The sequence below is a fragment of the Amaranthus tricolor genome, chromosome 15 (assembly GCF_026212465.1).
Source record: "Amaranthus tricolor cultivar Red isolate AtriRed21 chromosome 15, ASM2621246v1, whole genome shotgun sequence".
Classification (NCBI taxonomy): domain Eukaryota; kingdom Viridiplantae; phylum Streptophyta; class Magnoliopsida; order Caryophyllales; family Amaranthaceae; genus Amaranthus; species Amaranthus tricolor.
Window position 1 is genome coordinate 6757422 of NC_080061.1, and position 65850 is coordinate 6823271.

General features: G+C 30.8%; 4 protein-coding genes across 4 annotated transcripts; 2 read left to right on the forward strand and 2 right to left on the reverse strand.

Moving 5' to 3' along the window:
• Positions 1–11993: 11993 nt before the first annotated feature.
• Positions 11994–14084, forward strand: LOC130801608 (CBL-interacting serine/threonine-protein kinase 4-like). Its single transcript, XM_057665485.1, has one exon. It carries the CDS (start codon positions 12068–12070, stop codon positions 13469–13471), a length of 1404 nt encoding a protein of 467 aa, XP_057521468.1. The 5' UTR covers positions 11994–12067; the 3' UTR covers positions 13472–14084.
• A 9604-nt stretch (positions 14085–23688) lies between these two features.
• On the reverse strand, positions 23689–25407 carry LOC130801522 (uncharacterized). The gene is made up of 6 exons (XM_057665390.1): positions 25339–25407; positions 25158–25244; positions 24919–25027; positions 24721–24843; positions 24219–24412; positions 23689–24127 (listed from the first exon to the last, which is right to left on the reverse strand). Exons 2-6 carry the CDS (start codon positions 25242–25244, stop codon positions 23819–23821), a joined length of 822 nt encoding a protein of 273 aa, XP_057521373.1. The 5' UTR covers positions 25339–25407; the 3' UTR covers positions 23689–23818.
• Positions 25408–26317: 910 nt separating this feature from the next.
• LOC130800980 (uncharacterized) lies at positions 26318–28762 on the reverse strand. The gene is made up of 5 exons (XM_057664724.1): positions 28657–28762; positions 27244–27408; positions 26596–26692; positions 26443–26513; positions 26318–26343 (listed from the first exon to the last, which is right to left on the reverse strand). Exons 1-5 carry the CDS (start codon positions 28760–28762, stop codon positions 26318–26320), a joined length of 465 nt encoding a protein of 154 aa, XP_057520707.1.
• An 8939-nt stretch (positions 28763–37701) lies between these two features.
• On the forward strand, positions 37702–49259 carry LOC130801307 (protein GET4). The gene is made up of 12 exons (XM_057665126.1): positions 37702–37936; positions 38127–38206; positions 38425–38503; positions 41729–41810; positions 41966–42116; positions 42883–42973; positions 44904–44987; positions 46199–46245; positions 47130–47258; positions 48086–48170; positions 48469–48549; positions 49017–49259. The coding sequence occupies exons 1-12, from the start codon at positions 37895–37897 to the stop codon at positions 49038–49040; spliced, it is 975 nt and encodes a 324-aa protein (XP_057521109.1). The 5' UTR covers positions 37702–37894; the 3' UTR covers positions 49041–49259.
• The last annotated feature ends 16591 nt before the right edge of the window (positions 49260–65850 follow it).

The window sequence follows — 65850 nt, forward strand, 5'->3', positions numbered from 1 at the left end:
TTAAGATATTTGAAATGATTTTATATTGGTTTTAATTTAAAAACTCCAATTCTAAACATGTAGCTTAAATTTTTATCAAGAAAATTTAAAACCCGAGAAAAATAATCATTCTTATAAACTTTCCTCCACCCCTGTATTTACATAACCCAAAAGACATAAAGAACTAAGTTCAAATTGCCTTTCATTTGGCATGAGCTTTATGAAGAATGTATTCCTACAATAATTAAGGATTGAGAGTAAAGGATTATAAAAGTTTTCAAATAAATTTATAATAATATAAATATTAATGTAAACACAAGACACAATTTAACTCGACCTGAAACATTTAATTCGAAACCGATCAATTAAAACTAATGAACACATCTAATTTATCATTTCTCTGAGAAAAAAATTGCATGAACTTTGATTTTCAAATACAATTACAACTCAAAACATCATCAAAATTTTAAATCACAACATCACGTCCACTTTTTTGATTTGCTATTTATCTTATCAAATTGAATCAATTAATCTTGAGCCAGAAATTTAATTCCATGTGCTATTACATCAACTATAATCAATCGATTAATTAATCTAAAGCCAGAAATTTATTACACCCTCCAATTCAAAGGAAATTTACTTTATTTCTTTTTTCTCTATTCTATCAAATTTGCCTAGTTTTAGTTTAGGTTATAACCTATATTCTATTTTATTCTATCAAAGTTCTTTCATTAATCAGCAAATTGCAACCTTAAAGTTTAGCACATTCGCGAATTATAATCTCAATATTTATTTTTTGAAAAATGCATTCACCAAAGAATCAAAGTCTACAGCGTTCAGGCCATATCACTAAAGTCCGACCATTTTGGTGGTCAGAATTTTAAATTAACTGGTCGATATTCTGTGATTTGACCTGAATGATATAAACTTTGATACTTTGGTGACTGTAATTCTTAAAAAATGAACATTAAAGTTGTAGTTCGTAAAAGTCTAAAACTTTAAGATTGTAATTGACAAATTATTCATACACTTAATTAAGTCACAATTTTTGGTTTTTCCGTTAATTTTCTATAGGGTAGATTTACAAGTGTTTAAAATAGACTCGATGATCCGACCCGACCTCATAGTCGAACTCGACTTAGAAATAAATTCGCAATTATGTAAAAATCAATGTGAACACAAAACCCAATTTAGAACAGAACTGAGATACCTGACCCAAAATTAACTTCAAAAACCCAAATCAATATCTGAAGGTAAATTTAATAGTGCAGACACACATAGTATACCAAATACAATGATTTTCTAGTTAGACAGTTTTGACAGGTATTCTGTAAGAATGAGTCATTAGTGTAGCAGAAAGGGTGATTGTAACATTGCAACATCATCTAAAAATCAGATTACACATAGAGTAATGTCATGCTCTTATTGGCTAGACAAGTGGGTCCACTTAATAGTAACAGGTAATCTTGTTGACACGTGGCATTCTGTGAATGTCGCTTTTAAGCCATAGATAACATGCCAACACACTGCATGGTTGAAGTGAACACTCAAAAATAGACAAATTTTAAGGCATGAAAAGAGTACAACCAAAGAAAGATAAAAACAAGGGAATATGTTGCATGATTGAGCTTTGTCACGTGATTGTCACGAGGTAGGTTTATGAAAGTGGCAATCAACTTGCCACTTCATGGGAATGGGGAAGGGTAGACCTTTGACTTCCAAACAAATATATTAATTTTTTAAAAAAACTATCAGGAATAATACAACATTTTATTTATTTCTCTATAATAGTATTAATTTTTGATTAAACATGAATAATACAAACTTAGCGGATATTTACGTAGAATATCCCTAACATGCTTAAAATCAAACTATAGGAGATTATATGACAAAACAAATTAGTAAATTAGTTAATAAACTAAAGTTCGTATTATTCTAGGAAAAAACCCGCCTAAGGTGGTATTATTCATGTTTAATCAAAAGTTGGTATTATTATAAGAAAATCAATGAAAGGTTGCATTATTCAGCGTAATTTTTCCTAATTTTTATTTGATTTAAAATTATTTAAAATTAAATTTTTGTTTACCATAATAAGGTAGACAGAAGGAGTAAAAGTGGTTGATGATAATCAAACTTAAAATTTTATTTGAAAAAAGTGTTATTTGTTTCCATGAAACAATACTTGATTCTTAAAATTTGATTGAAATTAGTGGGTTATTAATTTTAGGATTTTAGCCTATATAACTCAAAGATGATATAACTACACACGATAATCAAAACAAAAGTAAGTCAAATTCAACCCTAATTCAAATCAAGCCGTACAAATTAGCCATTTTTTGAAATTTATTTTTAAGTCGAAACCACTATATACATAGCTAATTTTCGTATCTAAGTCAATATTTTAAAATTTATTTAGAACCTAGTCTAGTAAAAAACGATCAAATCTTAAAATAATCGAACCAAATTAAGTTGACTCAAGCTAAAATTATTTGAGCAAAACTAATCTATCTCGAAACCACACTCTCAATTAGCTAGGGATGAAAATGAGTTGGATCTGAGTCCGATATAGCTAGACTCAGATACACACCCATTTTTTTATTGAATCCAAATTTATAGGGTTTGAAAATTTTGAACCTAGATCTTTAGGAACTGGCGGGTCTAGGGTTTGCATTCGAGTCCAAAACAATATTTTGTTTTTTTTTTTTGAATTTTCTTAAATTATAGAAGTATTACACAATTTTTGTCTATTCATGTAAAAATATTTAAACATTTTTAACTAATAAGGATTTTCTAATACTTAATACTGATCGAGCAACCAAATATATGAATCTTTCCAACATTAAAATTGTTAAAACGACATATATATTCATAATGTCTTTCCAATAAGATGATTCGAGATCTCGTGATAGACTTCTTAGCCTAAAAAATTAATAACCTTTCTTGACACACAGTTGATTGATTGAGGTAAAATCCTATCCCTTTAGAATTGTACATGCACCTTTAGATGCATAATGTTCATACAAAATTGTGAAAAAAAAAAAATCAATGTGTAGATTTTATATCTTTTTTCAGTAGAGATTTTTCCAACTTATGATGAATAATCAAGAATTTGCTTTTGGACTTTTCAAAAAAGAATATTTTTTCGTCATTATGACGATCACATTTAAAATTGTATAAATTGATAAATTCCTATCACGAAATGTTCTAAAATATAACAAAGATCCAAATAAAACAATTTACACTTATAATAGCTATAAGTTAAAAAATTACATGCAAAAGGGTCTATTAGTCGAGTCTAGGTCTCAAAAGTTTAAACTCCAAGCCGTACCCTAAATTCATGGACTCAGATTCAACCTGGATTTAGAGGGTTCAAAAATAGGTGGCTTCAAACCCTTAATTTGCGGGTCAAATATAGACTATCAAGGTTCAAGCACCATGCTCATCCTTACTGTCAACCATTTATGACAAATCTATTTAATTAATTTGATTGGAGGATACTATAACGTGAATTACCAAAACACCCTTGGTCCTTTTGTAAGGGCATTGTTTTGACTATGGAATAAAATTGTGACACTAAGCACACCACTAATAACACTAATAAATTATAGTGAGAAGAAGATGCAAAGAAGATGTATATATGAAGTGACGGTAGATATTTATTTTGTTTGCTTATAATGTTTTACTTATTATAATAATCTCAGGTTCGCAAGTATAAAGGCAAGTTCGTGGAGTACAGTTAATAATTTAATTTATACTTCTACTTGGCATCTCTTTCAAGGTTCTAATTAATTGACTACTTTATGTGTGATTTAATGGTATTTGTGTAGTGTCATTTCTCATGCGTATCTGATAAGATCTTACTTTTTTTTTTATTTGATAAGTGCTTCCCATTTTATTCTTGTTCTCAAATGCTTAATCTTTGGGGTTAATAGTCTTTGGGATATATTAAATTTTAAAAATAAAATTGAAATTAATTAGATCTACTCTCTTTGAAGATGCTAATGGATTTCACACCATATTCATTTTTTCGGTCTCTTTTGAATTGAGGGTCTCATTCGTTGAACTCTTCATGTTGGGGATAATATGTCTTACACGACATGGAAAGAATCAATAGTGACGACGCAACTGTGATGAAAAAATATTATGTCCTAAATTCTAAAAAATCAGGACGGATTTTTCAATGACAAATAATGAGTTGTCGTGATGCATGTTTTTACCTTTGCTACGAACTGATGACGAAATGATCGCGACAAACTTTGCGACGGACTAAAATCGATCTTTAAACAAGTCACTCTAAAACAATACATATCATCCTTATTAAAAATTTAAGTCTCAACTATTATAGAAAAGAAAAAAAATTAATAGCAAAAAGAAAAGGGAAATATCTGAATTAATGAATACACTTAAATAGTTAGATGTAATACGAAAGAGACTAAGACTAGCTTTGTAGTAACTTGTATTAAAAAAATGTTCCTTTTTTATCAAAATAATTTGTATATTAAATTAATTACTTCTTTTGAAATTTTCCATTATATTAATTTACATATAGATATATTTTTATTATTATTGCATGGCATGTTTATTAATTTCATGATAAAAATAAAAAATTATAGATGTAAATATTAATTGAATAATATGAGAATATATAAAAAATATACATAAATTTTAATAATAATAATAATAATAATAATAATAATAATAATAATAATAATAATAATAATAATAATAACATTTATCCTAATAAATCAATAAATAATAAAATTTAAAATAAATTAAAATATATGCATTTATTTAGTTGTCCTTATGGATTACTGGTGTATGACTCTTTTGACATATGATTAAACCACAATTCTCCCTTTCTATAGCTTTTTTCCTATAGAATTTTTTATGCTGACGATTACGTTTATGATTCATATGTGTTTAGTTTTATTAATAAAATATTTACTTATAAAAAATAGCAAAAAGTGAACTTATAACTTCATGTCTTCTTGCCTTTCGTAGAAATCAAATTTCAGAAATTGCCGAAAGTTGCAATTTGCTAAATCCATAATTAGTTGTCAATATCTTAAGTCTACGCGAAACGTACTTATACAATCAACTAGTTTTATGTTGAATTATATCAATGGTTATATCACATTGCATGGTTTTAAGAGTACGTAAATATGTATATAATTACTACATTATTGACCATAGGTAAAATTTACCACGTATTTCTCTGATTTTCTCTCCAGAGAAGGTATGAATATAAATTGTTGGTTATCTTTTTCTCACTCGGATTCTATTTTTGAGCAGAATATTGAGTTGATGATGATGATTAATTAACTTTGGGGTCAATAACTGTATGAGAGACTCGTGCATTGAAATTGAGCGAGAGAGTTGCAGCTCTATGAGAACTTGACTAGGGATAAAACTAGTTAGAGACATCGAATTCATGTCCTAGCTAGACCATCAACAGTTATAGTTACCTTGTTTATTAGTCTTAATACTTGTCTTGCTTCACCAGCCTTGTCCTGCTACATGTCTTTCCTGGCTTTTGTTTTCGTTGCTTGTCTTTTCTCTAGTGTATAGTCTCATTGGTCATAACGGTCTTTTTATCTCCTTTGATAAGGTATGGTCTAATACCATCTTCCATTTTCCAATCATAATCATAGTTCCTATAAGCGAAATAGACTATTATGATAATAAATGTTATTATTTAGAAAAGCATTGAAATAAGTTAAGATAAAGTTTGATTAGGGAAATTTGTCTTGCATACTTGAAAATCTTCAAGGATGAAAAGTAAAGATATGAGCCAATAAACTATGAAAAGTCTAGATATGCTCAAATATTTGACTAATAAGTCAAAACAAGTTCATGTAATCAAGTTTAGATAAATTGCATAGAATGAAAATTATGTTTTATTGAACTAAATTTTTTTATTGACTAGACTTATTTCTACTTATTCATTCGATTTTTTCATCTTTACATACTTTATTTTAAATGGATTTTATTTTAAATGAATTGAATCTATTTTATTTTTACTTTTTAACAAACTTCTTAACTAAATTGTAAATATATTATAAAAATCTGAGAGTAAAGTGAAGAAATAAACTGAACTGAAATAAAAGAAACACAATTAATAATAAAAAAAAAGATCTAGAAAACAAGCCCTTAAATTTGTTGAATTAAAATTATTAAATTTATGAATATTATTGTTTTGTGATTTGATGAGCTTAACATGGCCTGAGTTAATATTTTGATCAAGGGGTTAATATTTGGTTATTTTATGTATCCGTTTTAATTTTATTTGTTATATTTTGACAAAAAACTCTTAGTTTTTATCATAATTTGACAAACAAACTACTCTTTCCTTCTTTTTTGTTTGTTCACTTTAAATTTGTCCACTTTTAGAGAGAAAACTTTTAATTAGATATATTTTTGAAGTATATATTGAAGATAAAATATATTCATGTGAGACCTGATTAGATTTGTCTTGATTTAAAGTTTCTAATATATAATTTTTATAATTTTTTATGATGCGTACTTAGAGATATTAAGACTTAAAATTTGCTAAAAAATACGTGCAAAAGGTAAAGTAGACAAATAAAAAGGAATAATGAGAGTATAAGAGACTAGTTTTTACTGACTACTAGTATTATTTTAAAATATTATACTTGAGAATAGAGAAGTTTGAATCAAGTTAACAAAGTGTATATAAGCTGACTTGATTTGGGTTAATACTTGATCTAAGTGGAATTGATCAAGATTAAAGATCAAACCAGTTCTTAAGATTATACTTTCAAATGTCTATATTAAGGATAATCCTACATTTTGACAATTCACCAATGCAATTAAAAAATTAATTATATTAGATAATTCAGGAAAAAATAAAATTAAATTTATGCAGTCTGCTAAGGTTGTACATTAAATTAGTCATGCACAGCATTATTGTGAAAAATTTATCATATCCATAGAAATGTCCACCTAATATGACTTATCCAAAATTAAATTTTGAGCTTGAAGAAGACTTTTGGTACTTTTTTTTTTATAATTTATATAATGCTAAATTGTCAAATTTATTTATGGATATATTAAAAAAAGAAAATTTTTCTCAAAACTAGCTTTACTCAAAATTATATATGTTATTGTTTAATTCAAAATAATTCAAATTATTGAAATAACATTCGTATTATAATCCAAAATATGTTTTACTAAAATAATTAGGAGCATTTTGAGAAGATATTAGTATAAAACTTAAGATTATTATGAGAAGGTTATTCTAATAATATGGATTATTTGAGTTAAGCAATATTATAGATCATTTTGAGTAAAATGAATGACAATTGAGATTATTTTCAACAATTTTTTCTAATATTATACTACACTAATTTTTTTTATTAGTTAACTAATTTTATTTTCACCCTTTTGTACCTAAAATGACCCCTATGACTTATGTAATAATCTCTTTTTCTTGTTATAGTAACCTCTTTTTTATTATTAAATTGAGTCTTTTTTTCTTAAAGGAATCAAAAAATTTATTGATAAAAATATAATACGACATTTACAACAAAGTAACATTTGATCAAATACATAACAATTTTAATCAAACAAAATTATATATAAAAAAGTCACTATTATTATAAAGAAAATCTAACACTAAAGTTTTTTCTCTATCAACAACGTAAATAATATGTAACTGAGTTTTTTTGTCATAAAATCCACTCCATTAGTTTGCTATCAACAATGTAATCTCTTTTTTGATGTAAAATTAATCTTGCCTTAATTGTACTGTAGCATACACTATTACTTTTTTCGAGATTAACCAGATTAACCTGAGTTCGATTCTCGCTGGTCCTTCCTTTATCTTCAGCCAACCCCGTAACCTAAAAAATTGATTGAAAATGCTCATATACGTATCATATGATATACTATACTAATATCTTTTCAAATGTTGCAAAAAATAAGTTCAATTCAATTATATATCATATTTTTAAATGATTTTAAACGAATTATAAATTCAAAAAGCAAATTAAACTGATAACATCAATGTCAAAGTAGAATTTTTCTAACTCAACGTGTACAATATAACTAGATTGGGATTTAGTGACAGATCATTCCTACGTGCTCTGATTAACAGATGTACACTTGATTAAATTCAATGAAATAGTCATTCAATTTTATTCAATATCTATTTTCTACAACATTAATAATTTGAAAGTTTCTTGCCTAACTAAAAACAAATATAAATTAATTAACTGTAATAATAATAAATATTATGTTTACCCCGTCTATATTTAGATAAAAGGGACAACAAATAATGAGCTTTTGAAGAAAATAAAAGACGCTAAAATTATCCATATAGTGATATTAAGCAGAATATACTAATAGCCCTTACAGATATTTGAGTTGTTCATTTATTTCCTCACTTTTGCTTCTTTTAGATATTATTATGGGAGACTATTTCTTATTGAGACGACTTTAAATAAAAAGTTTATATTTTTATAATGATGTTTGTCTCAAGCTAATTAGACCATATTAACTCTGTTATAGATGCAGTATAATTTTTTTATCAATGAAATTTTAGGTTTTTTCAAAATTTGCTTAGATTTCAATTCAATTTTATAACATGAATAGGCTACGATTTGTCAAATTTCTATTTAATACTATAACATAATTTGATTTTAGTGACGTATATTTAACGACATTTATTTTAAATGTCACTATCTCCAATTATAGTGAATTTAGTGACATTTATTACACCCTTTAGCGGCATAATAAAAAATCATACTAAAGTTTTTGGCGACATAAGATCTAGTGACATTTCTCATAAATGACACTATAGACTATAGTAACAATTACATATGCCACTAAAAGCCAAATCAAGCATTACTAAATCACTTTATAATGTTACTTAAAATATAACAAACAATTATTACACTAAAAATATAAATTAGTGGCATTTTTTATTGCAATTAAATCCAATGTCACGAAAAGTTAAATTTGTTCTATTGTAATAATTATATGCAAACTCATAGCAATAATGTTTTTCGAACGTGCAAATTAAAGTTTTAACTAAATCTAATGTCATGAAAAGTTAAATTTGTTCTAGTACAATAATTATATGCAAACTCAGCGATAATGTTTTTCGAATGTGCAAATCAAAGTTTTTTTAGTGTTCAATCTACCCGACTATCACAAATGATTAATGCGGAAATAAATAACATTTAAAATAAACACATTTATTTATATGTCTATATCAATCTAAAAATATAAATCACTTAAAATAAGTTTAAAAAACTGCTTCATAATTGTCTATATTCGAAGTCGGGTTGAATAGGCGGACTTTTTTATGAAATCTTAATTCGATCTCACTCTAATACAAGGTCGGACTATATATATCTAAATTTATAGAATTGTTTTTTACAAATTTAAATCAAAATTTTTTTCTCAAATCAAATTTAAATTCAAACTCAAACCGAATTATAATACCTAATTTAAACCTTTAGACCCTATTTTTTTCATGCAAGTTTCCCTACTAATTACACTACTAGCTCCTTATTGGATGCTTATTGTAACGTTCCAATCTTCAAAACTTATTACTATTAATTAGGTGAAATTTCGTTCCATATTTGCTAACCTCTTCCCTCATTATTCACCCCATCACCATACATACAAATCAGACAAAGTGCTCACGAGTTAATCGCTCAATCTTACCTTACTTTTCCCCTTTTTGAGATTCTAGAATACTTATTCTTACTCCCTTTTTAGTTCTACAATTTCCGTTTTAGTCCGTTTTACTGTATTGTTAACACTTTAAATTTATTTTCTTAATCACTCTTTGTCTTTTACGAATATGTCCACCGTTTTTCCTTCATACATCCTGTTGTAATGTGCTACAACAACAATTAATAACCTTTAATATTTTGTTTTAATAACACTTTAAAAGAAAAAGTAGGGGGAGAAATTTGTAAAAGAGGAGGAAAGGGATGGTGTTGAAGTGCCCAATGTTGCTTACATGTGAGTTGTTTTACGTTAGATAAGAGAAGAGAGTATACCACTTTGATAACTTCGAAAAGTAACTCTTTTCTACCAATAAGTTTTAGTAGCGCATCTCATTTGCGCTTGAACGTAGATTACCTCTTTTCCTCCTTGTTTGAGTTGCACAAAACCAATTCTTAGATTCTGAAATGGTATCAGAGCTCAATTTGCTGTAAGACGATTTCTTTTGGACTTACAAGTGGATTACTTCGTAGCTTCCTTGTTTTGGTTGATCATGCACATTTCTTAAAGTTCTATAAAAGGGAAAGGAAACAATTTTTTTTTTATTAAAATTAGGTAATAAGATATGGAAGGGAATAATGAACTTCATCCCTTACTTGGATAGAAATCGAGTCACAAAGGAACGAAAGGGAGGGGATTGTCCAAATATGATTTTTATCGTTTTATATAACAAAAAAAATATTTTTAAACTCGTAAGAATTGAAAGGAAGAACACGTGTCTTCCTCAGCCCTTCATTATTTTAAAAGGAAGCGAGTCTTTCTCGCTGCATGTATTATTGAAACATAAGCATAGTAAAACTTTGTTAAGCTACCATACCAACAATAAGTTGAGTTTTGTTTCTTAATATTTACTTAGTATTATAAGGAAATCTTAGCACAATATTCTTTATATTAGCTAATACTTCTACAATTGTTACATTAGTACAACTCTATTATGTCATCAGTGCCTGCAACGATTTCTATCTCTGAAATGAATTTCTTGATCTAAAAATCCTAATTTATTATTTCTACGGTATCTAATGTATTCAACCTTGGTCGTAGATTCAATTAATATGTTCCTTCAATGAAATCAAATTAAGATAAAAATCATCCTTATCAATATAGACACTTATATTTATGTTATCTTGCACATAACTCTAATTGATCTTAATTATCAACAAACAATCCTTGATCCTTTGAAATGAAGGACTAAAAAAAATCGATGAAAGCACAAACTACAACGATATACAGAAATAATCCAATATAAAATACATATATAAAAAGTACCATTAAAATATACTCCATATATATTATAACGTCTTTTGAGCCTAGTGCTTTCGTATATGAAGGAACTTGGGTTCGCCCCTTCCTTTGATATCTAACTAAGCCCATAAATAGAGTTCACAAGGCTGCACGCTTTCTCAGGCGTGTTCCAATTGATGAATCGATTGGGTCATGATATGTATAGTAATTGTTTAGTTAGAATTTTTTTTAAATCACAGAATTAACATGTGACATTACAAAATTAATTTTTGTCTGAAAATAATTCACATATGATACTGCATTGAAAAATTAAAGAGATGTTAAGTAACATTTAAAACTAAATGTGCTATTCATTCTATAACCAATTAATTTTAAAATATAACCTTATTAGTATATTTATTAACAACTCTTGCAAAACATGGTGACAAAACTATATATATTCATAATTTGTATTAAAAAGCTATTTAACCATCCATTACATCTAATTTGCATTTATAATCATAACAAAATAACTAAAATTTTGATTTTCTACCTTATACAAATGATACATATTGATATCACGTTTTTTTACACACCCTTTACTACTCCAAAAAGCCATAAATCACCCTCCCTAATTATTTTCCAATTTTGGGTATTCAAAAAAATTAAAAGGGCTTTTCGGAGATTTCAAAACACAAAAAATACTCCCTTTAATTTAGCACTAACGTCACATTTACTTTATACACTCTATCCATATACTTATTTAATCCTTAATATCTTTAATTGTGCATGAATAATTTTTACATTGAGACGAATCAAACAAAATCCCACATGTTTTAACTTGTAGATTAATAATAAAATACAAATTAAAAGTAAAAGATAAATAGTATTCAAAAAGCAAATGTAACGTTGAGGGAGTAATTTTTTTAAAAAATAAATTAAATAAATCAAAAATGATGACTTAGCAAGTGGACCCCACCTCCAAAAAGTCCCCTATAAAAACCACCCTCCCCACTCACTCTTTCTTTGTCCGTGCCTTTAGCCTTTCATTTTGGCTTCTCCGGTCCATCCCCTTTATTTTCTCTCTCTATTGCTTCATTATTCATCAATGGCGGCAGTTCTTACAGACCCACCACAACCTCCACCTTCTTCTCAATCACCTCCCCCTTGTAAACCCGACCCGAAAACCATCCTCGAAAAATACCAACAAGGTAAATTACTCGGTAAAGGGAGCTTCGCTAAAGTTTACCATGCCCGATCCATTTCAACCCAAAAATCCGTAGCTATAAAAGTCATTGATAAATCTAAAACTCATTCTTCTATGGAACCTAGAATCATCGGAGAAGTTGCAGCAATGCGACGATTAAACCACCCAAATATTCTCAAAATCCATGAAGTTTTAGCCACCAAATCTAAAATCTACCTTGTTATGGAACTTGCTAAAGGTGGTGATCTTTTCGGTAAGCTTTCTCGACGACCCGATCATCGTTTTCCTGAACCTATTGCGAGAAAATACTTTCATCAATTGATTGCTGCTCTTCATTATTGTCATCAAAACGGCGTCGCACACCGTGATGTAAAACCCCAGAATCTTCTTCTTGATGAAGAAGGAAATATCAAACTATCTGATTTCGGTCTTTCTGCGGTTGTTGAAATCGCGAAAGATCGTCTTATGCTTCAGACATCGTGCGGTACACCGGCTTTTGCTGCTCCGGAAATTGTGGGTAAGACCCGGAACGGGTATGACGGGTCTAAGGCAGATGCTTGGTCTTGTGGGGTTATTTTATTTGTAATGTTAACAGGGTATTTACCATTTGATGATGCTAATTTGGTGTTGATGTATAGGAAGATGCATAAGAAAGAGTACCGTTTTCCTTCGTGGGTTTCAAAACCCGCAAGGGGTTTGATTACTCGGCTTTTGGACCCGAACCCGGTGAGGAGATTGGGTATTGATGAGATACCAAATGACTCTTGGTTTAAGAATCATGGGTTGGTTTATCCAAGGAGTGTTAGTTTAGGGGATATAGCTTCTTTGGAGGAGAAAAGATATGAGAAGATACTTATGGTAGAAAGGAGTAATACAATGGGAACATCAAGCTCTTGTAATGGTGAAAATGGTGAAATGATGAATGCTTTCGAGTTGATTTCGATGTCGAATGGGTTGAATTTATCTGAGTTATTTGATGAGGATTGTTTGGGATTGAGGAGAAAAGAGAAGAGGTTTACTTCTAGGGAGGCTAAGAAAGTTGTGGTGGAGAAAGTTGGGAAAGTTGGTGAGATTTTAGGGTATGAGGTTGAAAAGAGGGAGAAATGTGGTGGAGGAAGTTGTTGTGTTTGGTTGGGGAAAGATAGGTTTGTATTGGCGGTGACGGTTTCCGAGGTGGCGGCCGAGTTGGTGGTGGTGGAGTTGAAGATGGTGGATGGTAGTGGTGTTGGATGGGATCAAGAACAAGTTTATTGGGAGCAATTGAAAGTTGGACTTGGTGATATTGTTGTGTCATGGCACCACTGAAAGTAGCAGAAGGATGTTTGGCAAAATAGTTCGTGTACCGGTGTTTTAAATTAGCTGGTCAAATTAACAAATCTAATCAGTTACCAGTCATTTGTCAAACAGTCGGGTTAATTTATGTAACAATGGAGTAACATGAACAAAGGAAATTTGATTTGAAATATGATGATCCAAAACAAGAGATCTTCCAATAGATATTGATGGGGAATGTTGTATTGTACATATAAAAACCCCAAGAAAAGGGACTTAGTATTGCAAATTGAATAGCATAGCTTAGTTTCTTTTCTGTAATTTAGAGGAGCTTAATTAGATTATAATGCAGACAGATTGTAGATTTTGTTGATGTTAATGTTAGTAATATGAAAAATTTTCATTTGTCTGTGTTGAATGATTTCAGAATGTAGAGGAATAGGGGTAGTAAAGGGTCCCATCTATGAATGATTCAACCATGTGGTGGTAATGCTTTCAAGGGCTTGAACAAAATGAAGCTAACTTGGCCATGGGCATTGAGCATGGTGATCCTCAATGTATATTTTTCTTCTATCTCCCTTGTAACATATATTTACTAAAGAAATTGATAATATTTTATAAACATATGTTTCCTATTTGTTGACAAGTATTTTTTTTTGACCCAGGTGCGTATTTAGGTAAAATATGTTAGATTCGTAATCTATCTTTGTTGGCTGTTAATGAACATTCAATCATCATAAGTAATCTAATAAGTATTTAAGTGTTTCTTATATCAGGTATTTAGATGTTTATTGTGTATCTATAAGGCATTTAATACTCAGTTGAGACTCGTGTTAAACTTTCATAAGCATTTGATTGTTTGTCGACACTCTATAATCATTCAAGAATTTGATGATAATCGTGCCAGACTCTTGTAATCATTTCAGTGTTTGTCGGGATTCTATAATCATTGAAGATTTTGTCGAGACTCTAGTAATCATTCAAAAGCGAAGGGTTTTGTGACTTGTGTAGGGATCTTGTTAATTAGTTTTTCAAAATGCTACAAAATCACCCTAATATTCAGGCATTTATATCAGAAAGAAATCAAACTAATATTCTGGTGTTTATATCAAAAAGCAAAACATATAATACGTACTACATTTAGGAGTTTTGATTTATGCCACGTTTCAGGCCAAAATCTCATATATGTATTTAATAAATGATTATATTATACATTATTAGATGTGTATTTCTGAGAACAATACTTCTATGTCCCTTTGAGATTATTAAGTATGTGATTCGCAATCTAATTTTGTCGGGTGTTAACAAACTATCAATCATTTATATGCAATCTAATAAGTATTCAAGTGTTTGTCATATTAGGTATTTAGGTGTTTGTCGTGTATTGGTTGTTAACAAACCATCAATCAATTATAAGTAATCTAATAATTATCAAGTGTTTGTCATATATAGATATTTAGGTGTTGTCGTGTATCTAAAGAGCATTTAATACTCAAATGAGACACGTGTAGAACTCTCATAAGCATTCAATTATTTGTCGTCACTCTATAATCATTCAAGAATTTGATGATAATCGTGCAAGATTTTTGTAAGCATTTCAGTGTTTGTCCGGTCTATATAAGCATTTAAGTTTTTGTCGGGACTCTAGTGATCATTTAAAAGTAAAGAGTTGTGACTTATGTAGGGCTTTTGTTAGCATTTCAGTGTTTGTCGGGACTCTATAAAAATTTAAGTTTTTGTCGGGACTTTAATAATCATTCAAAAGTAAAAAGGTTTTGTGACTTGTGTAGAACTCTTGTTAGCATTTTAACGTTTAAGGATTCTATTCATTTAAGTTTTTTTCGGAACTACAGTAATTCAAAAGTGAAGAGTTTTGTCACTCATGTAGGGCTCTAGTTAGCATTCCAACATGCTACAAAATCTTCCCAATATTCACGTATTTATACCAGAAAAAGATAAAATCTATCAAACATATAATGCATAGTACACTTTAGGAGTTTAGATTTATGCCACATATAGGCCCAAAATCTCACACATGCAACAAACAATTACAATTATAGTAATATACATTATTGGACATAAAACAATACTCCTCTTTAATATTGTTAACAATCTTAATTTTGGAGAGTGTTGTATATAGCACACAATGACACAAATAGCATCCGCCTAGACTATACTCGTGGCCTGGCGTCCCTGTTTTCTAGGCAAGTCCGAGGGGACTGAGTGGTGCACAACAACAGCACAAGAGAACTTCCTCAATGAAAGCTACTAGCCATAACATAAAGTAATGACAATAAATAAACAATAGTTGTGATAATGGAGATGAAATTATTTGGTGGATGAAACGAAAAATGATCAATATGCATGTAACATGAAAATGGTGGGCCGCAAATTGATGTGGTTGACATATAAGTACTATTTATCTTTTTAATTATATAATATATATATATATATATATATATATATATATATGTTTTGAATCATGTGAAAACTAATTAAAGTGGTGAAAACTGTAAATAGGTGTATATATATAAAGGTTAAATGGTGCACATATTCGGATGACATTTTAGTAAATAATACAAACTTTTTTTCTTCATAAAAATATGTACACCTTATAAGATAGTATTTTGCCACAATATGTACATCTCAGTCTGATTTTCAGTTTTCACCGTTTTAGTGTTTTTCACCTGATCCTACCAAATATATATATATATATATATATATATATATATATATATATATATATATATATATATATATATATATATATATATGCTAAAAACAAATTCAATTATTTTTTTGAATTACAAGGTGGATTACATTATTAATTATAAAAATTCGCAAAAACAGTGTTAACAATCCAAGATGGACCATCATCAACCCAGACCCTATTACAAGTCACCCATTTAGCAAGAGGACCAACAACCTCATTACACTATCTAAAAAAAAAAAAAAAAAAAAGAAAAGTCTATACGGTCAAAAGCAATAAACACTATCATTCTGTAATCAACAATACTAAGAGTTTATTTCAGCAATTATATCAAATATGTGGATTTATATGTAATAAATAAGCCAAAATTGATTTACAAAGAATATTTGTAAAAGCTAGGTGTAATTAGGGTTGCTTAACAACGCGTATATGCAACTAATTATGGTTAGTTGTGTTTCCATCTTGTTTCCTCCAATGTATCTGCGGTGCACAAGTTTCTTTAAATACTCTTTGGTGCAACTTGTGATTAGGTTGTCTTATAATACTTGTCTCATAGTCAATGTATTTCCTTTTTTTTTTTTTTTTTTGTATCTTTGATAGAAAATTTGTAGGATTCCTATTGAGTTTATGGATATTCCTGCCTCCTATTTTGCAAAAATAAATCTGGCTCATGTACAAATTGGATGAAAATAAAAAAAAAATGTGCAAGTGTGGTAAGAAAAATACTTTCTCCTTTTCAAATTAATTTTTTTTAATAATACCTGATTCATTAATAAAGAGTCATACAACGTCTACATCAGAGATAAAATAGCAAGTACATCTGTACATAACAACTTTAACCAAATATAATTCAAAATTACTTGTAATATTAGAAATATTGCATTATTTATTTATCACTCTAATCTGTGATTAGTTTTTATACTCCCTCCTATTCATCGCATTAGTCTCGTTTGACTTTTGACATTATTCATTAATCACCCTTGATTTATATTTTGTTTTTTTAAAAATTGGAATAAGGAAAATTTAATAGAGCCGATCTAAAAAAAATAAAACTAATTATTTGAAATTGAGAAACTAATAGTATTAAATTGCACTCCTTTTGTTCCTTAGAACAAACTTTAAAGAACAGAGTCATATATTAAATTGTTTTAAATACTTTTAGCTGTACATGAATAGAAATCGAAACCTTTTATGGTTACAAAAATACTTCCTCTATTTTGATTCCTCCGTTTTGATATACTTGCTATATTTTAATTATAGGCACTATTCATCGTTCAAGCTTAATTTACATATTATGCTTAATGTGTAAGTCAAAATATAGTCATGTTGGATCTTGTTTGAATCGTCTAATCACGTACTTTCATAGTATTAACTTTTTATAATTTTTAGATGTGCATATTTCAACATATAAATTAACAAAATAACGCATTAGATTGCGTAAAAAGTTAAATATAGCAAGTATAATAGAATGAAAGAAGTATATAGTAAGACAAGATAATTGATATCCAGAGTCACGAGTATGTTATTTTTTTTTTAAAAAAAAACTAATATTTCCTCTATTCACCACAAATGCTTTTTGGACTCTATTTATCTCATAATTTTAATTTATATTTTATTATTAATCAATAAGTTAAAACATAGTTAAATGAGATCTTATTTGACTCGTTTCAATGTAAGGATTATTCACATCAACTTTCCATAATTTTTAATTATACACAATTGAAAATATTAAGGATTCAATAATTGCATTGAATAAAGTATATAAAGCAAATAAAACACTAGTAGTAAATAGGAGAGAGTATTAATAATTCAACTTTTCATTTAATTATTTGTTATAGATAAATTCACATTTGATTATTATTTAATAAAACAAACTTTCGCTCTTAATATATTAAATATAATGACAACAAACTAAGGGTTATAGAGTGTCGTTTTGAAATATTTAATGAATAAAATAATAGAGTATACAAATATTTCCAAAATAAGGACGTTTGAGAGGGGTGTATATTGTTAGCGATTGATCAAGATGCTAAACTTAAACAATCCATTTAGTTTTTGACATTAATTGATAGGAATGATAATGAAAATTTATTGTATATAACTTAATTTTTTTTTTTTTATAAAATTCATTATCATCTCTTACAACTTAAAAATGAGTTGTTAGTTATGGCAAATGAAAACTAAAAATTTATGAAAAAATATCAATAGTACCGTTAAGTTTTTGTATTTTATTAATGGTAATCCTAAATTTTTTCGATATCAATGTTACTTTCGTGTTACTGAGCTTAAAAAATAAAAGTAAAAGAAAAACCCTTAACGGTTTTAGACGATTTTAGACGGAAAATATTAGAAAATGTTACGGTTATAAGACGCTCAATAAATCATTGATAGGTACCATTGATAAAATAAAAACTTAAGAATATAATTGATAATTTTCCAAAATTTATCGGGCATTATCACTATTTTATATCAATAACTAACCTCTACAAAAACAGATATAGCTATCAAGTAGCAGTGATTAATTTGGTTACTACAACGGAAAAACATAAGCAATACCAAATAAGTAACTTGCTCTATGTTTAAACAAACTTACTTTAAAATGACAATTTTTTAACCAAATCTCAGGCATAAAGCAGAGATGGTGAAACTGAATCTTAATTGCACTCCCCATATAAATAAATCACACGAATTGTGATAAGGTCTCACCGTAAGAAAGTCTTAAATCTGACGAGATAGCCTAAATAAATTAATTGAAAGCATCAATTTTCGTAATTAACTGAATCGTCGCCTTTTTGCCATCGCTATTTAAATAATTATTTGTAGTGAAATTAATAATTTAGGTTCAAACTTCCTTAAATATTTTTTTTAATATTATCAATATGATTTGATTTTATTCCAAATATACCATTAAAAACACTCCCTCTATAGATATGCCCCACTCCCATCTTGAGACATTTTCATATTACTGCAGAAAATTAGTACACCTTGATTATGACCTTTTATTAAACCGAACACCCTTAATTAAAACTGACAAATACTTTTAGTCAACTCAAATAATGAAGATTAAATAGTTAGAACACTGATGAGAAAGTTTTAGATACTAATCTCCTTAATAATGAATATAAAATTAAGCCTAGCTTGATTAGAAGCAGTAATTTTGATGTGATTTGAGGTGTTCAATTATAGAAATTAAAGATCTCATTTTTTATATATGGAGAAAAATAAGTTAAAATAGTATATATTTGTCTTATCATGAGATGCGTATCAATAATATGGGCTTTTATTAGTTTATTACTCCTTTCGTTCTTTTTTTGATCTTTCACTTTGGATTTTTCATACATATTAAGAAAGATAGAATCTTTGGGTTGTAGTGGGTATTATTTTAATTAAATAGTAGTGTGAAGTAATGATTGTATTGGAAGTATGAGGTTGTAGTGAGTATTATTTTAATTAAATAGTAGTGTGAAATAATGATTGTATTGAAAGTATGAGAGAGAAAATAATTATAAATAAAAGAAAAGGAGTACATTAAAAGAAAAGGGGGAGTTTTAAAGGGTAAAAGTGGGATAAAAACTTTCTAAAAATAGAAAGTATTCTAAAGTGGAAAAACTTTTGAAACTACCCATTATGATAATATGGAAGATAAAAAAAAACGGAAGGAGTAATACAATAATTATAAATAAGCCGAAGGATGGATATCTCACAAAAGTAGTGATTGTAGAATTTATTGATTTACATACTATTGTTAGTGATTTTACTTTTAGAAATGCTTATAAATTTTTATAAATTTCTCTCTACTTTTTATATAAATTTTACATAGTTAAATATTTATGCTCAAGCATGATAACAAACCCAATTTACAATCATCCTATTTTGCATATCTTAAGACTCTTAACTTTAATTTCAATTTGTTTTATTTCTTATTGAAGCTAATAATAAGATTCGTACTTAGACCATTAAAATCTGGTAAACAAGTCGTAATGAAGAATGACAAGTAGGCGACTATACTAAGAAGGTGGAGACCGATAGAACTGTGCTTTGTTAAGGAAAATATTGCTCACAATCCTCCATCTTCATAGCCTAACGACTATTTTCCCTATGAATATTATTCCCTCATTTGTAATAATCTTGTTTTTTATTATAACTTTATTAGCTTCTAAGATTATTTTCTTGTATTAATTTTGATTTTATGTAATCTTTTAGTCTCTATATAAGACGTGAAACGGTGGTGCCAAATATTTTCTCTATGAATATTATTCCTGTTGGGTATGGCCCAAAATCCATAGCTCACTAAACAGCCGCATATATCGTCAATCGATCTCCGCACTCTTCTATTGACTTTAAAATCCCATAGGAAGTCTGGTCAGGTACAACCGTTGACTACTCCTTCCTTAAAGTATATGGTTGTATTGCCTATGCTCACATTAATGATGGCGAATTAGCTCCTAGAGCTGTAAAAATGCATTTTTATTGGTCACTCCTCTGAATCTAAAGGATATAGATTATGGTGTCTCGAGTCTAAGAAAGTAATTCTAACTCGAGATGTTACTTTTAGTGAAAATGCTACTATCAATTCCTCTGGTCTGGAGTCTTTTATTTCATCTCCTAACACATATAATCAAGATAGTGTTAGTGAGAAGGTGGAGTTAGAGACAAGAAGTCAGTTTCCCACGATGGAAGATGATGCTTCATCAAGCCCTTGTTCCAGCCATGATGATCAAGATCACGATAATGATTCTCCAATTACCAATGGATCAAGCCAGCCACAAATCTCTCATCAACCAACAGATTACAATCTGGTCAGGGATCGTTCAAAAAGGCCTATTATAAAGTCATCAAAATATTCTGTAGATAAATATGTGCTTGCTTATGCACAACTTAGTTGGCGAAGAAACTCCTGTTGGAGCTGATCCCTCCTCCTGTTCAGAAGCCATCTCTGGTCCTGATTTCTCTAAATGGCTAGTAGCAATGAATGAGGAGATCAATAGTCTTCACAAGAATGGCACATGGGACCTAGTGGAGCTACCTAAAGGCTGAAAAGCAATTGCTTGCAAATGGGTCTACAAGCAAAAGGAAGGCATTAGGAGTTGAACCCGCACAATGGAAGGCACGCCTCGTTGTCAAAGGATGCCATCAAAAAGAAGGTATTGACTTTAATGAAATTTTTTTCTCCTGTTGTTCGTTATACTTCTATTCGAGTTCTTCTTGCAATGGTTGCTATGTTTGACATGGAGTTAGAGCAACTCGATGTCAAAACTGCTTTTCTTCATGGTGACCTTGAAGAAGAGATTTATATGAAGCAACCGGAAGGATTTTGTTGTTCCTGAAAAGGAAAATCTTGTTTGTCACTTAAAGAAATCATTATATGGTCTTAAGTAAGCTCCCAGGCAGTGGGTACAAGCGCTTTCATTCATTTATGATCAAACAAGGCTACACACGCAGCCAGTAAGATCATTGTGTCTATTTTCGGCAATATGGTGGCACTTATATTTATTTTTTACTGTAAGTGGACGATATGCTCATTGCATCTTGTGACAAGTCTCTGATCAAGAACTTAAAATCTCAACTTAGCAAGGAGTTTGAGATGAAAGATCTTGGTGCAACAAAGAAAATTCTTGGCATGGAGATACATCGGGATCGACAGGCCGGTGTAATTAGCTGGAATGCTCAATTGCAATCGATAGCTGCTCTTTCTACTACTGAAGCAGAGTATGTTGCAGCAACTGAAGGTATAAAGGAGGCTACATGGTTGCAAGTTCTTGTTATGGATCTTGGTATACCACAATGTGTCACTGTGGTATTCTTTGATAGTCAAAGTGCTATCTTTCTCACCAAGAATGATGCCTACCATTCCAAGACCAAGCATGTCTCAGTTAAATATCACTACGTCAGAGATATTATTGTTGAAGGTGAAATTGCAGTTAAGAAGGTTCATACTTCGGAAAATCCTGCTGATATGCTCACAAAGCCGCTTCCTAGAATCAAGTTCGATCACTGTTTGGACTTAGTAAGAGTTTGTTCCTACTAAAAGGTTTTTTTAAAAGGGCTCTAACCATAAGTGACCTATGTAATGTGGTCCAAGGCGGAGATTGTTGGGTATGGCCCAAATCCATTGCGCACAAAACCTTCACTTTAAGAACATTTTAGAATGATTTGTTTAGCTCATAAAACTAGTAGCTAGATTATTCTAGTAATAGATATTTGCATAAAAAATACTAGAACATTAGAAATATTATACTAGAAAAAGATTTGTATGGAAATTACTAGATTCATGCCACCTACTAACCTCAAGTATAAATATGAGTGTTGACATCTTATTTCATCCAACCATCCACACAAAAATATCTTTCTTGTATAATTATTCTACTTTACAAGCTATTATCTTATATCCTTGTATCAATCTCTTTAATTATAATATAGTGGAATTATTTTTCAAGTGCTCAGTTTGTGTCATTTTCTTAATAGCTCTTCTTGCCCTTTACACTTTGATTATTTCTCGATTAAATTACATTTCCGCTAGCGCTCTTACCCCAACAATTGCTTCTTTTGTAATTATCTTGTTTTCTAGTATAACTTTATTAACTTCTAAGATTATTTTATTCTATAAGTTTTGATTTTATGTAATCTTTTAGTCTCTATATAAGACATGAAACGATGGACTGATGGAGCCAAAGGTTTGATGATTGCATTATAATCATCATTTGCTATTGTCCTTTTCCTAGAAAATAAGGGATTTGAAGGGTAAGGATAATAATCATGATGAATGATCAATATTAAGAATCTTCTTACTTTTTAGTGATAGACCAAGATGGGTGAGAATATCCAAAGCTCAAACCCCAATCTTTAGACTCCTGTCACGTTAAATCTTCACTAACTTTTATCTAGTTTTTATTATATATTCACTCGAATAAAAATCACTTCAGACTTAGATTTATTCATCAAGACTGCATGCAAGACTCATTAGTTTTTACGCGTCACCTATGTCAGTCTTGTGAACAAGACTCGTTGCAAGACTACTAGAGTGAGGTGTTCAACGGCTCAGGTCGGGTAAGGGCGAGTCATGACAAATTTAAACGGGCCGGGCAGAACAAAGTCCGTTTAAACCAACTCACTTTGACCCGTTTATTAAAAGTTCATAAAATAGTTTTTTTATTCTACTTTATGGCCCGTTGGGTCAACCCACCTATGTACATAATAATATCATATGAAAATAAAAAAAGTAAATTTTTTTGCAACTAATTCCTATAATTATCTGAACAGGCTCTGCGCGAACCTTTACACCAAAGTCTTAATGGACTGACCCATTTTGATCCGATCTGCTAATATCCGTTAAATGTGACCCGATCCTTGACCCGTTGGTTCGACCCACCCTGTTAAACACCTCCAGACTAGACTAGCATTGTTGACATCCTAGTGACAGTTGAGTTGTTCAATCTGATAATAACAGTGCACAATTTGCCATCAGAAAGACTGACAGAGGGATGCAAGACACCAACTTATCACAAGAGCTGTTCAACATAAAACCAAAACAACAATCACAATCAACAAATCAAACTATTGACTTTACATTAATCAAAACTCAGAAAATGGAATCAATTCTTACCTTAATACATAATCATAAAACCAGAGTTTTTTCAACTTATAATGAACATTTTAGATGCCTAGTCAGCTTAAAAGAAAGCGCTTCGTTTCAACACCGAACCTTTGGCAGAAGACGGAGTCTTGGACTTAGCGGGGCTTAACATGGTTTGTCTTTTAGACCTTTGCGTTCTAAGCAAACTTTTCTGCGAAGAGGAGCCATTAGCACCTAACTGAGCCTTCTTCATACGAACCTCAATCACCGTACCCTCAGGATCGACAACATTCTCCTTTTCTTCTAAGTCGAGACTTTGTGTTTGCAGCTCGGTTTTTCTCTGCCCTTTGTTGGAATGTTTGTTTCCGTCTTTTTCATATCTTGCTTTCTCCGATTTCTGCTGTTTCTGAAATCGAAAACTACAAAATGTTAGGCTTATCTTCGTATCAGTATGACAGTAACCTAATTGCTCTATATCGACTGAACGAGAAACTGACCATATCAAAGAAACCGATGTGTTGGGATGGTGTACGAAGACTAGAAATCTTCGACGATACAGGGCTAAATTTTGTTTCTTTGGTGGAATCTTTTCTTGGTGCAGTTTGGGAATTGTTTTTTTGATGGTGTTCTGGGGTTAAACTACAAGAATCCTGTGAATATGCTGCTTTCAAGCCACTATTTTGAGTAATACCTGAATTAAAATCAAAGATTTAGTTTATGAAACATGCATGCTACTATAAGACCTCTTATCAGGGCCGTTCCTGACCTAAGGTAAGGTAGGCATTTGTCTACATAGGACGTAAACACCATTTGTAAAATTATAACTGATAATTATAATATAAAGGGGTTTGTTTTCTGTTATTTTGTCAAACACCCATCAAAAACTAGAATCAATCATCTATGAATAGGCCCATTTATTTCATTTTGCTAAGGGCCCACAAAATGTCAGACCGACACATACTCTTATAAAAGGATTTGACAAAGAAACTTAGAAGCAACCTTCCATCTCAAAAGATTTCAACAAATTAGTCCCTACTTTGTCCGCGAATGTCCTACATGGTTTAAAATCGACAGATCTAGAACTGTGTAAGCCCGTTTCTATGGACGACGTCAACCCAAGTCCTGCAGTAGTAAATGATATCAGAATTAATAAATGATTGCACATTCATGTTATATGTTCTGTAGGTTCATTGTTACCATATCTGGTGCTTGCACGTATAGGTGGTTTTTCGATATGCACAGCAGAAACCCGAGTCTGACCCATATTTCCTGTCGATTTCACTGCCCGTTTCCTGCTATCAGTGACCTTAATCATTCAGGACAAGAATGATTAGCCGAATAATCAAATAATACATCAAAAAATGTCGTTTTCAGGTCCAAAAGTTTCCATTAAGTGTATAAAACAAGCCATTCAACAGCACATATTCCAAAATTACCAGGTCAGAGTGTGCCAGTCTCGATTTTTCCCCTGATCTTCCGACAGATGGATGATGTCGTCTGGAGCCTTGAATTGACATCGTCATCTGGTAAACACAAAAATATCGATAGGTAGTAGTCGTGTAATTTAATGCTAACTGGACTGATTACAATTTCGTTTATGAAAAAATCAGGTGTTACCTTACTTGGAGACGCAACTTTCCCTTTCGTTGATGCTGCAGCAGGCGGAAACAGAAAAGACAGCACAGTAAGAAGATAGGATTAGTGCAATATAGTGACTTGAATTATAGAAATTTGTAATCAACAATAAGAAATCATAATCCGGCTCTAGGACTAAACACCAAACTGAACTGAATTGCGAGTTACAATCATATTCCTTAGTGTGAAGCTATGTTACTCGGATTGTTCCATTTTGCTTCACGTACCCGTTTTTTATCCTTGATCCTCGGACATTGATATGACGTTTAGACACTTTTTTTTAGGCGTAACATTGAATATTTAGACGTATCCGACAATTGGACACGTACTAGTATCCAACATCAGTACCGGAATCCACATATGTGTGAAGATATACGGTGTGTTTACAAATGAGTTTTTTTTATCGATGATTTTGATTTTTTGGTTAGTCCAACATTAAAAAATATTATTTGATAAATAATTTTTTAATTTATTCTTTTTAGCTTTGGTTGTTTGGTAGGTCAAACAACTAAATATCAATATTTGGCAAATGACTATTGACTAAAACATTTTAGTTTATTTGTTTGACCACCTGAAAGTGTTCAAATCATTGAACTAGTTGGTTCAGTAAAATTAAGTATTGGTTATTAACTGTTTATTAAAAGAAAATGAGTTAATAAGCCAAAAATCATTGAAACATTTTAGTTTGAAATCCAGCTTTTCAACTGATTTAATAGCAATTTACTAAACACTTTTTTTTGACTTTTTGACCAACCAATAAGGCAAAAGTAAAAACTCAATCATAACCTAACCTAGAGCCATTTACCAATGCAAACAAATTCAATATCTTTTAAATAGGGTTTAGTTACTTTTTCTCTAATAAAATGTCAACAACTAACAATTATTTTTGTCAAATATTTTCGTAAAAGGTAATTAATTAAATCACTAAATCAACAAATAGTAAATCGAACAACACATCCAGTCAATCAAACCAGTCAAGAACTCCAACTATTTGCCAAACAAATCCGTAATCTTGTAGATGCACTTATAAACTTAGAGACGAGCAAAGGGTAATAGGGATTTGGCAAGTATTTTTTTAGTTCTTACCAAGAATTTTATTTCTGCACCCAACCACAGCACCTGTTTTCTGCCTTAACTTTCTTTCCTCGCAAATTTTACTGCATTGGCATCCAACCACAGCACCATTAGATCATCCTTATTTGAAATATACCAAAAATCACACAACACTTATTTACTTACCTCCTAACATTATCTTCAGTCCCATGAGTTGAAGCACATGCCTTAAGATTCTTGAAACCACGATTAACACGGGATAGTTCCTCAAGTTCAAGGAACCCTAAAATAAACAATCAACAATGTTAACAGAAAAAACAAATCACTTACAGATTTTGACAAACAGCTGATAGTTGACTAATTTTGAATACGCTGATGGAAAAGTAGGAGTTGATTAGTTGATTCATAACAAGAAGCTATTATTGTTAAAGTATATAATATATCTCGAAAATTCAACCATTAGCTTAAGATATTGGTTGAGTTGATTCCTTAACATGATATGAGAAGCCAGCATGACAAACTAAGAGATCACGAGTTCGATTCTCAACCACCCCTCATAAAAAGTACTAGAAAGAAGGCATGTGCTACATACGCATTTCTAGCCTAAACTGCTCTTGTGTAAGGGGAGATGTCAGAGTATACAAGATATCATAGAGCCTCGATCATTAGCTTAAACTTTTAATCGAGTTAATTATGTGACAGTTATGAATCAACTAATTTAGCAAACACTAGTAGTAGATGATTCGACCACAGAACCATCTATTTATATATCTAAATAAGATAAAATTATCCGATAAATTATTAAAATAAGAGCAAAAGCAGCGGTGCACACACCTGGACTTGTGAAAAATTCACGATCCCAAGCCAAACTTTTTCTGGCATTACATTCTTTGATAGCATTAGGCACTTTTTCAGCAAAAAAGGATTGTCTGTCTGTCATTTCTGGATGAAATCTTGATTTGGGACTGCTTAATAACTCATTTTGTGTCTCAAATGCCACTGTTTTTTTAAGTTTAAGAATTAATTAAATAAGAACTCAAAATATATCCATGTTTAGTTTAAAAAACTATATATCTGTGCATAAGAACTATCTAAATGAAATTCGAGTTTTGTCGAGCAAATATAACTTTTCAGATAAGATTTGAGTTTAATTCTCATTAAAAAATTATTAAATTACGATCAAAACATAAATAAAGATATTGAATGACACTTAACGGTCCGTTTGGTTGATGGTAATGAAGTAATAGAAATGAAATGTTGTAGTGGCAATAGTAATGAAGGAATGAATATGAGAATTGGTAATGAAGTTTTTTTGTTTGGTGTGAATGACTAAAGAATGGTAATGAAAGATAATATTTCATTGATTGCATTTGGTTGTTAGTAATAAAAAATGATAATGACTCTTAGTTTTATTATTATATATTTGTATCTAAAAGTATTATTGTATCTAAATTATTCAATCTAATGATTCTTTTTTTAATAATAATATTTTTTTGAATAATTATATATATTACCTTTTTTTTTTCTTCATTATTTTGTTTCTTCAGCTCGAAACAACATTACTTTATTTTATTACCACAGTAATAATTCATTATCATTACAGCCTAATACCAGGTTGTTTGATGGTAATAAAAATGACCCTTTTTGATAATTTCATTTCCTTATTTAATTACCATCCATTACCATTGAAGGCATCCAAACAACTAAATTTTTTATTACTTAATTTTATTACCATTACCGCCCTCTAATACCATGTACCAAACGGGCTGTTAATAATAAATGTCATTTCCTAATTATTAGATTCATCATGGGTGAAATATATGATGGACCACTTGATCAAATAGAGTTTTTCAATTACTTACCAAGTTTACACCTTTTTAAATTCGAATACCGAAATATAACTAAAAGTTTCCGTAAATCAATTTCTTAAAGTACGTATAAAGAAAGATTTTTTTACGGAACATGTGTAGATTAATATATGATATATACAGATTCTGAAGTACTCAATGAGACGGATTTTTGTATAGAACACGTGTAGATTAATGTATAATACAAAAGTGTAAAACTACAATTGTGAGAAATTTATTAATTCAACTAAAACTCTGAAAAATAGTTCATATATAACAACATCAAATTCAATGAATAATTATTGCAAAATTCAAATATATATATATATATATATATATATATATATATATATATATATATATATATATATAATCCATTAAATAAAATATATAAATATACCTGATAATCGAAGATCGAATGATGTACCATTCAAATCTGAATCAATAAGAAAATCATCTTCTAATGAAAAATCAATCAAACGAATTCTTTGTGCATCAAGATTCATCTTTCTTTCTTAAAACTTAATTCTTGAAAATGAAAATATTTAAAATTTTAAAGGAGTAAGTAATAGTAGAAAAAACAAAAAAAAAAAAGAAAAAAAAGAAGAGAAGGAAATTAATTTGGAGATTAATAACGGTTGTTCTCTAAGTGAGGCATGCGTGAATTAGCCGATGTTTGGGAACCGCAACTAAAACTGATTTCGTTTTTTTTTTTTTGGTCAAATTAATAATTATAGGCAAGAATCTTGTTTTCGTATATATACGAAGATATATTTCTAATATTGCCTAATAAATATCCTAAGATTTTTAAAATCAAAACAAATTCTATCGAACTGATATATTACTTTATATAATCGATTTCAATTTTTTGAGAATATACCTTTGAGATTGCTATTGTCTTTAGTCTCTCCATTACCATCAACTAATCTCAAATCTAGATTATTACATAATGAATAATGATTTTCAACTATTTTTTAAATAATGGAGATGAATCTAATATATGTATTTAAGTATGGCAATTTGGCTATATAGACATGTTATGGGGTTAATAATAACACATTTGGTCAAATCCTAACTACCCCTTTGTCCACTACAATCACTACTCTTAGTCACTTCCTAAAATAACTCCCCATTATTCCCACATCTACAAACATTATGTTCATGATCATCCCATGATCAAGTAACCACATTTAGAGTCCTTATAAGAAATTGCTATAAATATGTCATAAAACTACATAAAATGGCAGACAATTCAACTCTTCTACATTCAATTTATTTTACCAAAAATACTTCCTTCAATCATTTAACTAGAAAGAAAGTTTATATATTCCTACCATTACTCCACAAAAATGACACTACCCTCCTAATTACAATCTATATTCTTGATCAAATATTCCTTCAATTGATCTGAACTCATCCTACAATCCGTTAATCTTGTATTCATTCATTATCATATATTCATTGCTTTCTGTCTCTCGATCTGACTTGAGCGTCGGAGGGGTTTTCCGGGAAATAACCCCCGGACAAGGCTAACGTTGTATTGCAGGATTTGAGGTCTCATCAGCGGAAGGATCATAAACATTTTCAGCATATTGATGGTTGTACCCGATTACACCTATCTCCAGGTATTTTAAGTGTCTTTTGCACTTCCTCTTTTCATAACCGAAACAAGACATTTATTTAAATAAAAACCCTCCAAAAGATTTATTAAAAACTTCCCTAAAATATGCTAATAAGATTTTTAAAATCAAAACACATACTATCAAAATAATGATAGAGTATTGCTATTAGATATCATACAAATTCAAAATTTCTAACCTAATTTTAAGAACTAGGTAGGAGTTGTCACTTGTGATATATATATATATATATACAAAGTAACACCTTTTTTGATCAGGTCCGTAGAAAGATGTAAATCGTGTATGTCAACTTTTATCTGTTCCTCCCAAGTTCTTTTAAATTATATAAAGAGTGAGGAGAATTAATCTTTTGAATCCCTCGAATATCATCTTACTTTAGTTTCAAAGCAGTTCACTTTCCTTCATGACAATGTTGTTGAATCTACAAAAGAAGCAAATCTAGTCAGGAGTGTTCGAGAGACACGTCTTGATGCTTATAAGTTATATCAGCAAATGAAGTGGACAAGGTAATTGTGCATGGTTCAAGCAACCTCTAACAATAAGTAAAAGGCATGAAAGTCATTCATTTAACAATTTTTGTTATTGCATGATCAATTAAAAATGTAAAAGGCAAAACTAACTAAAAAGCAATTTATCAAATACACCCAAAGGTATAAAAGAGCTATTGTACTAGCGGTGTGATGTCAATGATACGTTCTGATGAAAATTCATTTTGTAATACCATTTTCTCCTAGCCCATTAATATTAAATCACTTTAACAACTATGATCAGTTTGATTATCAGTAAGCAGTGAGAATCGTAATGAAATATTAGTGTAGTTTGGGTGGAAATCTCTTGATAATAATGGTCATATTTATTCTATTTCAATCATGTTATTATCTTCAAAAACTTCATTCGAATGCATTACTATTTGGAGATATGATATTAGGTGTGGTAATGAAAAATTGTCATAAAAAACCTTTTTATTATCAGAGTTTTATTACCATGAGAATAACATGATGTATTTTAAGAAAATTTACACTACATATCAATTTTATAATTACTATTTAATACCAACAAACTAAACTGATTATTAAGGCTAAATGTGACAATTATATATTGACTCAAATAAAAATAAGGGCTGACTAAAAATTTTAAAATTTCTACATAAGACAATTTTATCGTAAAACGAACTATATACATAAAATAACCCATTTCTTATTTGTCGCCACCAATTTCATTTTATCGCCACCCCCCTTGAATGAAATTACGACTTTACCCCTGAAATTTAAAAAATTACGAAAATGCCACTAAGCTTATAACTTATATAAAAACACTTCAAATCCACTCAATAACACTTTCATCACTTCCATAAAATCAAATTCTTCACATAAAATTAAGCGGAGCTAAAACTTTGGAATCGAAATTGTCAACAAAAATTCGAGGTAAGTTTTTTTTTAAATCAATCGAAGGAAAAAAAAAATATTGGATTCGGCCCAGTCGCACAAAACGTGCGACTGGGCTGAATCCAATTTTTTTTTTTTTTTGTTTTTTTTTTTTTAATTTTTGAAAGAGTTTGTTGTTAGTTAATGTTATTTAGTAAATGTTGTAATAATATGTATTATGATAATGTTGTTGTAAGAAGTAGTTATTGATTTACGTATTCGAAAAAGAAAAAAAAAAAAAAATTGAAACCGGTCGCACAAAATGTGCGACTGTACAGTCGCACATTTTGTGCGACCGGTTCGTGCGACCGGTTTCAATTATCATTTTTTTTTTATTGTAATGAATTTGTTTAGTGTAATTAATTTATTAAATTTGAGTTGTTTAAATATTTATGAATATAATAATTGTTTAATTATTTGTAAATGTGAAATATTTTACGTGTTGCTTGTTTTTAATTTATTTGATTTTAAGTAATTTAAAGTGTTGTCTTAATTTAAATTATGAAAATTCTAGTAAATGGCTGGAAATCAAGGTAAAGGAAAAGGGTTTTTTAGAGGTTTATTAAGCGGCAATAGATCTAGGCCTACTTTACTGAGAGGTGATCCCCATGAGAGGGGGGTTACGGGATCTGCAAGGCGAGCAAGGCAAGAACAAGCGGCCATACATAGTCAGGCCCAACGTTCAAGTACCCTAGAGCAAGTGCGTAGTCGCTTTGAGCGCCAAAGTAGCCTACATAGTCATACGGTCGGCTCAGGTGACGATGATACTGATTACGACGAGTCTCTTAGTCGGGAAGAGTCTCTTGGTCAGGATGAGTCTGCATGTCATCCTATTGATTGGACGATCGTAAGAGGCCATGCTGTTAAGTTCAAGAGTAGAGGGCAGGGCTCGAGTGGCACTTCTGATCAGGCAGGAGTAAGCCAGGCTGAGGATGCGGCTCCACGGGGGACGAGGCGATCGCAGTCCGCGGACACGGACTGGTTAATCACATCAGCCCAGCCCGGGGGCCCTGTTGATACTACTTTAATACCCAGCTACGGTGGGCACGTAGCAAAGGCTATATTTGAGGGATCGGAGCGCACCCCTCCGATTTTGGAATGTCGTGCTCGGAAGAAAACGTTGGATTCAATCATTAGACTTCAGGACATGTCTGATGAATTGTACAGAGTGTTACCTGGTATTCCCCTTGGTCGGCTGCCGTATATAATGCACCAGCACATCGACAGTGCTCTCATTACGGCATTTGTGGAAAGGTGGCAGCCTGACACCAACACCTTCCACATGCCGTGGGGGGAGATGACCATAATGTTGCACGACGTGCAACGCATCTTGGGAATTGGCATTGACGGTTCACTTCCCGTGCAACCGTCTGATAATGAATGGCAGCTTGGCCTGGCCGGCCTTTTTGGTATGCCATTGTCGGAGCTGCGTGCGAAGGGGCACTTCACAAGCGGCAGCATTAATGTTGGTGCACTGTTGCAGCTATGCCACCGTTCTCAGTCTATGGATACTCAACGTACCGCCTACTACATGGCTATAGTAGGTTCCACGTTGCTCGTGGATAAGACTAGAGTCGGGATGCGTCCTCACCCTGTTGTTACTGTTACCACTGATCAGGCTGATATTGCTTGGGGTGCAGTGACGCTTGTTCACATGTATCGCCAACTGGGTATGGCGACAAGGACTGGGTGCAAGACTATTGCTGGTTGCCTGACACTGTTGCAGACATGGATTTACGAGTACTTCCCAGCCTTCCGCCCCCATCCGCGTCAAGCTGACATGCCGAACAAGACAAGGGCAGAGATGTGGTCCCCGCCGAAGCCAATCCGCGAGCTGAGCAGACTGATAGACTGTAGGAGCATACTGGATGCCATGACAGAGGCACAGGTTTTGTACATGACTTCAAACTTAATTGTTTAACTTGTCAAGGGCAGAGATGTTATGTTGATTATGTATTATATTCATTGTGAGCAGGTAGAGTGGACTCCGTACTTGACTTATGATAGGTCTTTATTGAACGAGCACCCACGTACCTCGTATATCGGTGGTATCACCTGTTTCGATATCGTGGAGGTCTATTTGCCTGAGAGGACAGTGAGGCAGCTCGGTTTTGCACAGGAGATTCCCCCGGCTCCGCTGAGACCTACCCAAGCTCTGCGACCAGCACAGGGCTCCTACTCAGTTACATTCGCTTCTTCCTGTATGTTTACGGAGATGTGGAGTAGGTTCCCTTACTGTGCCCGCGTAGTGGAGCAGGCACAGCGTCGCGCATCGGTTCCATCAGAGGCTGCCCCGGATTACGTGGACTGGTTTAGAGTGTCTTCCCACTGTTTTCTCATCCCAGGTGAAGGACCTGCTGCTGCGTTTGGTGCTGCTGATAACAGAGTCGAATATGTTAGTGTTCCTAATTATGTATTTTATTTTTATGTTTCATAATATGTATTGACTTTGCAATTGTCTGGTTTTACAGTTTGCTGCTGAATTTCCAACTCGACTTGCACCATTGCTCAGGATGCCAACTATTGCTCAAATGACGCCTCGGGAAAGAGATGCTGCTGATATGTATTTAGAGGATCTTAGAGAGTTGTTTTCCGAATGGCAAGAGTGTAGAGGGCGCAGCCCCTAATAGACATTTACCTGTTTTGTAATGCATGAACAATTGTTGTATTTAATCTTTATGTATGAACAACTTTTTAATCGTTTGAACAATTGAATTATATATAAACACTATGGAGAATCTAAATTCACCGCGTCTCCGGCGGTGTTATTATGCTGTTGTCGTTGTATGTTGCACATTCTACTCCAAAGTGATATCCTATTACGATATTGTCTTTCTAAATCTGCACATGAATTGTTAGCTGCTCTCCAATTTTGTTGGACTGGCGGCAGTGGAGATGAATCATCGTTCATTAAAAGCTGAACATAATGATTCCCGTTTACCCAAAGAATATGTATAAGTTTATTTACGCCATGCATTCCCCCTGTTCTTCTTAAAGAAAGCACTAAACAATTGTACATTGGATGACCATCCGCAGAGCCATAATACGCAATTGCTATGTTTAAAAATGTTGCTGTAGAATACAGTGTTGTCGCTTCCAACCAGTGATCGTACGGAGCAGGTCCTTTATTGTGGGCACCAACTCTGAATATAGCTTCCTCCACCGAATCTGCTGATAAATATAAGCGTGCATATTGTTCTCTATGCGTTTCCATTTCCAAACTCATTGCACGTCGTAACAGAGGCCATGCTTCCTCACCCCCTAACTCTGTGGCGGCAATAGCTCTAAATCCACAATTACCGTCACCTATAACATTAATCCAATCAAACAGATATGGCGGAAGAATAAATGGAATGTGATTTGGCCACGGAAAAAGTGAAAAATCACGACCTGCTGCACCATCTGAAAAAATAACAATATATCATTACGCCAATATTGATATAAAACATATAAGATTAAATGAAAAGAAATAAGGGTACCTGATAAGTTGAAACTGAAGTTAATTCCAACTGACGATTGATGCGACCGGTTGCTTGATCTACCACTGGATCTCCCGCGTGATGATGATCTTGATCCGCGACCCCTTGAGGACGATCTACTGTACTCAAACGCACTTTTGTTTCTCCTCAAGGTTCTGCTTGTCATTTGTCTTCCTTTCCTCGGTGGACTTGCTTCGGGCTCAGGTATGTCGTCACCATCGGGGTGCAGCTCATGTTCAAGTACCTGAGAGACGCGTCGTAGTACTGAGGGGTCGGATTTTAAAACTTCATCCACCAACGATTGAAAGTACTCTTTATCATCGGCGTTTGCGTGTCGTACTTCTTCGTTGGCGTCTTCTTCTGCATCTAAATACTTTAACGTTTTCCAAAACGGATGTATATCGTCCAAGTACAAAGCACCATTAGACCTGATAGACAAGTAACAGTAACACGCGCATGGTAATCCGTGGGTTTTTTGAATGACACAACCGCATTTTTCTAAAAGACAACTGCCCAGGGTTAGCATCCGGTTGTGCTCCATCATCAATAGTTCCAAGGCAAATATAGAAACATGACGATACAACGGTCGTAGAAAATTTAGTCGCGACGTCCTTGAAATGGAATTCTTAGATTCCTCAAGAGCTTGTCTTATTTTTGATTGTTGATTCGTAATTTGTGCGTGCGCCCTTTTAAACAGCGTATCGAATGAGCTATTACCGCTACCCAAGTAGTACTTGAAGGAAGAGTGTTGACTTTCAACTCTACTGGTAGTCTGGTTACCCAAGTGCAAACAATCATTCGTTCACACACGCACAAATTTCTCTTTGTGAGGAATCCATGTTCCTGCCAAATATTGCACGACTCTCCGGTTCCTAGTCGACCAAGTGGACACAATCCCTTCCCATCTGTTTTCAAAATCGGCGATCGTCATACTGTTAACCAAGGGGTTCCATTTTGTTTGCCTGAATAACTGGCCCTGTTGATTTTTCTTGCCGCCACACAATTTATCGACCATGTTCTCCACGTCATTACCAATATGCCATACGCATAATAGATGTCGTACATCTGCATTAAACATAAATTTAAAATTAATTCAGAAATATATAATACATAGATCGACGATAATTAATAATTAAAACATGTTTACCTGGAAAGACAGCATGAATAGCTGCAGACAAACCCTCATCCCAATCCGTTACGATTACATCCGGCGTCTGCACTGTCCCGTAAATATCCCTCAACCTCTCCAACACCCAAGAATAAGACACAGCCGCCTCATCTCGCATCAAACATAATGCAACCAAGAAATTATGATTCGTTGGCGTCATTCCAATGATTTCGCAAAGGGGCCACTTTTGCTTATTCGTTTTGTACGTTGTGTCTATCAACACAACATGGGGCCACGAACGTAGCATCTGGATAGAAGTTGGATTCGCAATCAATAATCTAGTCAACTGATCCTCACTATCCAAGTCCCTCCAAACTACATAATTATGCTCCGTGGCCATATACAGACAGTGTTGAAGAGGAGTCCTACCATCCATCTCTTCTCTCCTCATTGACTGTCTCTCATTGTAAATTTGATTCATACTAGCATAAAAACGAGGAAAATTTCTTCTAATTGAAGACATTATAAATGCTGGTTGCATGCCAGTTGCACTTAGATCTCGTATATGCTGCCTGATATCCACAGTCATCCTATTTACTCTTATTTGACCATCTATGTACATGAAGAACGGGTGGTTATGTATTCCTTTTTCACCAGGAAACACTCTAACCGTCCAAGGTCTTTCCTTTGGGTTACGACTAGTTCCTAAAATCATAAATTTACACCCACAACCCCTACTTTTGGAACCTGGTCGGGGAGCATTGTCTAAGTTATGCAAATCAACACTTCTTTTATCGTAACAGTGACATCTTAAGTACAGACTCACTCTAGAACGCCCTTCTTTTTTTTTATATGAAGCACGTGTAAATTGAAATCCAATTGTTAGTGCTATCTCATTAGCCCAAGTATGTAAATCATCTACAGAATCAAATTCTCTATCGGTAACAAATCTATCAGAATAATCTATATTATCTCCTAAATTTTCAAAGTCCTGCAAATAATAATTATAATAACATTATCATAATATATCAAAATAATAATAACTTAAAAAATAATTATTTCTACAAAATAATTATAATAAAATACCATTATTATAGCACAACAATAGATTAAAATAAAATAATTTAATTAAACAAAATAAATTTTATAATTCGAAGTTAAAAAAATAAATAAATAAATAGAAGTCGCACAAAACGTGCGACGCACAGTCGCACGTTTTGTGCGACTTCTATTTATTTTTTTTTATTCAAATACAAAAAATAAAAAATAAAAAAAAAATTATGAAGCAGTCGCACAAGCCAGTCGCACAAAACGTGCGACTCCCAGTCGCACGTTTTGTGCGACTACGTTCCTATTTTTTTTTTTTTTTTTGCAAAAATCGAACCGATTAATTACTTACCAGATCGTTATCATGCACGTCTTGGTATGCCATTGATGTTCGATCTAGAGTTCTAGCTTGTTTAACTTTACGTATTGTTTTTAGAGAGTTTTTAGAGAGAAGGTATCGTATTTGAATTCGAATATACTACCATAAAGCCTCTGAAAATTCAATATATATATAATTCCGATAATAATGTTATTAAGCGATAACAATGTTATTAAGTGCCATTTACATTTCTTAAACATTTTTTAACTTAAGTGGCATTTTTGTAATTTTTTTTAATGTAGGGGTAATATGGTAATTTTGTTAGAAGGGATGGCGATAAAATGAAAAAGGTGGCGACAAATAATAATTCCCTAAAATAAATACCCAATAATACAAATAATTAAGACATAGACTGCTTTTTTTAAATCGTTTTACCAAACTAAAATCAACAAAATCTTGGCTTAAACCTTCTAGTCTATTCATGCACATTGAAGAACGGGAGAGGTAGAAAAAGAGAAAACTCATCCGAATATTACTCCAATCAACTATAGATCAAAATTTACAATCGAATTTAATCCAAATAAAAAAAAAAAACAACACAAATCGAAATTTACTAAGAACATGTCTCGATCCAGAAAAGCCTCTCTTCCTCCTGCTTCAGAGGTTTTTCCCTGTTCTACTGCTACAATTTATTGTAATGAATAAAGTTCAATTTTTGAATCTACTTTTGTATTTCTTTCGAAATTTTCTATATTAGATCTCGATTTGTATAAGCATCGTTGTTCGTGAACAAATCTGATTTTCGTTCTAATGTTGATAATTGATATTAATTTGTGTTAATTATATCATGCAGAACATTGAAAAATTACAAAAAATTGTTGATGGAGGCAATTATTATGGAGCACAGCAGATGTACAAGTCCACTTCTGCAAGGTATTGATTTTTTTGGGCAATAATAAGAAAGAATAGTGTTGGTTTTTGCACATTTTATCATTTTTTTTGGGGTTTGTTTCAAGTTTTGTTTTGCTATTTTTAAATTTAAGACTAATTTGTAAGATTGAGCATTGAGTTAAATCATAATAAATGAGTAGGTTTGATGTTGTTTGGCTACTGATTGTTGTGCTCATGGAGTTACCGTGCTGAAATTACAGATACGTATCGGCAGAAAGGTATTCTGATGCATTGGACATTATAGAATCGGGTGCTTGCCTCCAGTTGAAACATGATCAGGTTTCCTTTAAGCCTTACTTTTGTTTAACCGCATTCGCATGTGCCAGTCAACCAGCCTGAATTAAAATCACTGTATTGCCCCTATGTCGCTTGAATGGCTCCCGTCGAGGTGGTCCTTAAACTTACATCCTGCTTGGTAGTTGTTATCAAATGGTGGGAATGGTGATGAAATTATAATGTAATTTAGGTGAGAATTGGTCAATGTTCACATGTCTCTATTTTCATCTTATGCTCATAAAATGGGTGTCATAGGGTTTTGAACAGGTAACCTTACAGAAGTACATGTTGCAATAAAGAAAAATAAAGAATGTTATTTAGCTTTAGCAAAATATAGGAGTGATGCAAGGATGTCAAACCAAAAACAAAACAAGTAGTGCTTGAGGCAAAGTTATTGTCCAAAGAGGTATATAACAAGTTAGGCTTGAGGGAAGGGGAAGAAGATCTTTATGGGATGCACAAAAGGAGGAAAACGATTAGAAAGGTCTTTAGTTTGTTGAAGTGCGTCAAGGATAAACAAAAAAACATTCTATTCTAAGATGAAAATATTAAGGGTAGGTGGAATGAATATTTTTGACGAATTGTTTAGTGGATGTCAAGGGGATAACATGGGACATCTTGATGGAACATGTGGAATAGAATACAAGCTAGTGGGTCCTATAGACGGTTTAAAATGTTTAGTACAAGGATTGAATTAATTACCCGACCTCTTTAACCAGACATGAGAAACAAATAAGATCTTGAGTGTAACACTGTAGTCTGTAGTACCTATCTACAAAATTAACAGGGATGCACTATCGGAGAATTAAGCTTATGAGCCATATGATGATGGTACGTAAGGATGATGAATGTACATGCATTTTCAAAAACCAATTTGTTTTATTTACAGAATAATCTACCATGGAAGCTATTATGTATGCACCAGCAAATGGAGTACTACATTTAAAGAAAGGGAAGTACTATAGTGGATTATAAGAAAGAAGGTGTACCATATTACCATATAAGTAACAAGTATATTAGTCCAATATACCTATGAGAAAGTACATACCAATGTTAGGACATGTATAGGAGCGACATCAAGGTTTTGCTTTGATCTCATTTGTTATGTAGTAGTCCCAAAGAGATAACAAGACATATCCGACAAGAATTTATATGGTGCATGTTTGCTAATGTCATTATATTAGTGTTTTAAACTAGAGATGTGGTTAATGCTAAGCTATAGATGTGGAATAAGACGTTAGAATTGAAAGGATTGAAACTAAATCCAAGTAAGCCAAAGTATATGAGTATATGAAGTATTGCTTTCGCTCAAAGGATCATAGCAAAGTTTTAGTAAAGTTGGATTCATAGGTGCTCCTTTCTAGCAAGTGTTTTTTAGTACATTGACTTGATTTTTTTAGGTATAAAGATATTGATTAAGATGTTAAATATTATTTTCAACGTTAGTGGCCCACTATGCGATAGATCAAGGTGTGCCACAATGGTTAAAGGGAAAATTCTACAACCAAGTAACCAACACTAACACTACTATATGGATTCAGACGCTAAGTTTGCAAAAGACACCATTAAAGAAGTTTGGGATAGCTGAGATGCACATGTTAAGATGGATGAGTGGACATAATAAAATAATAAATATCAAAACGAAGACATCTGAAGAGTCTTAGAGATGATATTGAAGATATAATGGGAGACAATCATTAATGTTAGTTTGGTCATGTGCAAAGAAGACTATTAATGTACCAGTTCTAACTTGAAGGTAAAAACTTTGAGGAATTTAGAATAGTTAGTGGTAGGTCGATGATGACATGGATAACATGAGCAAAGAATGACATGTATGACAATATATGGAAATGAATGGTGGAAGAGAATATATGCAGACTATTATTTGAATTGTTGTCATAGTCATTCATTAGTATGAAAGATAAAGGTGCAATAAACTATAATTTTCGTTAGCAAAGATCATTCATGGTGACTTGTTTGGTTCATGCAAAAGACCTCATATAGCTGAGATTTTTGGCATTGTTGTTTTTAAGACTCATCATCCATTGATTTACGAAATTAAAGTTAACCATGGATTAATCACAGTGAAATGTTACTGCATTTTTTCTTAAGACGTGAGTTATCTGGGAGTTATTAAATAGTAATTTTGACCAAATACATACCCTACCTAGCTAAAGGACGAAGTTTTTCATACAATGGCCACATCTATAGTTCACCATCTAATACATCTTTTTGAAGATTTTTATTCGTTTATTAGTCGGGTTCTATCTCATCAGTTTGTTTTATTGTCGCTAGTGTTCATTGTCTAGTCAACACTCAACATTGCCACCCCAACCCTCATAGTCGCCAACAATTGAATTGGTACTATCTTTATAGATTAAAGTTTGGGTTATTATCAAAACTGTAGGATAACAGGAATATATATGGTTAGAGCTTTGGGAAAACTAGGCAACAGAATGAAATTATGGGTAGCAATAGCACAGTTCTTTTAATATATTGAAATTCTGAAACCAGCGATAAAACAACAGCTTTTCACTGTGATCGGGATCCCAAATGGATGGAGTTGTGTTATTTTAGCAGCTACTTATTTGGACACTTAAAGGCCTTTATATTTTAGCGTTAAATGTGCTTTTTGATAAATATCCAAATTCTGATAATCCCCATGAGAATCATGTTAACGACATTTTGAAGAACTTGTAGTTAGAAAGATTAGATTTAGACAGAAGTTAAATGTAGTTTTCAAGCTTTTGAGTTGCCTGAATCTCTCCCAAAATGACCTTAAAGCTAAATAAAAACACTCAGCAATGATCTGATGCCTCTCTTTCTACTGACTACTCTTATCATAGTACTTCCCCTCTTTTACTTTTAACTGGTATCCTTCTCTAAGAAGCTACTTTTACTTCCAAGCCTAGCTCATTACATTATCATATTGAATATCAATTTTCAATTTAATGTCAGTTATTATATTATTGTTGTACTTGCTTGATATGGTGATGAAAATTAGCCTAGCTTTTAGCACTATGTAAAGGCTGATTTGTGAACTTGTTCGAAAATGTGCTAGTTATTAGTAGATAATATTTGTAATCATGATTGTGGACTAGAAGGTTGGGTTTTGAACATGTAAAGGCTGGTTGCCTTAGCTTGTTTTCAAAATCCTCCTCCGAAGTCCTATCATTTTGTGGCTTATTTGCATTTTTCTTTATTGACTAAAATCTGGGACATGATTAGGTTACTTGTGGTTCTGAGCTGGCAATGTTGTTCGTAGATACCCTCGTGAAGGGGAAGTTTTCTTACAATGAGGATCTGCTAGGTCAGTTCTTTATTCTTTCTAGCATATTTGTTTAGATAGCTTTATATAATTTCTGTTTGGCAATCGTTTTTTAAAAATCAATTTATTGTTTGGCTAGGATTAAATTTAATAATTATTGGATTGTTTGCGTATGCCTGAAAAGTAAGTTTTGTTAGACCGTCTCAGGAAAATCTACGAGGCATTTCCTCGAAACGCTGTACCGGATCATGTTGGAGATGATGATGACATGCAAAAGCTTACGGAGGCATTGGGAGCTGCTAAAATACGGGTGGAGGGTTGCTCTTCTTTTCTGAGGGCTGCAATTAGGTCAGAAAGTTTAACGAAGTTATGATTAAATTTGAAGATGTTAAGTTTAATGCTAGCATAAATTACTAAATTGTTATCATTTTGTGAAATGAAAACTAAAGCAATGCTATGCAATTGCATGATTTATAAATCTTTTTTGAGTTTTCTCTAATCATAACAAGGTGAAATGATGGAGGGAAATGTTGAAATGCTAGACTTTTCTTAAGCTAGATTTTTTGAGTGACATACATTCTTTCCATTTTTGATAACAAACATCCATTCTCAACTCAAATAAGTGATCTTTAAGGGTCATTTTCAATTTTTTTTTCTTTTTTTTTCATGTGGCGTAGAATGACATATACTAATTTTTTTAACATGGTAATGGCAGTGTTATGGTAATTTTTTGAAACCAAAGCATATGAAGTAAGTTCAAAGAAAGGTCAACAATCTTTTCTGGGTTGTCTGTGAAAGGAAGAGTCATCTTGTATCCAATCACTAATGTTCTCTAGGCTTTAGAAAGCGATGCAATTTTCATTTACAATCTTTATTTCTTGTGTTGTAGCTGTCCAGGCAATAAATTTCTTGGGTTGTGTTTCCATGTGTGGCTTGAGTGTGCATAGCAATGACTTGATGGAGTGAGGCTGTTGTTATGAACTATTAATAATTGATAAAATATTACGCATATGCACAACTGTTTTCTGAATTGTAGTTGCCATTCTTTAATATCTTTGTTCAATGGTTGATCTGTTTTCCTGAATCTTAATTCACACTTTTTTGTATTGCACAGGTGGTCTATTGAGTTTGGAACTGATAAAAATGGCTGCCGGGAGCTGCATACTATGCTTGCTGAGTACATATATTCTGAAACTCCTGAGGTGGTAAGTTGAAAGTTTGTAGCAAGAATGATAACTAACAACTGATTGATCTCGCGGTTGTTTGGTTTTATTTATTAGAGTACAACTTGTTCACTTGTTCAAATTTAAACAATAATGAATAATCTGATAAACTCTGAATTGTGTGGTTCAATTAACTCAAGTGAATAGCGTGTTCCAGAAAATGTTATATGCAGAATAATTTGCTTGTTTTCAATGTTTTGTTCACCTATTACAAGTTCCATTCAAGATGTTTATTTCTTTAGATGAATGGAAGATCTGACAGTAGTTTAGAATATGTTAAATTTAGTATGTCTGTGACCTGGCTTTTGGAACTGTTTTTATCTAAAATTAGAAACCTTGGCTGATACTTTGAAGAATTCAAAACGAGTTTCATGGAAGTCTGGAAAACGAGCTGGAAGTATTTTTATCATCCCCGTAAATAGTAGGCTAGGAACGCTGACTTCGTGCTGCCATTTCTGTAATTCTTGTATTAATTTCCTAATTGATTTGTGTTGTTTGATCATGTAAGCTTCTGAAGAAAAAGTTCTTTCTTTCTTATCGTCTTTTCCCCTTCTCAAAGCTAATTCTTACTCTTCAATATTGATTTGTTGATTCTCTATTTGGCCTTGGTTAGGCACCTGGCGGCAGGCTCCTTCTGTTTTGGTCAAAATACAGATCTTCACGAGTTATATTAATCACCTGTGCTTTCTATTTTTGTATCTTCAGCCAATCAAAAGCCACTTTTTTAATTATATTTTTTTAGCTTTTGATTGCATCAGCCTAATGTCGTTCAAAAATGTTTTGAAAAGCCTTTAAACAAACCAGGCCTCTGTTTATTTTGATCCATTGTTACTCTTATCTTCTCCATGTCATTATTTCATTGAGCTTCATTATTTTTCACCATTTAGAGTTCAGTCTATTATGATTTTGCAGAGTTTTTTCTCCTTCCTTGTCTATTTTCTTTTTTGACTTTTTTATATTCAATAAGAATGTGAATTGACTTATGGCTTCTGCAAATAAGCAATAAGTGTTGATGGTATGAGTTGTTTTGCAAAAGCAAAGAACTGAATAAATTCCCCTACTCTACCAACACAAAAAAAGAAAACAAAACAAAAGCAATCAGCAATCTAGTAAAAATTGAGAACTGCCAACTTGTCATTATTGTCATTGCCCACTCTGTCTTCACCTTTCCTCTTCGTGGTCTAACAGCTAGTCCCCTATCTGTCACAAAACTACACTTTTCTCTCCTTCTAGATCATGAATACGTAACTATGAAATTCCTTTTAAAAATAGTGAAAAGTTAGTTGCTAAAGAGAGAAAATTAGACTTTTCTCTTTAACCAAACATTGAATCTCCGGATATTATCATGTGGTTAAAAAATGGGGTTTATGTATGATTTTGATAAATTGAAGAGGAAAAATTAAGAGGTTGTGACGAATTTGATTAGTTGAGCTAGATTCATATGAACATAGCTGCAAAATCGATTATTTCTTTCACCATATTTTGCTCTCTGTTCTAGTGATTTGATCTGTGTGATTTAATGTTTTATACCCTTCTGTCATCCATTAAGTCGATTGTTCGATGACGTTGTCTGTTCAGTTCATTTGTAGGTGTAATTGTGGCTTCTTGTTGGACTTTGTGACCAGCTCCTAGTTGAACTAGTAGAATTGCCAGTTGAGTATGGTTCTAAGGATACTAACCCCACCTCAGGACTCCTGTCTATTAGAATGTCTTTTATGGAACTTTTGTTGAAAAGTATGCCGACATTATTTTGTTTAGGTTATTTTTGTGCGATATTTTTATTACATTTTCCACTGTTTTCTGTCAGAATAATGCCACTTTTCTGCTGCACCTAATTATGTTCTTCTCCTGTTATCTAGACTATTTTGCATTAAACACTGATATAATTCACATCCACACTTCCATATTGTAGGACATGAACAAAGTCTCGTTTCATTTTGTTCGTGGTAAAAGTCCAAAGAGATTTACTGACACCCTAGTAAATTTCATGGAGAAGGTAAGCTTTCTGCATACAAATTTAAGCTGTTTCATTTCCATTGATGGCAACTAATTCGTTAGTTGTAAGCAATGAGTGATTTTATTGTTATTGTTAATGTTACTATTACTGTTTCTGTTACTTACTGTTACTGTTAATTGTTTTTCTTTTTTTCATATTTTGCAAGTTTTTTTTACATCCTTGGCAGCTGGTAGCATTTGCGATCCACTTATTTTAGATGATGAAGATTTTGGGCGTAAACAGACTTTTGGCTTGCAACTGTTATTTAAACACTGCTCACTGGTATGGGTACATGTCTAACGGTTCGACGTGGGTACACTTTGGATACATAAAGATGGTCACTGGACTGATGATGACAAAGCATATCTAATTTCTTTCTTAAATGTTTCCACAAAAAAATACCTAATAGAACCCTTAATTAATCAACTAATTACAAAGTTAAGTTAATGAAAGGTTGATTGGTAAACAAGTTCAAGACACTGTATGAAAAGTGATAAGTTCAACTTTTGGATTATGCTTTTCAAATTTTACACCATCATATTGTATCAGTTAAATCCAAGGCAAGACCAAAACAATAGATTGTAGTTAAATATTAGTATATCCAACAATACTTATTTATCTGGTAAACATAGAGAATGATCGTACAAGGTCAAAACCTTAATCTAAAAATATGCTATTGGCTATAGTTTTTGTTATGATTAGAACTTCAGATGTTCCTTATAAAAGTGCCTTAAGTTTTGAAACTTGATCTTTCAATTTTTCTGATTTTTTTCTCTTAAAGCATTTCAAGTATATTTTTGTTTGCTCATAAGAACTTTTTGAATGCTAACAACTTTGTAACCCAAACATTACCGAGTAGGGGAATGCCTTCGCTCAAAATTATGTTGTTTTCAAACCAAAGACGATTTGTAGATCTCTATACATCAGGGAACTAAGTACTTTGTTGATTGCTGGGATAGGATGGAAACTTGTGACATTTAGAAGTAGTGTCATCTTGGTGCATCGCTTTTGAATTAGCGCAGCGTTTGTTATGCTTTGAAATTAGTTTTTAAAGAGTGAATATTGTTACATAGAGCAGCTCCAGTTATGCTATCTGTGGTGTGCAAGCAACTTGTGTTTTAGTGTGGTTATGTCTTTGTATAAGCTAACTAGTTGTATATGGTATCTGAACGCATGATGTTTGATGTAACTTCTCTTGGTGAACTTTGCAGTGTTATCCTGGTGAAGATGATTTGGCTATTGCTCGTGCTGTTTTGATGTAAGTTTCTTGCCCTAAACTGCGTTCAACTATCATTAATTATAATAGTGTATCGTACATTATTTCTTGAGAAGAAATCCGTTCGTTCATTGTCTATCATAAATAGAAAATGTGCTTCAATTATGAATATGTCGATTTGCAATGTCAAATTTTCAGAATTGAATAGATTGAGATTTTAGAAATGCAATTTTTCGGAGTTTATGAAGCCTTGGCTCCTGCATTTAAGATAGTTCTTTATCCAAATTTTTCTGATCGCACATTGAGTAAGGTGTGTGGGTGCCATGGAATAAAAATGAGGCCGTTACGTTTCATAACGGCCGCTTAATAATGGATTTTGAGCTTTATCGAAGTGCTAAACCCCGTGACCTAACATGTAATTTAATATCATGGAGTATACAACCACTATAAGCTGTTATTCTTACATAATAGCCATTATTATCTTCTTTAAAAGTGTATATTAGGTTCTAAAAGTCTATTATAAGTGTTTTTTTGAATACATGTTATAGAAAACATGAATTACTATTATAAAATGAATTCTTTTCAAGAGAACAGTCACATTGCGATGTCCGCAAAACGATTCGTAACACCACAAATGGTCGCGTCCGCAACTTTGCACTGTACTGCAAAACGATTTGTAATTGAATTACTATGGTGGGTGCATATGTGAGGAAGCTCACATGCGTACTTATATATACATATATACATCACTTTTGATATGCTGTAAATAAATACATGTAAATATTTTAGAGTTTTAGGTTTCTGCCTAATTGTTTTTGCTTCAGCCCTCTCTATTTGCTTGATTCTTATATTGATAGCCCATTTAACGTGCTACAAAAAGCCGGAGAAATATGTAATTGATTTCAGTGACAACCCATTTTGTGCAGGTATCTAGCTTTAGGTAATTTGAGAGATGCAAACTATGTTTACAATGAGGTGAAGAAACAGTTGGAATCTAAAGAAGTAGAATATCCAGAGTCAGATCTTATGCAATTTATCAGTTATCTCTTGCAAACGTAAGTCGCTAGTGCTAATAGCTTCTTTTTTCTTAAATTTTGTGTCTTGTACCAATACTCTTCAGGTAATTTGTTTCGAGTCTTTCCAGAATTTGGTGCTCATCTAAGTCAAGTTGTTAGGAAAATTGGAAAATTATTATTGTATGATGGCCTACAAGATAATCTAGGCAAATTCTTTGTTGCTTCCTTAATCAACGAGGTTATTGGGGTGTATAGAGATAGAGTTGAATGCTAGAAAACAAAACGTGGCTTTAAGAAATTGAAGTCGAGTCTTATATATGAAGCCATTTATGTTTTCTCTACATCTTATACCCCTTAAAAGTTAAAAAGCATTTGAAGCAATTATATATGTAGTTTGTGTAAACAAAGCTTGATTCAAGCTTGCATGTTTAGTGATTGAATCCTACATTGGAGGTGGAGATAGACTATGTCAAAATTCAAAAATGAGATAATTAAGTTGACTTTAGTGTCATGTCATTTCTATAAAGATATTGGGGTGAGGAAGAAGTAAAGGATATAAATCCTAATTCGGGGTTTTGTTGTCGAGATTAATTATTATATGGTGCTCTTTCCCTATGTATAAGATTTCATGAAGACTAGAGCTTGTTGTCGTTGTTGTTACTAAAGCATGTTAAAGATTAACACAGCATTGATTTTCACGTAGGGTGGTCACACATTTCGCAAGACATCTGCTTGGCTAGTACATTTTTGTAATCTACCACATTTTCTGTATTAAACTTGTTAATCATGAATGGAGAATGATAAATCATGTATAAGACCATTAGGACTAATTTATGTGTAAATCGTTTTTCCTTTTGCTTATGCAGGTTAGAAAGGGATGCTCTGCCTCTTTTCAGAATGTTGAGGCAGAATTACAACTCCAGTATTGAGAGAGATCCTGCCTTTCATGAGGTCACTGCAATTTTTTGTTTATTATTTTTTCGGGAAATCTGAAATTGTTGATCCATATTTTTTTCTTTTTTCTTTTTTTTTTTTACATTAGTTGTTTCATCCTACTTAAGGTTTGGCAAACGTTAATTCCAATTTTGGGTTCCTACTCTCATCATGGATCTTAGTTGTAGTGTAATACGAGTATGATATAATCAGCATGACCCCTTAATTTTCTCTAGACAGTTGGAGTTTTGGTTAACCATGTTTTTCTCTTCAAGAATTGTGATATGAAGCTTCTAACTTGTATGATATGGTTCAGTTGCTAGATCACATTGCAGAAAGGTTCTATGGAGTACGACGCAAAAATCCAATGCAAGGGATGTTCGGAGACATATTCAAGGTAATTCTTCCGTCTTTATCATGAAATTTTGCAGACATACTCCCCTTAAACTGTGCGCTTCTATGACATGCTAATATTCCCTTAAGCTCACAAAATACGATTTTTTTCCGATAGATGGTTGGAGTGACTGGTTTGACTAGCAGATTTCATCAATTCATTTCATCAGCGATTTACATGTTGGTGATAACAACTTGTTGTAAATTAGGTTATTTAACAAGCGGTTTCAGCTAGCTCATTAACCAAACACTAACCTTAGATAGTTTGACACACAATCATCTATTTGTATGTTGACACGCAAAACGAACTGCGAACCTCTCAATTATCATCGGATTCACTCCACTCATTTTTTCCGATTATTTCTTCTAATGCCATCCCGGAAATTGCAATATTGTTGCAAAATGTAGTGCAAAACTGAAATAACCATCAATGGAGTTTTTGATTTTTAATAATTGTCTTTTATTCTGCAGATGATGGGAGATATCAATATGTGATACAATTCAAAGAGCCAGTGAGACTCCATCAACCATTTTGTTTTATGTTGTAATTTTGTATTATTAGAAATATATGACGCAATTTTGTTTTTCAATAAACATTTTCAATTTATCTTTTTGGTACCCAAAAATTGTTTCTTCACAAGACACTGAAGCTTTCTAACATGATTCCTGGTAGAGTGGTATAAAAGTCTATCCATTGTGCGTAGTCATATTAAATTAAATATATTAACTGTGACGTAAATAATTTCTTTGTTGCGGATTCTAAATAAAAAATGTTTTCTAATTTTCTTTATGAGTTAGATCGGAGTATCAAGGTATCACATATAGTTTGAAATCTTCCTATGTATGGGATAACACACTTAACCCTACTCGTAATGTGTACTCACTATTAATGTATACCGTAAAAATGGCGAATTAAGGCAATAATTAATTGCTTCTTCAACCTATATAACCTCCATATCCATATTAAATTACATGATTCTCAAATTTTAATTTGTTACCGATAATATTTTACGCAACAAGCTTGTTATTGTACTATTACTCTATTAATATTTTTTGGATTATAAGTTAGACAGAGAAAAAAAGCTGTGAGTTTCGATTTTAGAACTTTTGCTAAAATTGTGACATAGCCTAATTCTTTTTCTATGTTTGTAAATCATGATTTCATATGTAATCTATAATTTGATCAAATAGTGTTTTGACAAATCAAAAAATTTCTAATTAGGATTTAAGACAATTTCACTAATATTGTTTTAAAAGTATTTAAAGTTGAGAAATTGAAAATGACTAGGCAAACCTTTTTATTTTTAAATTTTTCATTTATATTTCCATAATTAATACTTAAAATTTAAAATAAAATATATGTACCCAAAAATAACCTCATAATATTTAGGTTTATCATTTTTTTAGAGTTATTCTATGACTCTATGTGCTCCCTATGAATTGCATCCATTTCTCTGATAAGGTGTCAATATAAATTTTAGAAACAGTTTTGATTGATGATTTTTGTCATGAATTGAAAAACTAACCTTTCAATTATTACGAAAAATCAATCAGAATAATCCAATCTTTATTCGATTTCCCTACAACAATCTCAACTTTTAATTAATTATAAATAATACCAATTAACATAAGTATTTTTCATCAACATCTCAAATTACCTATAACTTGTTAAACATGTCACTTTAAGAAAAAATAAAAAATAAAAAAACAAAAAGTTCAAAATACATTTCCTTCACCTTTACACCCTCCTACTCTCCCACCCCCGCCACCATCCTACTCAGCCACCCCTCCTCCTCGCCGCACACTCCACCGACACATCTACAGTAGCAGACCCACCGAAGTCCGATCGAAAGACAACCCAATCTGACTATTAATCGCACCCAAATTGAACAAAACGACAACTTTCTCCAAATAAAGATTCACCTGAATAGACTTACATCAAACCAAACAGACTGTAATGCGTTGATGTGTTCCTTATTTGGAGAAAATGGAAATAAAGAAACTAAAAGGTTATGGAGGTTGAAGATGAAGAAGGCGAGACTGGTGTTGACAGCGGAGGAGGGGCTGGTGTCAGAAGGGAAGGGGAGCTGCGTTGGTCTTAAAGAAGGGGAGGGATTGTGGTGGGTTTGCGGTGGTAGGAAGTGGCTGGTTTTGTTTTTTTAAAAAATTTTTTTTTATCAAATTACCTATAGCTTCATTTAGCTGTTTGGATGTTAGAGAAAAATACTCCTATTAATTCGTATTATTGATAGTTAATTAAAAGTTAGGATTATTATAGAAAAATCGAACAAAGGTTGAATCATTCTGACCAATTTTTCTATTTATTAATGATGCCCCGTGTAAAACTTTTTTTTGATTTGGATATTGCTACTTGAATGTTTGTAAAGCTATGTTTTTTGATACTTCATGTGAAAGAGAGTGCAAAAATGGAGCCAATAAGTGCCAACTAACTAACTTTACTTGAATCATCAATTGGGTCTTATTTGACTACCTTCAATTGAACTTCACTAAAGTTAGCCTCGACAAGATCTTCAACATGATTTTGATGTATTTGGTTCATAATGTTGTTGGAGTTTGAATATGTTTACATACATTTTTCTATAGTTATTTATGTTTTTAGTGTTCATTTATTTATGCTTGTTATTATTTATCTATTATTGTTTTATAACGGCTCGACTTTCTTTAGAGGGATACACATACCGGCATGGTTTGTTAGTTTGCTACTCCGCTATACGTGGGATCATTGTTACTTGGTTGGAACGACATTCAGTTTAAAATGGGGAACACTAATTGCAACCTAAATTGACTCGAGAACGATTGGGTATGGGATACATTATGTATAAAATATATATTTGAAAACAAAATTAAATTAAAATGATTATTTTGCTTTAAGAAATTATTTTCAAGTGGAATTTAAAAATTTCTAGGTTTCATTTTTTTTTTCTTCCTTCTCTTTTCTTTAATTTGTAAATAAAGGCCAAAATACCTTTTAAAAAAGGTCTTCTATATCGGGACGTCACCTTGAACGATTTGGGTCGCGTTTTATGGTGATTGAGAACGGACGTTCCCAGATTGCGAAACGTGACTATACCTTCCACGTTCCATGTAACTATGTGCGGGATTTATGGGGAAATGGTATGATATAGTGTAGTATATAACTATATATGGTAAATAATCAAATTTTTGGATAGTTAGTATCATTGATTTTGTCAAAACCTCTATCCTTCTTTCAAATTAAGCTTACAAGTTTTGGGGTTTTCAATATGAAAAAACACCTTACAATTGCAATTGTGGGTTTAGATTTTAATGTTGTGCTTTTCGCCTTTTGTCTAATTTAAACTTGCAATTTTGTCTATTCTCAAATATATGATGGACAAGTATATTTCCAACTATCTATATATAATTGTGAAAACACAATCGGATTCGAGTGTTTGGCTACATAAATTTTTTCTTGTGCATCTTTTGGCTTTTAGTTTTTGGATTTTTAATTAGTTAAATAGGGAAAAAAAAAATTTATAAATAATTTTTAAGTCGATATTTTATATACATTTATTTATAATATTCTAACTTTTTTCATTGATTTTGGCTTTGATCTACTTTCAACAATCAACAAATATTTTTTTTACCAAACATCAACTTAAAAATTAATTTAAATAATTGCTCAATTAGTCAATGCTTCTAATTGGTCAAATCATTTCAACAATTTTACTTAATAGTCATCAGCCAAATAGACCACAAATTTAATTAATTGAGTTTATACAGATTAAAATTTAATATTGTTTCATTCTCATCCTTATATATATGTATATAGATATAAAATAAACAAAGTAAATTTTATTTTTCAAAATAAAAATTACCATGATGGTTCAAAAAGCTTTCAAAATCTTAATTGTTGATCGGACTGACCTAATTAATCGATTTTTATCCAACAAATTAAATATGTATTATTAAGTCACTCTTATATATCGTTACGTAAGTAGCTAATTTGTTAGATCTCAGTCTGGATTAGGGTCGAGTCTGCCTTGTAGTTGTCGCATTTGTTTCCGCATTAGGTTGGCGCGCTGCGTTTTGTTAAGGTGTTCATATTTATTTCTAACTTGTTATAAAAGCTATGAGTATTGATGAAATTTTGGTATAAGTCAATCTAAGTTTCTCCTTATTCAATTCTATCTCTAAGTATGCAGTGATTTAATACTTGATTATTTTTTCTCAATATACTCTGTATAGTGATATTTCTCCTTTAAATATATCACTATTAATTATTTGTATTTCAAAATAAAAAAAGTAAGTATGAAAAATTGAAGTCTAAAACATGAGTAACATGATAAAACTTATTTCACTTAAAAGCGCGAATTTGATAAACAATCTTCTTTGTTTTTCACTCATGATAATGCATCATGCAAGTTTTATTCTAGACTTTTTGTTTTGATGAAAGTAACATAAGTGTGTTAGAAAATGACACTAGTCTTCTATATATGTCATTGTTGAGGATTGCCGAAATATTCTTTACAAGTACTTCAATTTGGGGTTTTGTAAGAGCAATATTATTTTTATTACAGGATAGGCCGAGAGAAAGAGAAAATTCGGTGAAAATTAAACTAATAATTTTATTGGAAAGTAATATATCCTCCAAATATGATCTAATAGTTCAAAATATGACCTATGTTATCCCGAATAAGAAGACCAAACTTCATCCCAATTAAGTTTAAGGTCAAAATTTCGGCAAACTATGTTTTATAAATATGTTTGGGTAAATTTGAACTGAACTCACTTTGTTCTCTTCGTTCTAATTTTTAAATGTTAGATCCACATTTATATACACACAATTAAATTAGTAGTACATATAAAATATAACATGGGAGTTTTATATATGTAAGACCATCCTCTAATTGTAGTTCTAATTTTCCCAAAAAAAATTGAAAAAGCAACTAAAGAAGTAAGAAGTCATTCAAATACTTGACCTACAAAGTTCCAAGTACTAGAAAAGAAGAGAAGAGAAGTTGTGGGTGCAAGTTTGAAACTTTGGTCAGATTCCCATTAAACACCTGCTAAGTCTTCAAACGGTCTAACAGTAAGATTAAAAAAATATTCACAAATAATTTTGTTAAAAATTCGCCCTTAACTCACTTCTAAGCCTAATAACTGATATTCATCAAACAAAAATTCTCAAGATAGTTTTAAATTAGGCTTAATAATTTAATACATTAATTAAAATATCCACTTTAGATAACAAATACAATTTGAATTTTGACGTTTTATATAAATTAAATTCTCTTCAACTAAATATGGTCTTACATAGTTAACGGTGTTGAAAGTGTTGGTTATTTTTGTTGATATGTTAAGCTAATTGGGTAAATCAATATTTATTAAAATATTTGGTAAAATTAAGCATTGGTCGTTAGATATTTATTAATTCGAGGAAATGTAGCTCAGTAAGCTAAAAGTCATAACTTAAAATTGTGTCAGTTTACGACCAAAAATGACTATTTTAACTGCATATTTATTGATATTATAAAAATTTACAATCTAAACTGAGTATTTGTTTAGCATGTTGATGATTCAATTAGGTCAATTTTTAGTGTCACAAATACGAAGACATTTAAGTTAGTTTTGCAATTGTTGGGTTCCCTATGTGAAAACTAGTTGTAATACAAGGAAGAAGTCTTCCTTGGTTGTAAACAATTTGGATAATGGAAATTAAGTGTATGCATTTTTCTTTGGTGTAAAGCATAATACACGCAACTAACACAAGTCTTCAATTTTTCTAAATGACTAATGACTTCATTATTATTTTTTCCAATAAATGAATTTATACAATGAATATGAAATAACTTAACGTTTATGAAAAGAAAGAAAATAAAAGACCCAAGAATTTACACCCATCAACTTGTGGAAGGGTTTCAATTTCCTTAGTTTAAGTCCAAAATTTGTAATTTTTTATTTAGTGAATCTTGTATATTATATTAAATATTTAACAATTTATAAAATTTAGTATTTTAAGTATAAAAGTATGTTGTTGGGCAATTCAGGGTAATTTAAGTCTCTTAAATGAAAATTATGTGTTTTTTTTATTTAGAAAGTATTTCTACTTTTTTATGTATGAAAGGAAATATTTGTTTAAAAAGATGAAAAAAGACAATTATATATTTTGATCCAATAGGTGAAATAGCTTATAATCTTTAATAAAACTTTATTGACCTATTTTAAAAGGTGGTTTTAGGAGTTCTTATTTCTTAATTACTTTAACAATATTATTTATCATTTAGCATACAAATGTTGAAATGATCATAGATGTTCCCATTTTATTTGTTATTAGTATATAATCTTTGTCTCAAAAAAAAAAAAAAAAAATTAGCCGTACGACGCCGTCTTACGTCAAAGAGAGTAACTTCTCGAAGTGCCATATGTCAAAGGGCGTACAACCATTTTGAAACGATGATTTAAGGAGAAGTGGGCTCAATGTCGAGTAATCATTGACTTATTATCCTTTTATGGAAAAAAATTTTAGTTACAAAATTGGAATTTTCCAAACATAAGAATAATACCCTCAAATCTCAATATTAGAAAATTCAAGAAAAAAAAATAATTTAAATATCCATATTATTTGTTCTCGTCAAAAATTGAACTCGATTAGTTTTACACAAATTTGTCTTGTGCAATGAACTGGAGAATTATTGTTTGGAAAAACGAATTTAACAACAATTGCGATTAAATAATTTGACTTCAAATCAATGTCATCAGATTGGAATTGAAACTCAAAAAAAATTTCAATAATCCAACTAGAATTTGACTCAAACCCTATGACTCTAGTTCGACCCCACATCCGACTTCAACTTCGACATCATCCCAATATTTAAGATTCTAATTTTATTAAAAGTATATTTGCATATTCTATACGATAAAAATATATTAACGTGTTTATATTGATTATTATTTTTGTATTTATCATTAGTGGTAGAGTCATAAGACCTTATAATAGAAAATTCCTCCTCTAGCTAGAATCTCACAATGTTAAAACTTGCATGTGTCTTCAAATCTATGGACTTATCTAATTTAAAACTATTTAAATTTATATTTGTATTTTGCTAGCATATAAATATAAATAAAGGATTACATATTGAAGGTAATTAATTTTTTTTTTAATTGTGGATTATGCCATATAAATACATACAAGTCTTGACTAAGATCTTCTCATTATTATACAGAACTTTTTTTTATCATATAGTCTCTGTTAAATTTTCTTTAATTTATTATGAAATTGATTATTAAAATTAATATAAGATAGAGCATGATTGAGAATTTACCAAATCTGACCATTTGAGAATAATTATGTTATATTTGACAAAGTTTCATCCATTAATAATTTGTTACAAAGCTTGATCATAAAATAAAATTAGATTAATCGGGTAAAACAAAATAAATTAATAGTTGATCAATAATCTTATCTTAGGGATAACTCATGGAGCAATTCGATCGTATAGTGAATGAAGAGTAAAAATCTTGCTCCGAATATTATTTTTTTATTATTACTCCCTCCTATCCATATCAAAATTCCCTTTTGGTTTCATGATCATCAATATACTAATTTAACTCTTAATATCTTTGATTGTATATATTTAAAAATTATAAAAAATTAATACTAATAAAATTTACACTAACACGAATCAAATAAGATCTCACTTGACTTATATTAACTTATAGAGTGAGAATAAAATACAAACTAATTAGACTATTTTTTTGTGTGATAGATTTCGCAAATAGCAACTTATTTAAAAGAAATTGTTGTTATGGATTCACATAATGTTTAAACAATTTAAACTTTTTAAAATAAAGATGTAATAAATTGACTCTACCAAAAGTCCAAAAATATGAGTTGAGGGAAAGTAAGAATATGAAATTTGAGTCCAAGTCCAAGGTGGAGGTGAAAAAAATTTAACTAAAAAAGTTTGACTTTTATCCGGATCAAATTTGTACATAATTTGATCCAAATTTGACATATTATCATCCCTAATTTGGATTTTTTTTTTATGGAATTTCTTGAATAAAATAGGCTAGAAGGAAATGCTTCAATTAATTCTTAAGCCGAGTAAATGCTTATCTTCAAGTACAGAGAATAATAGGAGCAATTCACATACCTTATTCATTATGTCAATTAATACTTTCTTTGTTCGGTAACCCCGGTCAAATAGAGTCATGCTTTTTTTGAGTTGTCAACTTCTTATTGGTGGAGATTAGAGGTGTTTAACTGATCGAGTTGGGTTAAATTTTAAATGAGTAGGGTCGGAGTGGGTAATGTCAAATGTTAAACGGGCCGAGGCAGGTCAAAACCCTTGACCTACTTTGACCCTTTTTAAAAAGTTCATTAAATAGTTTTGGTATTCTATTTATGGTCCATTAAATCGACCCACCTATGTATATAATAATATTATACTAAAAAAAGTGGTAAAATATTTTCCGCAATCAATTCCTATAATTATCCGACCCGGCCCAATCTAGCTCTTTACATCAAAGCCTGTTATTAACCCGACCCGTTGATAACCCGTTTAAATGTAATCCGATCCTTAACCCATTGGATCGACCCGCCCCCGTTAAAATTTAATAGATGAAGTATTTGCTTTTATGATTTCGTAGTTCATTCATAGCGGCTAACAGTCCAACACTACTACACTAGGAAGGAGTAATTGTTTTCATTTGTTCTATTTATTTTTTTACGCACATTTTAACACAAATTTAAAAGTCAAATAATTTTAATTTCGAGTTTTTAAAAATTCTAAAAAATTAATACTTAGAAAATATATACATTAAGACGAATCTATTAAGATTTCACATGAATATATTTTTTCATATAGATTGATGAGAAATCATAACTAAAATTAGACACTAAAATTTATAAATTTTTATTTTGGAAAAATATATGAAATCGAAAGGAGTATTAGTGTATGTAATCTCTCTATACTATCGTTCATTTGTTTATCTAGTTTTGACTAAAAATATCTTTAAACAGTTTATACATATTAAATAGGATAATATATTATTTACGTAATAAATAGAGAAATAATTAATAAATAATGATACTTATGAAAATGGAAAGATGTAATAGGCTGGCATATTTTTCCCGCCATAGTTGGTTAAACCAAGAGAGAAAACATGGAACATGATTACATGAGTGATGAATGTACTATGTACTCTATCATCATACAACAATGAATTCTGGTATACTTACTCCGTCCCATTGAATTTGCAGCATTTGTCATTTTAATCTGTCTCACTTAATTTACATTAATTTATTTTTGGACAATGACCTACCACTTTCTTTTAATCTTATCCATATATTTTAACTATCTTTTAATTTCATCCACAATTCATTCTCTCTTTTCATTTATTACTATTATCCACCTTTTTCTTAAAAAAATCAATTCTCTTTTTAATTCAATCTATAAGGGACAGAGTAGTAAATATTAAGAAATATTGACGACAATTAAATTGTGTAAAAAGTAAGAGAAGTTTTGTAAGTCGTGACAATTCGTTACACGATTATTTCATTTGCTCACTCTATAGACATATTTATGGGACACTTTTGGGTTTGGACCAACAAACCCACTGATAATAAGTGCGGACTTGCATACAACACTTGATAAATTTATTTACTTTTTCCTAAAACCATATAGTTATAGGAGAATTATTCACCAAGCATTATAAATAAGTCCACAACTTAATACTTTTAGCGATGTGGAATCTTTCGCTCATGTCATGTACTATTTCTTACAAAAATAAGAGAAAATATATGTATAAAAATCAAAGAAATCAGTGAAAACATTACTTTAAATAGAAATCTAATACTTAACCCTTTCTATATTGCTTGCAACATTATAAGTTAATGCACTATTATTTATCACCTTGATTTATGATTAGTTTTTAATCTATTAGTTATGACATAGTGAGGTTGGATCTTGTTATGGTAACATTTAATTGTTTATTTATTTAGTAATTATGCTTGTGAAACTACCTAACTACCCTTTGACTTGCCGTTGACCTTGACTCTTAGTCAAGGGGCTTTTATGACATCCCGTTCAGTTTGCTTAACCGATAAGTAAATAACTTCCTTAAAACCTAAAATAACTACCCACTACTAACCTCTCCACCACTACTATCCATCACGCCCATGATGGCCTACTCACTCCCAAAAATAACTTCCTCTCTACCATTATAAATAGAGGCAACCGACATCATTTACCCCCAGGCTCATACACCTTACCGAAACTCTGCCCAAATCTCGACTCATCATCATCTTTATCAACATACCAAAACACAAGTAACCTACCTCATATATATACAGTCTTGCATTCAATCTATTCATTGATCTCTCATCTCCTATCTGACTTGAGTGTCAAAGGGGTTTTCCGGGAGATCACCCCCGAGCAAGGCTAACGTGTTGTGTCGCAGGACGTTAGGTCACTGCCGCAGAAGAGTTTGAAGACTCAACTCCTTTTAGTGATGATAATTCAAAACACATTTTAATTAAACAAATAAATTAAGTAATTATATTTAGTTGTTTAAGTAGGTCCAAAATCATATTAGATATAAAGTGGTTAATTGATAAATATTTTAAGTCCAAAAATATGTTAAATTAAGTTTGAATTAAAAAGACTTTAGTTAATTGTCTTTATCAAGATAAGATTAAATTTAGATTTAATTTAAACGTGTATTTAATAAGTAATTATTTTGTGTTACACGTTTTGTTACTTGAATATTTGAATAAATAATTTGCTTGGCAAACAAGTTTTACTAATTATAAGTTTTTCTATAAGTGTGGAGTTATTTTTAACCTTACCTAAAAGTAGAAAAAAGAATTCAAATTAAGCTAAAATTTAGGAACTTAATATGGCTTATCTTTTCCCGTTCATATTATTTGAATTATTGAATTTTAAATGCCTTGTATGAGTATTAATGTGGCAGCACATCAAAGAATTGAAATAGCCAAAAATAGTATCAAAAACGTGTTTGAACAAGTCTTAAGTGGAGCGTCAGTTTTACTTGCGGTTCAAGGTTTTGAAGACTGGTTCAGATTGATCAGATTGGCGAAATAATAGGATGAATTTTCCTTGGTTTGCAAGACTATATTGAGGCGTAACATATATATATATATATATATATATATATATATATATATATATATATATATATATATATATATATATATATATATATATATATATATATATATATATATATATATATATATATATATATATATATATATATATATATATATATATATATATATATATATATATATATATATATATATATATATATATATATATATATATATATATATATATATATGAGAAGCTTTATTCAAGGATTGAGATTTGCAACACTACTCACAACTTAGCTTTTTATTTTACTTTAAGATCTAGTATTCAAAAAGTGCTGTAAACTTATTTCATCTAACTCTTTCGTTTGTAATAGGATTTACATTTAAAAAGAGTTAGAATTTTTGTTATCATCTACGCCTAATACTTGGAATACTTTTTAAAGCATTCATTTTGTTTTCTCTTTTGTGAGATTGAGATTAGTGCTTTTATTAAGATTAGTGCTTTTATTAAGATTAGTGCTTTTATTAAGGGAACTTGTAAGATGTTCTTCAAGGGGAAAAACATGGTGGGAGAAGATAGAGAGATCTTCTAAGTCATCTTAAGTTCATTAATAAAAGGCGTTGAATCCTATAGGTTGGAAGAGAACCCATAGGGGAGTAGGCTATTAATAGCTGAACCTTATTAACAAATCTCTTGTTCTTATTTAAGTTTATTTTCGCACATATTTCATAGATTTATTATTCGACCTAAAACAGTTCCAGAAAACTGTTTAGAAAGGTCTCCCAAACTCTTGAGCTTACCTTCCAGAGAAAAATTTTACGGACATACTCTCTATTCACCCTCATCTAGAGATTATTTGATCTCCTATCAATCTTCAGAGTTGCATCTCACTTCTTCTTCGTTGACCGTAGACTTTGATAACACTTCCACTTCAGGTATTTTAAGTGTCTTTTGCACTTCCCTGTTTCATTATCGAAACAGATCTTATTTGATTCGTCTCAATGCAAATATTATTAATATCAAATTTTTATAATTTTTTATTATACATAATTAAAATATTAAACATTGAATTATCACACTAAACTACGTAAAAAACCAAATGATGTAAATATTTTGAAACAAGAAAAAGTAAAATAAAAAAACAAAACAAAATAAAAATATTGACAAACTCATTCCTACAGACCTAAAGAGTATCAATTATCTAGAAAGAAGCCCAGGGAAAAGAAGACTTTTTTATTTAAAAAAAAAAAGAAATTGGGAGCCAGGACTCTCTAAATTATCCTTATGCATTATCCAAAGGAGACAAACACCTTACATATATTCTCTTTCAATTATCCATTTACGTTTTATATTTTTCAAACATATCTGATTATCTGATGTTTTTCTAATTATATAATCGAATTTGATTTTAATTCGACTATACAAAAAGCAATGTGAATATAAGATAAGATTCCGGCAAACTAAAAATAAAAAAATGCAGTAAATTGATTGAAATAGAGGTACTATCACTACTACTTACGATAATTCTAATAAATTATAAATATTTCCATTTCAACATGAAACTTAATTACTACTACCTCTATTCCACTGAAAATGTCTAATATCTATTACTATATATAACGAAATATTATAAAAAGTGTATATTATAATCTTTGCATTGACTTGACTATGCTTTAATTTATAGATTTAAAATAAAATACAAATTAAAAATAATAAATGAATAGCATCAAAAAGTAAACGGGATATTTTCAGTGGAATGGAGGGAGTATTAAACTTTGATATATTTTATTGTATTGTAGGATTATTTGGTTGCAATTAAAATTAAATTCCCATGGCCATTCTAAATTCATTTGAAACTACATTCTTATCGTTACTAATTTACTAGGAATTGGACTACATTGTTTAGTTGACCATGAGAATATCTAATTAACCCAAGAATTTCTAATCAAGGAAAATGATTATTGCATTCCAATATTCATAAGCAAACTTTTTTTTTTAATTTATAATTTTATGGGAAATAACTTCCAAATACAAATGCATTACTAGAAATTATAATTTTATGAGAAATAACTTCCAATCAAACTGTATAGTAAATGAATTTAAAAAGAATTACATAGATTAAATAGCCAAATAATAGAAACTTTTAACTTATAGACTTCTTGTTTTGAAATCGTCTAACCATGAGACGGTCTCATACTTAAAGCATATACTACTTTTTCAGTAGGAATAACCCAAATTAAATTCTTGCTACACAAATTTTTGTGAGAGATGGTCTTTCGAGACGGTCTCTTCGAGAGACCATCTCTAATTAAATTGACTCATAAAAAATTATGTAAAATAAGAATTTAACATTAATCTTTAATATACTGAACCTCTCTTAGGAGATCGGCTGATCTTTGTTAATCTTTTTCTTCTCGCAACATAACTATACCCAAAAAAAAGGTACTACTCTTTATTACCTTTGTATTTGTTGTGATTTACTTTTGCGTGCAAATCTCAGCAGTATTTAATTAGTTAAAAGAGATCAAAAAAGAAGATGAAATATCCCCATGCAAGAATGTTTGATGATAAAGTTAGTTGTCTCCTAAAGCCTAAAAACCCACCATGATGACTTATTATCTTTTTTGACAATCAATAAACTTTGTTTTGAGCAGCCAAACTCACCAATTTAGCCCAATTAAGTTTTATGATCATCACTTGTTTGAATAATAATAATACTTCTATCTTCTTTACTTAATGAGTGCCTCCAATAATTAAAATAAAAAGATATTTTTATATCTCTTTAAATTTACTACTAAAAGTTTCTCCTTATAATTAAGGGCGGTTTTAGGCCTATTTAAGGTGTCTGGCCGCCTAGTGCCCCTACAAAACATGAGCATCATATATTAACAAACTCATTATTGTTCATCAGTCAAGCGTAGCTCAGTTAGTCGGTAACATGTCTTCCTGTGATATTGCTGGTTAAATCATTGTGAAAATCCTGATTTCCAATTGACCATTAATTTGCTAAATATCGAAAGTAAATAGGGTCCTATAGTTGTTACTTAGCCACTGATTGCAAAATATCAATTTAATAGCAAACTTAAAGAGATAAAAAGTATTTTATATTATCATTAGCTACAACTAGTTGTACATGTATAGGAGTACGTACACAAAACATTATCATCATACATGAAAAGTACAAGTAAGATCCAAGCAATAAAATCTTGTGAACATATTGGGCATTATACGAAGCACTTATAACTACATTTTTGAATACTTTTTGTTAGCGTGTTTTCTCGGAGCTTTGTCTCCAAATCCATCAAAACTTAGATTGCATGTTACAAGTGGTATGGTGTTGTGTCAAAACATCTTGATACTTTTAGAAATTAAAGAATTTAGCAATTGTTTTGATGATGCTCATTTTAGTAATTATTTACCTCACAATTTGAGTCATTTTGGCTTAGCTAGACCCATATTACATTTCTCACATGCTGAGCTTTCCCTTATGTTTATAAGAACGTGTTATCTCAGAGTATACAATATATCTTGGACTTTGGATATCTATTTAAATTTTTAGTTGAGTTAGTTATTTAATATTGGTATATATATATATATATATATATATATATATATATATATATATATATATATATATATATATATATATATATATATATATATATATATATATATATATATATATATATATATATATATATATGGGAGGAATCCATTGAAAAAGAGTTGAAAATAAGAAGTGTAAGAAGGACTCTACACCTTTGATTTCACTAAAAAAAATATGTCTATGGTCACGATTGAGCAAAATCCTTACTTTATTACACAGAAAGGTAACTATGAAATAGTTTTTAAAATGTTCTTAATTTATAACATAATATCCTTTTTTGTATATATAGTAACCAAACAAAAATTACCCTTCTCATTTTAAAATCCTTCTTATTTGATTCTACATCTATATATATATATATATATATATAAGATGAGCCAATTCAGTCGTTCTGTAAAATTTTACTTTATTCTTTCAGGCACACTGTGATCGATTGATTTCTCCATATCTCATTTCAATTATTCCAACTCTGATTAAATCTCACAACTTATATGTTGATGAATCTCTTTATTCTTCTTTAACATGAACAAAGGTGTATATCAAACACCATTTATTATGGTTCCTTATCTTTTAATGTCACTTCATTTTCGTGTATTGCATGTATTCGGTTTTACCGACTATTTTTCTTTTTGTTTATCCACTTTATTTTTTGCACGTATTTTAAGGCAAATTTTAAGTCTCAATATCTTTAAATACGCATCATAAAAAATAGTGAAAATTATATTCTAAAATTCCTTGCATCAACAAGAAACTAACAAAATCTCATATAAATATATTTTGTCTTTAATATATATTTCAGAAATCAAATTTGAATTTCTCTCTCCTAAAGTGGAAAAGTTTAAAATGGACAAACTAAAAGAAACTTAAATTTAAATCCATAAAATTCTAACATTTTTCTCCGCATCATAAATTATATACATCATATATTATACTAAAAAGTTTGGAAAATTTCAAGTGTCACAACTAAAGAGAGTTTTTGTCAAATGAAACTTATTTATTGGCTTAAAATATGAGATGGACTTTTATCTTGACCAATATCTCCACCATTAAAGTATCTTCGACTGATATTTATTTAAAATTAAATTGAGTAATTAGAGAATATAATATATTGCATAGTATATTATTGACGATATTCAAAATTATAGAGATAATTCATTCACTTACCTATCAAAATTGAATGTTAAACTGCGTATATCTTTATCTTTATTTTTTAATATTATATGTTTATATATGTTGATGTTAAAAAATTGTGGATAAAGACTTTTGAAAAACAGTAACACCTAAATTTAGGATCAAAATTAGTGCGAAGAACCCTAATTTGATATGGATTAGGATATATACTAATTAGTACTATATGTATATATAGTATAATCTCCCAACTTGCGTTGTGCTGATAATGTTTGGTATACATACACTTAACTTGTTGATAAATATCGTTTATGGCTATCTACCTAATAAAATTTACTACTATAAACTAAAATAAAAATATAGAATTATTATTTAGTTGGGTATGAGTAATTGTTTGAATAATTTTTATTCAAACTTTGCAACTAAGTATTCGGTCCGTAACTGCTTTTAACAGTAATTAATATTTCTACTAGAAGGTTCCAAGTAGCTCAATAGATAATCATACTCCTCTATCTCAATACGTTTACCTCATTTGATTCTGACACGGACATTAATATGTTAAGTTTGTAGTTTAAAGTGATGGGTCATTTAGATATATTGAGAGTAAAGATGTGTTAAAAGGGTTAAAATTATGTCAAAAATTAAAAATAAAATAAATTTAATAGGACAGACTAAAATAAAAAATAAGACAAATTTATTTTAACGGGTAAATAAACAACTTGTGTAAAAGATCACTTTAGCATAAACAATAAAACTAGAGTAAATATTAGATCTTAATGGTTTAATAAGATTAAAACAGTTTATTAAAAAATATTTTATTTTTTTGATAAAGGAGTAGTTAAGTAACATTTAGTGATGTAGAAATTTCCAAAACCTAACAACTTGTAGAACTTCAAAATTAATTGTATGTTTTTTTCTACATTTACATCGATAAATCTTATTCTAGTAGCTACCATAAAGTTATTTTTACTTAATAGTGACAATTAACATAATTAATTACTCAGACTATTAAATATCTAACAACTACAAATATGTAACACAAAGGTAATACCTAGAGAGACAAATTAATCTAAACATAAAGTACCACTTACAAATCGAGAATAGTATCTTGTCTCAGTTAAAACATGTATTGTTTTTCTTATGAAAAACTTTAATTTGATTCTTACTGGCCCATCTTCTTACCTCAGCTATCCCGTACAAAAATACCAATTATGGAGATGATCTAGAAGTTACCACAATACTACTATACACTTATTGATTGCTTTGATGTGTTCCAAATAAGTAGGAGAGGATAATTAAGAATTGTCAAACTTCCACATTGAATTTCATTCTTTATACTTCCATCTCCACAATTTCTTTAGTTTGTTGTCAATGAAAGTCATATTCATTGTCTTTCCTTTTCTTTTCTTTTCTTTTCTTTGTCAATTTTCATCATTCTAATGTGCTAATCATTCATTACAATGGATAATCA

Excerpts from the sequence above, each read along its gene's own strand:
- LOC130800980 (XM_057664724.1), bottom strand. The coding sequence starts at position 28,762 with ATGAATCTTGATGCACAAAGAATTCGTTTGATTGATTTTTCATTAGAA. Across the intron at positions 26,693-27,243 it reads TGAATTTTTCACAAGTCCAG|GGTTCCTTGAACTTGAGGAA; the intron begins GTGTGTGCACCG and ends TGTTTATTTTAG. Across the intron at positions 26,514-26,595 it reads ACTGAAGATAATGTTAGGAG|TAAAATTTGCGAGGAAAGAA; the intron begins GTAAGTAAATAA and ends ATGCCAATGCAG.
- LOC130801522 (XM_057665390.1), bottom strand. The coding sequence starts at position 25,244 with ATGACGATGTCAATTCAAGGCTCCAGACGACATCATCCATCTGTCGGA. Across the intron at positions 25,028-25,157 it reads GACTGGCACACTCTGACCTG|GTCACTGATAGCAGGAAACG; the intron begins GTAATTTTGGAA and ends TGAATGATTAAG. Across the intron at positions 24,844-24,918 it reads ACGTGCAAGCACCAGATATG|GACTTGGGTTGACGTCGTCC; the intron begins GTAACAATGAAC and ends TTACTACTGCAG.
- LOC130801608 (XM_057665485.1), top strand. The coding sequence starts at position 12,068 with ATGGCGGCAGTTCTTACAGACCCACCACAACCTCCACCTTCTTCTCAA.
- LOC130801307 (XM_057665126.1), top strand. The coding sequence starts at position 37,895 with ATGTCTCGATCCAGAAAAGCCTCTCTTCCTCCTGCTTCAGAG. Across the intron at positions 42,974-44,903 it reads ATTCTGAAACTCCTGAGGTG|GACATGAACAAAGTCTCGTT; the intron begins GTAAGTTGAAAG and ends TCCATATTGTAG. Across the intron at positions 48,171-48,468 it reads GAGATCCTGCCTTTCATGAG|TTGCTAGATCACATTGCAGA; the intron begins GTCACTGCAATT and ends GATATGGTTCAG.